Raw genomic sequence first — 72089 nt, 5'->3', positions numbered from 1 at the left:
GCATTTGCAACTACTACTCAATTAGTCATGGATGTCCTATCACTAAATGACATTTAATCATAACATTAATCATGAATTTCCCTATAATTCCCCAAATTCAATCCCAAGGCTTCAACCCTAACCTCTAGACTAAAATACTCAATTACCATGATTAACATCAACATTAAACCAACATTAATCCTTCTCATGAAACTAATCGAATTAAAGAAACTAATTGAAACAACAAAATTCAGAAAATTCAAACATCCAAAAATCGGGGAAAAATCAAGAACATTCAAAATGTGAAACAAACTCTAGAATTCAAGCATGAAATTAGAGCATAAACGAAATTAATGAAGCAATTAAAGAATTAAAGAACAAATCAAAAAGAAAAGTAGAATTATACATTGAATTGTAGAAATTGAATCAAACTTTAAGAACAAAAATGAAGAACAAAGCTGAAGAGAAAGAGAAAAGAAATCTGAAAATTGATGATTGAATTCAAGAAGGAATTAAGAATTTGAAGGTAAGAATCCTAATCCTAATCTCTAATCTAAGACCTAAACTAATTCTCTCTCTAGAATTCTAAGCTAATTCTAAAATATGAAAATTAGAAAATGAAATTACGTTCTAAACAATGTTGCGATTTTCGTATTTAAACATCTCCGCGCAGCCGTGTGTTCGCACAAGGGAAGCCGTGCGTTCGCACGAATCACCACTGAGCCACTGCATCAATTTTGCAGATTTGTGTGCTCGCACAGGCAATCTGTGTGCTCGCACAGCTGCAGCCGTGTGCTCGCACAGCTACAACCTTGTTGTTCTGCGTGTTGTTGTTGTACTGTACTTGCTGCGTGTTGTTGTACTGTACTTGCTGCACTATTATTCTCATGTTGTTGCTGCGTTGTGATGCTACAAGGTTTGAATCAAGGCACTCAAGTGAGGCTTTTGGTGAGCACGAGAGCTGCTGTAAAGCCACGAATTTGGGCTGCAACGAAGGCAACTGAACAGCTACTGTGATGCTCGTGCAATGCTTTGTGTTGCGAGTTTGCTGTGGCTGCTGTGCCCCTGCTCTTGCGTGTGATACTCAGGGCTGTTGATGCTATCAAGAAGCTGCAAGGGAGCTCATTGGAGGGCTAAAAGAGCTGTTGTTCATGAGGTTGTTCAAGTGCTAATGGATGCAACAAAGCTTAGTGCACAGCTGCTGTAAGTGGACTGTCGCAGCTTGTTTGGTGAGTGATGAGCGACATTTATGTCTCTCTTAGCTTAGGATTTTATGTTATTTTTTATACTTTTTTATAGTTTTTATAGCTTTTTGTGTGAATTTTATAAGTTTCGTTCCATCTTGTGCTTTATAGGTGATTATGATGAAAAGTGGTGGAAAACAAGAGTTGTGCGCCCACACAGGCCCTTCTGTTCGAGCGAATCATACTGCAGAGGAGATATGAGCCAAAGAAACCCCATTCGACCGAACAGGGTTCCTCGTTCGATCGCACATGACGAAGGAAGTGATCTTCGCTGCCTTTGCTTGCACAGGTCTCAGTGTTTGCTCGAATGGGTCTTTTACGTTCGGTCGCACAGAGGGTCTGTGCGACCGAACGGTTGCGCGAGCTGCTCTTTTTCGAATTTCGGCTTCTATTTGGGGAAACTTATAAATAGATTTTTCATTTATTTTATTTTGTGTAGAATTGTAGTTGACATTTTGGAGATTCTCAAAGTTAGTTTTTCAGTATTTCTAGAGAGAGAAACTCTCCTCCATTGAAGCATCAATTTGTAATTCTCTAAACTCTTCTTCTAATTTTGTGCAATTCAATTCAATTTATTAATTCTTGCTTTTGTTATCGTTGTTGATTTTTCTTTAATTCCTTCAATTCTTGAATTCTTCTTGATTTTACTTTAGTTACTTTGATCCTTAATTCTCTTGTTGATTGTTCAATTGATTGTTCTAATCTTTGATTCTCTCTTCCTAATCTTTCAATTCCATGCTTTCTAGTTTAGAATTAATGGATTTCTTGATTTCTAGTATGATTAGTGAGTAGAATTAGGTTAGGGAAAGGGGAGAATCTAGGGGCCTAATTAGGGGAACTTGATGATTTGATTTATGAATGATTGATGTGATTAAATTGATTTTGTGCTAGGATTTTCCATGATCAGTGAGCACAAAGCTACTGCTATGGCAGCTTGTTTGGTGAGCACTAGGCTGCTCGTGTGTGGTTACTTAAGTGCTCATGCATAACTGATGTTCTTGCTCGCTTGCTGCGTTGTTCGTGCACTTTGTGGGCAGCCAAGTAGATTGCTTCGCCTAGCACATTGAATAAAATTGTACAGCATTTTATTAATATTCGAAAATCATAATATTAATTCGTTTAACATTTTTACAAATCGAAAAACATATAACTCGTCGACAAGCATAATGACACATTATTAACACGTTAATACTCAAAACGACTCTTACGCAATGAGAATGCGCACAAAAGACACGTTTAGAGCAAAAACGACTAAAATATGCGCAAGACAAGAAAATTTTACGATAAATGCAAAAATGCAATAAACGAACTAAAAACGATAAAACTAAGCAAAAATTATAATAAAATGAACTTAAAATCCTAAGCTAAGAGCGACATAAATGTCGCTCATCACATTCAAACGAGCCCGAGACATTGAGGTCATATCATTCATCAAACGGAACGACCTTAGTCATTTCGGAATTCCATCCGAGGTTGTCTGTGACAACGGTTATCAGTTCATCAACAACAAAACAAGAGAATTCTGTGGCAAGTACAACATTGCCTTGCATACCTCAACATGCACCAAGGTACCCTCAAGCAAACGGAAAGGCCGAATCAAGCAACAAGATCATCATCAACAACCTCAAGAAACGTCTCGATGACGCCAAAGGAAGATGGGCAGACGAACCACCTATGATACTTTGGGCTGACAGGACGACACCCAACACAACAACCAAACATACTCCTTTCTCTTTAGTCTTTGGGTGTGAGGTGGTCATCCTTCCCGAAGTCGATCTCCCCACATCAAGAAATAGTTTCATGACGACAGGTATGAACGACTCAGTCCTGTCCTATGACATCAACACCGTTGACGAACTTAGAGAAGCAGCACTAGTCAGGATGGCTTCCTACCAACAAGCAGTTGCCAACAGTTACAAACGGAACGTGCGCGCTCGAGTTTTCCACAAGGCGATTGGGTTCTACGCAAGGTCTTCCCAAACAAGAAAGATCAACGACATGGGAAACTGGCCCCAACTTGGGAAGGGCCCTATCAAATCGTAAGACGAACAGGTCATGGCGCATACGAACTGGTCGACAAGGACAGAAGTCCTATCCCAAGGAGCTGGAACGCAACACACTTAAAGTTGTATCATTTCTAAACACTTCGTAAATCCACTCTTTTTAGTTTTCCTAACATGCAGGGAAGACTGGTATCCCCGACATCATGACGGAATCCCCAAACTGGGGACAACATGACACAATCTCGGTTCAAAACGATATCGGGTGTACTCAAACAAGATACAACCTTGACGACAAAAAGAAAAGCCAAGTCCCCTATATTTTTCCTCTTCTTACTTTACTTATAATTTTTTCTTAATTATCATTATTGACTTAGGCATCGGAGGGCCGTTGGTCACACCAACAGACAACCCTGACGCCATCACCTTGTTTTGCAGAATACAACTTGAAGCAAGAACGAGCCACGTCTTGAAGAACAACAAACACATACATACAAATTTGAGTTTTTGAATTAATCTAATGAAAGCTAGAAATGCAAACAAATAAAGAAATTCTAGAGGATTCGGGAATCGGCAATGGAAATCGAATCAAAGGAAGAACAAGGTCAAGACATTCATGAATATGCAACGAATTAGCATATAGGGTAATAGAATCGAATGACATGCTCGCCACCTCTCGGGTGGAGCACGCAAAGCGTCTAATCTATGGAAGAGCTTTCGCCTAATCCTAGACTAAACAACTTGCATATAATAGGAACTACTATTCACTTGCACAATTAGGCTCACAATGTCTTGCAAAACCTAGCCTATGCATTCCAATCTAATCCAATCAAATAGCATTTGCAACTACTACTCAATTAGTCAAGGATGTCCTATCACTAAATCACATTTAATCATAACATTAATCATGAATTTCCCTATAATTCCCCAAATTCAAAACCAAGGCTTCAACCCTAACCTCTAGACTAAACTACTCAATTACCATGATTAACATCAACATTAAACCAACATTAATCCTACTCATGAAACTAATCGAATTAAAGAAACTAATTGAAACAACAAAATTCAGAAAATTCAAACATCCAAAAATTGGGGAAAAATCAAGAACATTCAAAATGTGAAAAAAATTCTAGAATTCAAGCATGAAATTAAAGCATAAACGAAATTAATGAAGCAATTAAAGAATTAAAGAACCAATCAAAAAGAAAAGTAGAATTATACCTTGAATTGTAGAAATTGAATCAAACTTGAAGAACAAAAATGAAGAAGAAAGCTGAAGAGAAAGAGAAAAGAAATCTGAAAATTGATGATTGAATTCAAGAAGGAATTAAGAATTTGAAGGTAAGAATCCTAATCCTAATCTCTAATCTAAGACCTAAACTAATTCTCTCTCTAGAATTCTAAGCTAATTCTAAAATATGAAAATTAGAAAATGAAATTACGTTCTAAACAATGTTGCGATTTTCGTATTTAAACATCTCCGCGCACCCGTGTGTTCGCACAAGGGAAGCCGTGCGTTCGCACGATTCACCACTGAGCCATTGCATCAATTTTGCAGATTTGTGTGCTCGCACAGGCAATCTGTGTGCTCGCACAGCTGCAGCCGTGTGCTCGCACAGCTACAACCTTGTTGTTCTGCGTGTTGTTGTTGTACTGTACTTGCTGCGTGTTGTTGTACTGTACTTGCTGCACTATTATTCTCATGTTGTTGCTGCATTGTGATGCTACAAGGCTTGAATCAAGGCACTCAAGTGAGGCTTTTGGTGAGCACGAGAGCTGCTGTAAAGCCACAAATTTGGGCTGCAACGAAGGCAACTGAACAGCTACTGTGATGCTCGTGCAATGCTTTGTGTTGCGAGTTTGCTGTGGCTGCTGTGCCCCTGCTCTTGCGTGTGATACTCAGGGCTGTTTATGCTATCAAGAAGCTGCAAGGGAGCTCATTGGAGGGCTGAAAGAGCTGTTGTTCGTGAGGTTGTTCGAGTGCTAATGGATGCAACAAAGCTTAGTGCACAACTGTTGTAAGTGAACTGTCGCAGCTTGTTTGGTGAGTGATGAGCGACATTTATGTCTCTCTTAGCTTAGGATTTTATGTTAGTTTTTATACTTTTTTATAGTTTTTATAGCTTTTTGTTTGAATTTTATAAGTTTCGTTCCATCTTGTGCTTTATAGGTGATTATGATGAAAAGTGGTGGAAAACAAGAGTTGTGCGCCCACACAGGCCCTTCTGTTCGAGCGAATCATACTGCAGAGGAGATATGAGCCAAAGAAACCCCATTCGACCGAACAGGGTTCCTCGTTCGATCGCACATGATGAAGGAAGTGATCTTCGCTGCCTTCGCTTGCACAGGTCTTAGTGTTTTCTCGAATGGGTCTTTTACGTTCGGTCGCACAGAGGGTCTGTGCGACCGAACGGTTGCGCGGGCTGCTCTTTTTCGAATTTCGGCTTCTATTTGGGGAAATTTTACAAATAGATTTTTCATTTATTTTATTTTGTGTAGAATTTTAGTTGACATTTTGGAGATTCTCAAAGTTAGTTTTTCAGCATTTCTAGAGAGAGAAACTCTCCTCCATTGAAGCATCAATTTGTAATTCTCTAAACTCTTCTTCTAATTTTGTGCAATTCAATTCAATTTATTAATTCTTGCTTTTGTTATCGTTATTGATTGTTCTTTAATTCCTTCAATTCTTGAATTCTTCTTGATTTTACTTTAGTTACTTTGATCCTTAATTCTCTTGTTGATTGTTCAATTGATTGTTCTAATCTTTGATTCTCTCTTCCTAATCTTTCAATTCCATGCTTGCTAGTTTAGAATTAATGGATTTCTTGATTTCTAGTATGATTAGTGAGTAGAATTAGGTTAGGGAAAGGGGAGAATCTAGGGGCCTAATTAGGGGAACTTGATGATTTGATTTATGAATGATTGATGTGATTAAATTGATTTTGTGCTAGGATTTTCCATGATCAGTGAGCACAAAGCTACTGCTATGGCAGCTTGTTTGGTGAGCACTAGGCTGCTCGTGTGTGGTTACTTAAGTGCTCATGCATAGCTGATGTTCTTGCTCGCTTGTTGCGTTGTTCGTGCACTTTGTGGGCAGCCAAGTAGATTGCTTCGCCTAGCACATTGAATAAAATTGTACAGCATTTTATTAATATTCGAAAATCATAATATTAATTCGTTTAACATTTTTACAAATCGAAAAACATATAACTCGTCGACAAGCATAATGACACATTATTAACACGTTAATACTCAAAACGACTCTTACGCAATGAGAATGCGCACAAAAGACACGTTTAGAGCAAAAACGACTAAAATATGCGCAAGACAAGAAAATGTTACGATAAATGCAAAAATGCAATAAACGAACTAAAAACGATAAACTAAGCAAAAATTATAATAAAATGAACTTAAAATCCTAAGCTAAGAGCGACATAAATGTCGCTCATCACATTCAAACGAGCCCGAGACATTGAGGTCATATCATTCATCAAACGGAACGACCTTAGTCATTTCGGAATTCCATCCGAGATTGTTTGTGACAACGGTTATCAGTTCATCAACAACAAAACAAGAGAATTTTGTGGCAGGTACAACATTGCCTTGCATACCTCAACATGCACCAAGGTACCCTCAAGCAAAGGGAAAGGCCGAATCAAGCAACAAGATCATCATCAACAACCTCAAGAAACGTCTCGATGACGCCAAAGGAAGATTGGCAGACGAACCACCTATGATTCTTTGGGCTGACAGGACGACACCCAACACAGCAACCAAACATACTCCTTTCTCTTTAGTCTTTGGGTGTGAGGTGGTCATCCCTCCCGAAGTCGATCTCCCCACATCAAGAAGCAGTTTCATGACGACAGGAATGAACGACTCAGTCCTGTCCTATGACATCGACACCGTTGACGAACTTAGAGAAGCAGCACTAGTAAGGATGGCTTCCTACCAACAAGCAGTTGCCAACAGTTACAAACGGAATGTGCGCAATCGAGTTTTCCACAAGGCGATTGGGTTCTACGCAAGGTCTTCCCAAACAAGAAAGATCAACGACATGGGAAACTGACCCCAACTTGGGAAGGGCCCTATCAAATCGTAAGACGAACAGGTCATGGCGCATACGAACTGGTCGACAAGGACAGAAGTCCTATCCCAAGGAGCTGGAACGCAACACACTTAAAGTTGTATCATTTCTAAACACTTCGTAAATCCACTCTTTTTAGTTTTTCTAACATGCAGGGAAGACTGGTATCCCCGACATCATGAAGGAATCCCCAAACTGGGGACAACACGACACAATCTCGGTTCAAAACGATATCGGGTGTACTCAAACAAGATACAACCTTGACGACAAAAAGAAAAGCTAAGTCCCCTATATTTTTCCTCTTCTTACTTTACTTATAATTTTTTCTTAATTATCATTATTGACTTAGGCATCGGAGGGCCGTTGGTCACACCAACAGACAACCCTGACACCATCACCTTGTTTTGCAGAATACAACTTGAAGCAAGAACGAGCCACGTCTTGAAGAACAACAAACACATACATACAAATTTGAGTTTTTGAATTAATCTAATGAAAGCTAGAAATGCAAACAAATAAAGAAATTCTAGAGGATTCGGGAATCGGCAATAGAAATCGAATCAAAGGAAGAACAAGGTCAAGACATTCATGAATATGCAACGAATTAGCATATAGGGTAATAGAATCGAATGACATGCTCGCCACCTCTCGGATGGAGCACGCGAAGCGTCTAATCTATGGAAGAGCTTTCGCCTAATCCTAGACTAAACAACTTGCATATAATAGGAACTACTATTCACTTGCACAATTAGGCTCACAATGTCTTGCAAAACCTAGCCTATGCATTCCAATCTAATCCAATCAAATAGCATTTGCAACTACTACTCAATTAGTCATGGATGTCCTATCACTAAATCACATTTAATCATAACATTAATCATGAATTTCCCTATAATTCCCCAAATTCAATCCCAAGGCTTCAACCCTAACCTCTAGACTAAACTACTCAATTACCATGATTAACATCAACATTAAACCAACATTAATCCTACTCATGAAACTAATCGAATTAAAGAAACTAATTGAAACAACAAAATTCAGAAAATTCAAACATCCAAAAATTGGGGAAAAATCAAGAACATTCAAAATGTGAAAAAAATTCTAGAATTCAAGCATGAAATTAAAGCATAAACGAAATTAATGAAGCAATTAAAGAATTAAAGAACAAATCAAAAAGAAAAGTAGAATTATACCTTGAATTGTAGAAATTGAATCAAACTTGAAGAACAAAAATGAAGAACAAAGCTGAAGAGAAAGAGAAAAGAAATCTGAAAATTGATGATTGAATTCAAGAAGGAATTAAGAATTTGAAGGTAAGAATCCTAATCCTAATCTCTAATCTAAGACCTAAACTAATTCTCTCTCTAGAATTCTAAGCTAATTCTAAAATATGAAAATTAGAAAATGAAATTACGTTCTAAACAATGTTGCGATTTTCGTATTTAAACATCTCCGCGCACCCGTGTGTTCGCACAAGGAAAGCCGTGCGTTCGCACGAATCACCACTGAGCCATTGCATCAATTTTGCAGATTTGTGTGCTCGCACATGCAATCTGTGTGCTCGCACAGCTGCAGCCGTGTGCTCGCACAGCTACAACCTTGTTGTTCTGCGTGTTGTTGTTGTACTGTACTTGCTGCGTGTTGTTGTACTGTACTTGCTGCACTATTATTCTCATGTTGTTGCTGCATTGTGATGCTACAAGGCTTGAATCAAGGCACTCAAGTGAGGCTTTTGGTGAGCACGAGAGCTGCTGTAAAGCCACGAATTTGGGCTGCAACGAAGGCAACTGAACAGCTACTGTGATGCTCGTGCAATGCTTTGTGTTGCGAGTTTTCTGTGGCTGTTGTGCCCCTGCTCTTGCGTGTGATACTCAGGGCTGTTGATGCTATCAAGAAGCTGCAAGGGAGCTCATTGGAGGGCTGAAAGAGCTGTTGTTCGTGAGGTTGTTCGAGTGCTAATGGATGCAACAAAGCTTAGTGCACAGCTGTTGTAAGTGAACTGTCGCAGCTTGTTTGGTGAGTGATGAGCGACATTTATGTCTCTCTTAGCTTAGGATTTTATGTTAGTTTTTATACTTTTTTATAGTTTTTATAGCTTATTGTGTGAATTTTATAAGTTTCGTTCCATCTTGTGCTTTATAGGTGATTATGATGAAAAGTGGTGGAAAACAAGAGTTGTGCGCCCACACAGGCCCTTCTGTTCGAGCGAATCATACTGCAGAGGAGATATGAGCCAAAGAAACCCCATTCGACCGAACAGGGTTCCTCGTTCGATCGCACATGACGAAGGAAGTGATCTTCGCTGCCTTCGCTTGCACAGGTCTCAGTGTTTGCTCGAATGGGTCTTTCACGTTCGGTCGCACAGAGGGTCTGTGCGACCGAACGGTTGCGCGGGCTGCTCTTTTTCGAATTTCGGCTTCTATTTGGGGAAACTTATAAATAGATTTTTCATTTATTTTATTTTGTGTAGAATTTTAGTTGACATTTTGGAGATTCTCAAAGTTAGTTTTTCAGCATTTCTAGAGAGAGAAACTCTCCTCCATTGAAGCATCAATTTGTAATTCTCTAAACTCTTATTCTAATTTTGTGCAATTCAATTCAATTTATTAATTCTTGCTTTTGTTATCGTTGTTGATTGTTCTTTAATTCCTTCAATTCTTGAATTCTTCTTGATTTTACTTTAGTTACTTTGATCCTTAATTCTCTTGTTGATTGTTCAATTGATTGTTCTAATCTTTGATTCTCTCTTCCTAATCTTTCAATTACATGCTTGCTAGTTTAGAATTAATGGATTTCTTGATTTCTAGTATGATTAGTGAGTAGAATTAGGTTAGGGAAAGGGGAGAATCTAGGGGCCTAATTAGGGGAACTTGATGATTTGATTTATGAATGATTGATGTGATTAAATTGATTTTGTGCTAGGATTTTCCATGATCAGTGAGCACAAAGCTACTGCTATGGCAGCTTGTTTGGTGAGCACTAGGATGCTCGTGTGTGGTTACTTAAGTGCTCATGCATAGCTGATGTTCTTGCTCGCTTGCTGCGTTGTTCGTGCACTTTGTGGGCAGCCAAGTAGATTGCTTCGCCTAGCACATTGAATAAAATTGTACAGCATTTTATTAATATTCGAAAATCATAATATTAATTCGTTTAACATTTTTACAAATCGAAAAACATATAACTCGTCGACAAGCATAATGACACATTATTAACATGTTAATACTCAAAACGACTCTTACGCAATGAGAATGCGCACAAAAGACACGTTTAGAGCAAAAACGACTAAAATATGCGCAAGACAAGAAAATGTTACGATAAATGCAAAAATGCAATAAACGAACTAAAAACGATAAACTAAGCAAAAATTATAATAAAATGAACTTAAAATCCTAAGCTAAGAGCGACATAAATGTCGCTCATCACATTCAAACGAGCCCGAGACATTGAGGTCATATCATTCATCAAACGGAACGACCTTAGTCATTTCGGAATTCCATCCGAGATTGTTTGTGACAACGGTTATCAGTTCATCAACAACAAAACAAGAGAATTTTGTGGCAGGTACAACATTGCCTTGCATACCTCAACATGCACCAAGGTACCCTCAAGCAAAGGGAAAGGCCGAATCAAGCAACAAGATCATCATCAACAACCTCAAGAAACGTCTCGATGACGCCAAAGGAAGATTGGCAGACGAACCACCTATGATTCTTTGGGCTGACAGGACGACACCCAACACAGCAACCAAACATACTCCTTTCTCTTTAGTCTTTGGGTGTGAGGTGGTCATCCCTCCCGAAGTCGATCTCCCCACATCAAGAAGCAGTTTCATGACGACAGGAATGAACGACTCAGTCCTGTCCTATGACATCGACACCGTTGACGAACTTAGAGAAGCAGCACTAGTAAGGATGGCTTCCTACCAACAAGCAGTTGCCAACAGTTACAAACGGAATGTGCGCGCTCGAGTTTTCCACAAGGCGATTGGGTTCTACGCAAGGTCTTCCCAAACAAGAAAGATCAACGACATGGGAAACTGACCCCAACTTGGGAAGGGCCCTATCAAATCGTAAGACGAACAGGTCATGGCGCATACGAACTGGTCGACAAGGACAGAAGTCCTATCCCAAGGAGCTGGAACGCAACACACTTAAAGTTGTATCATTTCTAAACACTTCGTAAATCCACTCTTTTTAGTTTTTCTAACATGCAGGGAAGACTGGTATCCCCGACATCATGAAGGAATCCCCAAACTGGGGACAACACGACACAATCTCGGTTCAAAACGATATCGGGTGTACTCAAACAAGATACAACCTTGACGACAAAAAGAAAAGCTAAGTCCCCTATATTTTTCCTCTTCTTACTTTACTTATAATTTTTTCTTAATTATCATTATTGACTTAGGCATCGGAGGGCCGTTGGTCACACCAACAGACAACCCTGACACCATCACCTTGTTTTGCAGAATACAACTTGAAGCAAGAACGAGCCACGTCTTGAAGAACAACAAACACATACATACAAATTTGAGTTTTTGAATTAATCTAATGAAAGCTAGAAATGCAAACAAATAAAGAAATTCTAGAGGATTCGGGAATCGGCAATAGAAATCGAATCAAAGGAAGAACAAGGTCAAGACATTCATGAATATGCAACGAATTAGCATATAGGGTAATAGAATCGAATGACATGCTCGCCACCTCTCGGATGGAGCACGCGAAGCGTCTAATCTATGGAAGAGCTTTCGCCTAATCCTAGACTAAACAACTTGCATATAATAGGAACTACTATTCACTTGCACAATTAGGCTCACAATGTCTTGCAAAACCTAGCCTATGCATTCCAATCTAATCCAATCAAATAGCATTTGCAACTACTACTCAATTAGTCATGGATGTCCTATCACTAAATCACATTTAATCATAACATTAATCATGAATTTCCCTATAATTCCCCAAATTCAATCCCAAGGCTTCAACCCTAACCTCTAGACTAAACTACTCAATTACCATGATTAACATCAACATTAAACCAACATTAATCCTACTCATGAAACTAATCGAATTAAAGAAACTAATTGAAACAACAAAATTCAGAAAATTCAAACATCCAAAAATTGGGGAAAAATCAAGAACATTCAAAATGTGAAAAAAATTCTAGAATTCAAGCATGAAATTAAAGCATAAACGAAATTAATGAAGCAATTAAAGAATTAAAGAACAAATCAAAAAGAAAAGTAGAATTATACCTTGAATTGTAGAAATTGAATCAAACTTGAAGAACAAAAATGAAGAACAAAGCTGAAGAGAAAGAGAAAAGAAATCTGAAAATTGATGATTGAATTCAAGAAGGAATTAAGAATTTGAAGGTAAGAATCCTAATCCTAATCTCTAATCTAAGACCTAAACTAATTCTCTCTCTAGAATTCTAAGCTAATTCTAAAATATGAAAATTAGAAAATGAAATTACGTTCTAAACAATGTTGCGATTTTCGTATTTAAACATCTCCGCGCACCCGTGTGTTCGCACAAGGAAAGCCGTGCGTTCGCACGAATCACCACTGAGCCATTGCATCAATTTTGCAGATTTGTGTGCTCGCACATGCAATCTGTGTGCTCGCACAGCTGCAGCCGTGTGCTCGCACAGCTACAACCTTGTTGTTCTGCGTGTTGTTGTTGTACTGTACTTGCTGCGTGTTGTTGTACTGTACTTGCTGCACTATTATTCTCATGTTGTTGCTGCATTGTGATGCTACAAGGCTTGAATCAAGGCACTCAAGTGAGGCTTTTGGTGAGCACGAGAGCTGCTGTAAAGCCACGAATTTGGGCTGCAACGAAGGCAACTGAACAGCTACTGTGATGCTCGTGCAATGCTTTGTGTTGCGAGTTTGCTGTGGCTGTTGTGCCCCTGCTCTTGCGTGTGATACTCAGGGCTGTTGATGCTATCAAGAAGCTGCAAGGGAGCTCATTGGAGGGCTGAAAGAGCTGTTGTTCGTGAGGTTGTTCGAGTGCTAATGGATGCAACAAAGCTTAGTGCACAGCTGTTGTAAGTGAACTGTCGCAGCTTGTTTGGTGAGTGATGAGCGACATTTATGTCTCTCTTAGCTTAGGATTTTATGTTAGTTTTTATACTTTTTTATAGTTTTTATAGCTTATTGTGTGAATTTTATAAGTTTCGTTCCATCTTGTGCTTTATAGGTGATTATGATGAAAAGTGGTGGAAAACAAGAGTTGTGCGCCCACACAGGCCCTTCTGTTCGAGCGAATCATACTGCAGAGGAGATATGAGCCAAAGAAACCCCATTCGACCGAACAGGGTTCCTCGTTCGATCGCACATGACGAAGGAAGTGATCTTCGCTGCCTTCGCTTGCACAGGTCTCAGTGTTTGCTCGAATGGGTCTTTCACGTTCGGTCGCACAGAGGGTCTGTGCGACCGAACGGTTGCGCGGGCTGCTCTTTTTTGAATTTCGGCTTCTATTTGGGGAAACTTATAAATAGATTTTTCATTTATTTTATTTTGTGTAGAATTTTAGTTGACATTTTGGAGATTCTCAAAGTTAGTTTTTCAGCATTTCTAGAGAGAGAAACTCTCCTCCATTGAAGCATCAATTTGTAATTCTCTAAACTCTTATTCTAATTTTGTGCAATTCAATTCAATTTATTAATTCTTGCTTTTGTTATCGTTGTTGATTGTTCTTTAATTCCTTCAATTCTTGAATTCTTCTTGATTTTACTTTAGTTACTTTGATCCTTAATTCTCTTGTTGATTGTTCAATTGATTGTTCTAATCTTTGATTCTCTCTTCCTAATCTTTCAATTACATGCTTGCTAGTTTAGAATTAATGGATTTCTTGATTTCTAGTATGATTAGTGAGTAGAATTAGGTTAGGGAAAGGGGAGAATCTAGGGGCCTAATTAGGGGAACTTGATGATTTGATTTATGAATGATTGATGTGATTAAATTGATTTTGTGCTAGGATTTTCCATGATCAGTGAGCACAAAGCTACTGCTATGGCAGCTTGTTTGGTGAGCACTAGGCTGCTCGTGTGTGGTTACTTAAGTGCTCATGCATAGCTGATGTTCTTGCTCGCTTGCTGCGTTGTTCGTGCACTTTGTGGGCAGCCAAGTAGATTGCTTCGCCTAGCACATTGAATAAAATTGTACAGCATTTTATTAATATTCGAAAATCATAATATTAATTCGTTTAACATTTTTACAAATCGAAAAACATATAACTCGTCGACAAGCATAATGACACATTATTAACATGTTAATACTCAAAACGACTCTTACGCAATGAGAATGCGCACAAAAGACACGTTTAGAGCAAAAACGACTAAAATATGCGCAAGACAAGAAAATGTTACGATAAATGCAAAAATGCAATAAACGAACTAAAAACGATAAACTAAGCAAAAATTATAATAAAATGAACTTAAAATCCTAAGCTAAGAGCGACATAAATGTCGCTCATCACATTCAAACGAGCCCGAGACATTGAGGTCATATCATTCATCAAACGGAACGACCTTAGTCATTTCGGAATTCCATCCGAGATTGTTTGTGACAACGGTTATCAGTTCATCAACAACAAAACAAGAGAATTTTGTGGCAGGTACAACATTGCCTTGCATACCTCAACATGCACCAAGGTACCCTCAAGCAAACGGAAAGGCCGAATCAAGCAACAAGATCATCATCAACAACCTCAAGAAACGTCTCGATGACGCCAAAGGAAGATTGGCAGACGAACCACCTATGATTCTTTGGGCTGACAGGACGACACCCAACACAGCAACCAAACATACTCCTTTCTCTTTAGTCTTTGGGTGTGAGGTGGTCATCCCTCCCGAAGTCGATCTCCCCACATCAAGAAGCAGTTTCATGACGACAGGAATGAACGACTCAGTCCTGTCCTATGACATCGACACCGTTGACGAACTTAGAGAAGCAGCACTAGTAAGGATGGCTTCCTACCAACAAGCAGTTGCCAACAGTTACAAACGGAACGTGCGCGCTCGAGTTTTCCACAAGGCGATTGGGTTCTACGCAAGGTCTTCCCAAACAAGAAAGATCAACGACACGGGAAACTGGCCCCAACTTGGGAAGGGCCCTATCAAATCGTAAGACGAACAGGTCATGGCGCATGCGAACTGGTCGACAAGGACAGAAGTCCTATCCCAAGGAGCTGGAACGCAACACACTTAAAGTTGTATCATTTCTAAACACTTCGTAAATCCACTCTTTTTAGTTTTTCTAACATGCAGGGAAGACTGGTATCCCCGACATCATGACGGAATCCCCAAACTGGGGACAACACGACACAATCTCGGTTCAAAACGATATCGGATGTACTCAAACAAGATACAACCTTGACGAAAAAAAGAAAAGCTAAGTCCCCTATATTTTTCCTCTTCTTACTTTACTTATAATTTTTTCTTAATTATCATTATTGACTTAGGCATCGGAGGGCCGTTGGTCACACCAACAAACAACCCTGACGCCATCACCTTGTTTTGCAGAATGCAACTTGAAGGAAGAACGAGCCACGTCTTGAAGAACAACAAACACATACATACAAATTTGAGTTTTTGAATTAATCTAATGAAAGCTAGAAATGCAAACAAATAAAGAAATTCTAGAGGATCCGGGAATCGGCAATGGAAATCGAATCAAAGGAAGAACAAGGTCAAGACATTCATGAATATGCAACGAATTAGCATATAGGGTAATAGAATCGAATGACGTGCTCGCCACCTCTCGGATGGAGCACGCGAAGCGTCTAATCTATGGAAGAGCTTTCGCCTAATCCTAGACTAAACAACTTGCATATAATAGGAACTACTATTCACTTGCACAAATTAGGCTCACAATGTCTTGCAAAACCTAGCCTATGCATTCCAATCTAATCCAATCAAATAGCATTTGCAACTACTACTCAATTAGTCATGGATGTCCTATCACTAAATCACATTTAATCATAACATTAATCATGAATTTCCCTATAATTCCCCAAATTCAATCCCAAGGCTTCAACCCTAACCTCTAGACTAAACTACTCAATTACCATGATTAACATCAACATTAAACCAACATTAATCCTACTCATGAAACTAATCGAATTAAAGAAACTAATTGAAACAACAAAATTCAGAAAATTCAAACATCCAAAAATTGGGGAAAAATCAAGAACATTCAAAATGTGAAAAAAATTCTAGAATTCAAGCATGAAATTAAAGCATAAACGAAATTAATGAAGCAATTAAAGAATTAAAGAACAAATCAAAAAGAAAAGTAGAATTATACCTTGAATTGTAGAAATTGAATCAAACTTGAAGAACAAAAATGAAGAACAAAGCTGAAGAGAAAGAGAAAAGAAATCTGAAAATTGATGATTGAATTCAAGAAGGAATTAAGCATTTGAAGGTAAGAATCCTAATCCTAATCTCTAATCTAAGACCTAAACTAATTCTCTCTCTAGAATTCTAAGCTAATTCTAAAATATGAAAATTAGAAAATGAAATTACGTTCTAAACAATGTTGCGATTTTCGTATTTAAACATCTCCGCGCAGCCGTGTGTTCGCACAAGGGAAGCCGTGCGTTCGCACGAATCACCACTGAGCCATTGCATCAATTTTGCAGATTTGTGTGCTCGCACAGGCAATCTGTGTGCTCGCACAGCTACAGCCGTGTGCTCGCACAGCTACAACCTTGTTGTTCTGCGTGTTGTTGTTGTACTGTACTTGCTGCGTGTTGTTGTACTGTACTTGCTGCACTATTATTCTCATGTTGTTGCTGCATTGTGATGCTACAAGGCTTGAATCAAGGCACTCAAGTGAGGCTTTTGTTGAGCACGAGAGCTGCTGTAAAGCCACGAATTTGGGCTGCAACGAAGGCAACTGAACAGCTACTGTGATGCTCGTGCAATGCTTTGTGTTGCGAGTTTGCTGTGGCTGCTGTGCCCCTGCTCTTGCGTGTGATACTCAGGGCTGTTGATGCTATCAAGAAGCTGCAAGGGAGCTCATTGGAGGCCTGAAAGAGCTGTTGTTCGTGAGGTTGTTCGAGTGCTAATGGATGCAACAAAGCTTAGTGCACAACTGTTGTAAGTGAACTGTCGCAGCTTGTTTGGTGAGTGATGAGCGACATTTATGTCTCTCTTAGCTTAGGAATTTATGTTAGTTTTTATAATTTTTTATAGTTTTTATAGCTTATTGTGTGAATTTTATAAGTTTCGTTCCATCTTGTGCTTTATAGGTGATTATGATGAAAAGTGGTGGAAAACAAGAGTTGTGCGCCCACACAGGCCCTTCTGTTCGAGCGAATCATACTGCAGAGGAGATATGAGCCAAAGAAACCCCATTCGACCGAACAGGGTTCCTCGTTCGATCGCACATGACGAAGGAAGTGATCTTCGCTGCCTTCGCTTGCACAGGTCTCAGTGTTTGCTCGAATGGGTCTTTCACGTTCGGTCGCACAGAGGGTCTGTGCGACCGAACGGTTGCGCGGGCTGCTCTTTTTCGAATTTCGGCTTCTATTTGGGGAAACTTATAAATAGATTTTTCATTTATTTTATTTTGTGTAGAATTTTAGTTGACATTTTGGAGATTCTCAAAGTTAGTTTTTCAGCATTTCTAGAGAGAGAAACTCTCCTCCATTGAAGCATCAATTTGTAATTCTCTAAACTCTTATTCTAATTTTGTGCAATTCAATTCAATTTATTAATTCTTGCTTTTGTTATCGTTGTTGATTGTTCTTTAATTCCTTCAATTCTTGAATTCTTCTTGATTTTACTTTAGTTACTTTGATCCTTAATTCTCTTGTTGATTGTTCAATTGATTGTTCTAATCTTTGATTCTCTCTTCCTAATCTTTCAATTACATGCTTGCTAGTTTAGAATTAATGGATTTCTTGATTTCTAGTATGATTAGTGAGTAGAATTAGGTTAGGGAAAGGGGAGAATCTAGGGGCCTAATTAGGGGAACTTGATGATTTGATTTATGAATGATTGATGTGATTAAATTGATTTTGTGCTAGGATTTTCCATGATCAGTGAGCACAAAGCTACTGCTATGGCAGCTTGTTTGGTGAGCACTAGGCTGCTCGTGTGTGGTTACTTAAGTGCTCATGCATAGCTGATGTTCTTGCTCGCTTGCTGCGTTGTTCGTGCACTTTGTGGGCAGCCAAGTAGATTGCTTCGCCTAGCACATTGAATAAAATTGTACAGCATTTTATTAATATTCGAAAATCATAATATTAATTCGTTTAACATTTTTACAAATCGAAAAACATATAACTCGTCGACAAGCATAATGACACATTATTAACATGTTAATACTCAAAACGACTCTTACGCAATGAGAATGCGCACAAAAGACACGTTTAGAGCAAAAATGACTAAAACATGCGCAAGACAAGAAAATGTTACGATAAATGCAAAAATGCAATAAACGAACTAAAAACGATAAAACTAAGCAAAAATTATAATAAAATGAACTTAAAATCCTAAGCTAAGAGCGACATAAATGTCGCTCATCACATTCAAACGAGCCCGAGACATTGAGGTCATATCATTCATCAAACGGAACAACCTTAGTCATTTCGGAATTCCATCCGAGATTGTCTGTGACAACGGTTATCAGTTCATCAACAACAAAACAAGAGAATTTTGTGGCAGGTACAACATTGCCTTGCATACCTCAACATGCACCAAGGTACCCTCAAGAAAACGGAAAGGCCGAATCAAGCAACAAGATCATCATCAACAACCTCAAGAAACGTCTCGATGACGCCAAGGAAGATTGGCAGACGAACCACCTATGATTCTTTGGGCTGACAGGACGACACCCAACACAGCAACCAAACATACTCCTTTCTCTTTAGTCTTTGGGTGTGAGGTGGTCATCCCTCCCGAAGTCGATCTCCCCACATCAAGAAGCAGTTTCATGACGAGAGGAATGAACGACTCAGTCCTGTCCTATGACATCGACACCGTTGACGAACTTAGAGAAGCAGCACTAGTAAGGATGGCTTCCTACCAACAAGCAGTTGCCAACAGTTACAAATGGAACGTGCGCGCTCGAGTTTTCCACAAGGCGATTGGGTTCTACGCAAGGTCTTCCCAAACAAGAAAGATCAACGACATGGGAAACTGGCCCCAACTTGGGAAGGGCCCTATCAAATCGTAAGACGAACAGGTCATGGCGCATACGAACTGGTCGACAAGGACAGAAGTCCTATCCCAAGGAGCTGGAACGCAACACACTTAAAGTTGTATCATTTCTAAACACTTTGTAAATCCACTATTTTTAGTTTTTCTAACATGCAGGGAAGACTGGTATCCCCGACATCATGACGGAATCCCCAAACTGGGGACAACACGACACAATCTCGGTTCAAAACGATATCGGATGTACTCAAACAAGATACAACCTTGAAGAAAAAAAGAAAAGCTAAGTCCCCTATATTTTTCCTCTTCTTACTTTACTTATAATTTTTTCTTAATTATCATTATTGACTTAGGCATCGGAGGGCCGTTGGTCACACCAACAGACAACCCTGACGCCATCACCTTGTTTTGCAGAATACAACTTGAAGGAAGAACGAGCCACGTCTTGAAGAACAACAAACACATACATACAAATTTGAGTTTTTGAATTAATCTAATGAAAGCTAGAAATGCAAACAAATAGAGAAATTCTAGAGGATCCGGGAATCGGCAATGGAAATCGAATCAAAGGAAGAACAAGGTCAAGACATTCATGAATATGCAACGAATTAGCATATAGGGTAATGGAATCGAATGACGTGCTCGCCACCTCTCGAATGGAGCACGCGAAGCTTCTAATCTATGGAAGAGCTTTCGCCTAATCCTAGACTAAACAACTTGCATATAATAGGAACTACTATTCACTTGCACAAATTAGGCTCACAATGTCTTGCAAAACCTAGCCTATGCATTCCAATCTAATCCAATCAAATAGCATTTGCAACTACTACTCAATTAGTCATGGATGTCCTATCACTAAATCACATTTAATCATAACATTAATCATGAATTTCCCTATAATTCCCCAAATTCAATCCCAAGGCTTCAACCCTAACCTCTAGACTAAACTACTCAATTACCATGATTAACATCAACATTAAACCAACATTAATCCTACTCATGAAACTAATCGAATTAAAGAAACTAAATGAAACAACAAAATTCAGAAAATTCAAACATCCAAAAATTGGGAAAAATCAAGAACATTCAAAATGTGAAAAAAATTCTAGAATTCAAGCATGAAATTAAAGCATAAACGAAATTAATGAAGCAATTAAAGAATTAAAGAACAAATCAAAAAGAAAAGTAGAATTATACCTTGAATTGTAGAAATTGAATCAAACTTGAAGAACAAAAATGAAGAACAAAGCTGAAGAGAAAGTGAAAAGAAATCTGAAAATTGATGATTGAATTCAAGAAGGAATTAAGCATTTGAAGGTAAGAATCCTAATCCTAATCTCTAATCTAAGACCTAAACTAATTCTCTCTCTAGAATTCTAAGCTAATTCTAAAATATGAAAATTAGAAAATGAAATTACGTTCTAAACAATGTTGCGATTTTCGTATTTAAACATCTCCGCGCAGCCGTGTGTTCGCACAAGGGAAGCCGTGCGTTCGCACGAATCACCACTGAGCCATTGCATCAATTTTGCAGATTTGTGTGCTCGCACAGGCAATCTGTGTGCTCGCACAGCTGCAGCCGTGTGCTCGCACAGCTACAACCTTGTTGTTCTGCGTGTTGTTGTTGTACTGTACTTGCTGCGTGTTGTTGTACTGTACTTGCTGCACTATTATTCTCATGTTGTTGCTGCATTGTGATGCTACAAGGCTTGAATCAAGGCACTCAAGTGAGGCTTTTGTTGAGCACGAGAGCTGCTGTAAAGCCACGAATTTGGGCTGCAACGAAGGCAACTGAACAGCTATTGTGATGCTCGTGCAATGCTTTGTGTTGCGAGTTTGCTGTGGCTGCTGTGCCCCTGCTCTTGCGTGTGATACTCAGGGCTGTTGATGCTATCAAGAAGCTGCAAGGGAGCTCATTGGAGGGCTGAAAGAGCTGTTGTTCGTGAGGTTGTTCGATTGCTAATGGATGCAACAAAGCTTAGTGCACAGCTGTTGTAAGTGAACTGTCGCAGCTTGTTTGGTGAGTGATGAGCGACATTTATGTCTCTCTTAGCTTAGGATTTTATGTTAGTTTTTATAATTTTTTATAGTTTTTATAGCTTTTTGTGTGAATTTTATAAGTTTCGTTCCATCTTGTGCTTTATAGGTGATTATGATGAAAAGTGGTGGAAAACAAGAGTTGTGCGCCCACACAGGCCCTTCTGTTCGAGCGAATCATACTGCAGAGGAGATATGAGCCAAAGAAACCCCATTCGACCGAACAGGGTTCCTCGTTCGATCGCACATGACGAAGGAAGTGATCTTCGCTGCCTTCGCTTGCACAGGTCTCAGTGTTTGCTCGAATGGGTCTTTTACGTTCGGTCGCACAGAGCGTCTGTGCGACCGAACGGTTGCGCGGGCTGCTCTTTTTCGAATTTCGGCTTCTATTTGGGGAAACTTATAAATAGATTTTTCATTTATTATATTTTGTGTAGAATTTTAGTTGACATTTTGGAGATTCTCAAAGTTAGTTTTTCAGCATTTCTAGAGAGAGAAACTCTCCTCCATTGAAGCATCAATTTGTAATTCTCTAAACTCTTCTTCTAATTTTGTGCAATTCAATTCAATTTATTAATTCTTGCTTTTGTTATCGTTGTTGATTGTTCTTTAATTCCTTCAATTCTTGAATTCTTCTTGATTTTACTTTAGTTACTTTGATCCTTAATTCTCTTGTTGATTGTTCAATTGATTGTTCTAATCTTTGATTCTCTCTTCCTAATCTTTCAATTCAATGCTTGCTAGTTTAGAATTAATGGATTTCTTGATTTCTAGTATGATTAGTGAGTAGAATTAGGTTAGGGAAAGGGGAGAATCTAGGGGCCTAATTAGGGGAACTTGATGATTTGATTTATGAATGATTGATGTGATTAAATTGATTTTGTGCTAGGATTTTCCATGATCAGTGAGCACAAAGCTACTGCTATGGCAGCTTGTTTGGTGAGCACTAGGCTGCTCGTGTGTGGTTACTTAAGTGCTCATGCATAGCTGATGTTCTTGCTCGCTTGCTGCGTTGTTCGTGCACTTTGTGGGCAGCCAAGTAGATTGCTTCGCCTAACATATTGAATAAAATTGTACAGCATTTTATTAATATTCGAAAATCATAATATTAATTCGTTTAACATTTTTACAAATCGAAAAACATATAACTCGTCGACAAGCATAATGACACATTATTAACACGTTAATACTCAAAACGACTCTTACGCAATGAGAATGCGCACAAAAGACACGTTTAGAGCAAAAACGACTAAAATATGCGCAAGACAAGAAAATGTTACGATAAATGCAAAAATGCAATAAACGAACTAAAAACGATAAAACTAAGCAAAAATTATAATAAAATGAACTTAAAATCCTAAGCTAAGAGCGACATAAATGTCGCTCATCACATTCAAACGAGCCCGAGACATTGAGGTCATATCATTCATCAAACGGAACGACCTTAGTCATTTCGGAATTCCATCCAAGATTGTCTGTGACAACGGTTATCAGTTCATCAACAACAAAACAAGAGAATTCTGTGGCAGGTACAACATTGCCTTGCATACCTCAACATGCACCAAGGTACCCTCAAGCAAACGGAAAGGCCGAATCAAGCAACAAGATCATCATCAACAACCTCAAGAAACGTCTCGATGACGCCAAAGGAAGATGGGCAGATGAACCACCTATGATTCTTTGGGCTGACAGGACGACACCCAACACAACAACCAAACATACTCCTTTCTCTTTAGTCTTTGGGTGTGAGGTGGTCATCCTTCCCGAAGTCGATCTCCCCACATCAAGAAGCAGTTTCATGACGACAGGAATGAACGACTCAGTCTAGTCCTATGACATCGACACCGTTGACGAACTTAGAGAAGCAGCACTAGTCAGGATGGCTTCCTACCAACAAGCAGTTGCCAACAGTTACAAACGGAACGTGCGCGCTCGAGTTTTCCACAAGGCGATTGGGTTCTACGCAAGGTCTTCCCAAACAAGAAAGATCAACGACATGGGAAACTGGCCCCAACTTGGGAAGGGCCCTATCAAATCGTAAGACGAACAGGTCATGGCGCATACGAACTAGTCGACAAGGACAGAAGTCCTATCCCAAGGAGCTGGAACGCAACACACTTAAAGTTGTATCATTTCTAAATACTTCGTAAATCCACTCTTTTTAGTTTTTCTAACATGCAGGGAAGACTGGTATCCCCGACATCATGACGGAATCCCCAAACTGGGGACAACACGACACAATCTCGGTTCAAAACGATATCGGGTGTACTCAAACAAGATACAACCTTGACGACAAAAAGAAAAGCTAAGTCCTCTATATTTTTCCTCTTCTTACTTTACTTATAATTTTTTCTTAATTATCATTATTGACTTAGGCATCGGAGGGCCGTTGGTCACACCAACAGACAACCCTGACGCCATCACCTTGTTTTGCAGAATACAACTTGAAGCAAGAACGAGCCACGTCTTGAAGAAGAACAAACATATACATACAAATTTGAGTTTTTGAATTAATCTAATGAAAGCTAGAAATGCAAACAAATAAAGAAATTCTAGAGGATTCGGGAATCGGCAATGGAAATCGAATCAAAGGAAGAACAAGGTCAAGACATTCATGAATATGCAACGAATTAGCATATAGGGTAATAGAATCGAATGACATGCTCGCCACCTCTCGGATGGAGCACGCGAAATGTCTAATCTATGGAAGAGCTTTCGCCTAATCCTAGACTAAACAACTTGCATATAATAGGAACTACTATTCACTTGCACAATTAGGCTCACAATGTCTTGCAAAACCTAGCCTATGCATTCCAATCTAATCCAATCAAATAGCATTTGCAACGACTACTCAATTAGTCATGGATGTCCTATCACTAAATCACATTTAATCATAACATTAATCATGAATTTCCCTATAATTCCCCAAATTCAATCCCAAGGCTTCAACCCTAACCTCTAGACTAAACTACTCAATTACCATGATTAACATCAACATTAAACCAACATTAATCCTACTCATGAAACTAATCGAATTAAAGAAACTAATTGAAACAACAAAATTCAGAAAATTCAAACATCCAAAAATTGGGGAAAAATCAAGAACATTCAAAATGTGAAAAAAATTCTAGAATTCAAGCATGAAATTAAAGCGTAAACGAAATTAATGAAGCAATTAAAGAATTAAAGAACAAATCAAAAAGAAAAGTAGAATTATACCTTGAATTGTAGAAATTGAATCAAACTTGAAGAACAAAAATGAAGAACAAAGCTGAAGAGAAAGAGAAAAGAAATCTGAAAATTGATGATTGAATTCAAGAAGGAATTAAGAATTTGAAGGTAAGAATCCTAATCCTAATCTCTAATCTAAGACCTAAACTAATTCTCTCTCTAGAATTCTAAGCTAATTCTTAAATATGAAAATTAGAAAATGAAATTACGTTCTAAACAATGTTGCGATTTTCGTATTTAAACATCTCCGCGCACCCGTGTGTTCGCACAAGGGAAGCCGTGCGTTCGCACGAATCACCACTGAGCTAATTAATGTGTTGAGTTATCGGATATATTGGATTTCGATTTGATTTTTCATAATTAACTAAGTAATATTATTGGGATCAATATTTTAAAAACCACCTAAAAACTGTTAAAGGCTGAAATTTTCATTTTGAATCCATGTTTTTATATCTCAAATAATCATATAATTGAAAATTAATTGATTAATAAATTTTTGATTTTTCGCATAATATGCATGAAATTTATACAATTATTAATTTTTCATGAATTTCGAAAATTATAAAAGTTTCGATTATTATAAACTGTAAGACGTACTTCTACACATGACCATAAGTCTCCGTTTACTTCTTATGGATTTCCATGTCCGTTAGGGTAGTCGTTCGAGTCCTATCTTCGGAAAAAGCCTCGTCCTTTTCTACCTTCCACACATTAGCCAAGTGGTTTCCGATTTCATCATTGAAATTACCGCTTCTGGCCAGGGGTGAAATGCAGGTGTCTACAATTAGCCCCCACTATGATTGAGTCTGTTTAAGACGATGGTCCAAGTATTGACAAGGTGCGTCTTTGAATTCAGTCTTGAGTAGACCAAACTTATGCGAGTGTCTTATGATCCCTCGAGTGATAACATTTGACTAAGGGTCATCACTAGGAACGTCAACATTTTCCTAATGAGTCATCGGAAATATGTTGGTTCGATGTTAACCGTCTAACTATGTAACTGAAAACGTTCAGGTGGATGGAACTTATCGAAAACTTGGGTGGAAATTTTTGACAGTAGGAGAATCATCAAACTCCTAGATTTAAAAACTTGGGTGCGAATTTTTGACAGTACGAGAATCACCAAACTCCTAACTTAACTTTTTTGGTAAATTTTGACAGTATGAGAATCACCAAACTCCTAAACTTAAAATTGGTCCTCATTTCTTTATAGAGAAAACAAACAACTCTACTACTTTATTTAGGGTTTTTTTTTTTTTTTGGCCCCATTTTTGCAATTCATCGCTTGCATGTGATGTTTATAACATGCACGTATAAGTGTTCTAGCATGTTAATTTTTGCAAGTATGTTGATTTTTGGTAATTTTGAGCTTGCTCAAAATTAGCCCCCGAGTGTACCTACGAATTGATGTTAGGATGCAATGTAGGTATTCTTGGTTCGTTCCTTGTGATATACATATTCTATGAGTGATAGAAAACGTATTAATTCATGCGAAATTTTGTTATTTACTACCTCAAAAATACACCACCTTTTTATTTACTACCGTATGAAATTTTTAGTTTAAATTACTACCTTAAACTTCCAAAAAAAAATTTACTACCACTTTACAGTTTTCTCATTTTAGAATTTAGATATCTCTTTCATTTCTTAATCTTTTAATGTGATTCAAAGTTCATTATTCTCCTCGTTATATAGAGATTTCATTGAGAACTCCATTTCAACAATTCATTTTATAATTTATATATTGTTTTAAACTTTTACAAATAATATTTAATTCGTTTTACCTTTTGAAAAATTTTAAAAGCAAGATCTCTATGGAATCCTTACACATAAATGGGAAGAATGGGCTTTGAACCACTTAAAATGATTAAGAAACGAAAGAGATATCTCAATTTTAAAATGAGAAAACAGTAAAGTGGTAGTGTAAAAATAAATTGGAACTTTAAGGTAGTAATTTAAAATAAAATTTTCATAAGGTAGTAAATACAACATTAGTGTATTTTCAAGGGAGTAAATACCAAAAAATCCTAATTCATGATTTGGAGTTGTTTTGGTCAATTTTGCATGTAACCTTTACTATCGTTTTTGAACTTAGTATCATGTTCATAGTTAGAGAACAAAATTGTTTGACTCCACCAAGAAGGATTAACTTGTTGTGAATTTTTGTACTTGGAAGTTTGGAATAGTATGTGCTATTTGTTTGGTTAAGGTATGATTCCTTTTCTAAACTTAGTAGCAATTTCATACTTGGAGATAAAGAATCGTTTGCTCTACCAAGTAGGACAAACTTGTTGTTAATTTTTATACTTGAAAACTTGGAATGTGCTATTCATTTTGCTAAGGTATTATTCCTTACAATTTTCGTATTTATGCGAAAACAGTATGTCAGACGGATAACCTACGACGCCTGAGGACGAGGAGGGTGGTTCAGACTTCGTTATACAGCCTCGGGAGCGTGATATGCGTCCATTGTGATTGCGGACCGGTGCACGAAGAGGCTAGAAGACGCATGCATTGCGGCGGTCTTCTTCTAGACCGTCGACATCTCGGGATTTTGCCTCAACTAAAAGAGCAAGAGATGTGGAGGACGAGCCTGCGTGGTAGGGTCCCCTAGAGTTCGATGTGGAGGACCGGCACTACGAATTAGAGCACCACGTGGTCTCCCGTTTTAGGGTCTGTGTGTCCGACTCGAATACTACAAGTCGTCTTTATGGTGACCGGGTTGGTGTTTTCATAGTGTCTTGGGCGGTTGATCAGGAGACGGTGCGAGCAGTATGCGATTGTCCTCTCTATTAGACCATGGTCTCCATTAGGAAGTTGATCACCATTAGGAAGTTGGTACTGAAGGAAATAATGCCCTTGGTCCAAGTATGCATATAATGTTAAGTCTAATAAATGCGGTTCAGTATTAATTGACAAGTTAATAAATTCAGTGAGATCAAGTGAGCTGAATGCCTAGCTAGAGGCCGCTTTAGTTCAAGTGGAATTAATGATATTAATCCAGAGCTTAATCTTGACTGAACCCGTAGGGTCACACAAATAGTACGTAAACGGATCAAATATTTAATGGAATTAAATACTCCATCTATGGATATTCGGAATCGACGGATCTTGGTTTTAGTGGGAGCTGAGATTTTTAAAGGCAAGAAATGAATACTCCGGAAACGATTATATTGCCGGAAACGAAAATATGGATCGTATCGGAAATATAAATATTATCCATGTCGTAGATATTGCCGGAAACGGAAACATGGTACGTATCAGAAAATATTATTGGAAATGGAAATATTGCCGGATTCGGAAATATTGCCAGAAACGGAAATATTGTCAGAATCGGAAATATTATCGCAATCGGAAAATAATTCCGGAAACGGAAATATTAAATATTTGTTCGAAACGGAAATTAATTCCGGAATCGGAAATATTAAATATTGTTTGTATCGGAAATAAATTCCGGAATCGGGAATTTAATCGGAAGCGCGTCGTACGAATTAACATCGGACGAGACTTGCTAGACGAAGGCCCAGCACGAAGCGAGTCCTACGTCCAGCAAGCCCAAGCGCCCAAACACATGCTTGCCAAGCCACGCCAGGCCCAGCGCAAGGCCAGGCGCAACAATGGCCTTGGCGCGCGCGTGGAGCTGCGACATGGGCTGCGACGAGTGGGCTGGCGCTGTGCGTGGGCCGTAAGGCCTGTGTGCGGTGCTAGCAGATCACTCGAAGTGTGTTACTCGAATCCTAAGGTTACCGGGATTCGTCATATGATTAAATCTAATCCTAAAAGATTTAGTTTATTTAATTTCAGTCCTAGTAGGATTATAATTAAATAAATTAGTATCCTAATAGGATTCCAAGTCCTTTTCCATAACTCTATAAATAAGTGCCTAGGGTCACATATTTACATCGAGGATTGAAGTATTCAAAGGTAAGATTTTCAAGCAAAATCAGCCACAAACACTTGCCCTATTAGCCAAAATTTATAGTACCTTAAGGGCGATTCTAGTTGGTCAATCTTAAGGCGGATCCGGACGTGCTGTGGACTATCTACGGAGGGACGAAACTTGGAGTCCTAAAGACTTGTTCTTGTTCGGTTCGGGCACAGCTAGGGAGGGCACGCTACAAAGTGTATGCATCTGAATTATGCTAAATGATTATGTGTTAATAATATGTTTCCTGGCTTTATTGTTTTTCCGCATGATTTATGTTTATTCATATGTATCATAACCTAACTGTGGTATCACGAGCCTCTTATTATTTTCATAATCTAAATTGCATGAACATGGTTAAATTTTACAAATTTTGAAGGAATTAAAGGGGTGATTAGTTTTCGTAATTAATTGCAAATTGCGTTTGTTTAATTATATGTACGCAGTTTTTCGGCAGAATATTCGTTACTCAACCAAATCGAGTGATTTTCGTGTCAATTTCGCATGTAAAAGGCATTCTAAAATTTTGACAGAAATAGTAATTTTCTGCCGAACCCAGAATTCCCAAATTCGAAGCCTAACTATGACTTTTCGGAGTTTTAAGTTTTTCGAATGCAAAAGTTTGTAAATTTAAGATGTTAAATTGAATATTTGCGATTCTTGTTGATAAATCTTGAGTTTTTGATTGACCTACAGTATATGTTGAACAATTATGAATGCCTAGACTTGTTAATTATAGAACCTAATTTGTAATTATCATTAATTTGTTGAAATTCGAATAATTTAGAATTGATTTGTTTTTCATAATTAATTAATAATTTAATTAGGTATCCATGATTAAAATCCACCATAAAAATTGTTAATTTATGTTAAATTTTTAATTTTTTTGACCTAGATTTGAATCCATGTTAATCGGAAATTAATTAATTAACAAATATTCGATTTTTCGCCCTAAAATTATGAAATTAATATGATTTATTAATTTGTCATTAATTTTAAATTAAAAATTTTAAATTTTTATGAAAACGCCCATAAATGTTGCACGCACAAAGCAATGGAAGCTACGTGTTACCCTTAAGGGGTGTTGTATAGTGCGGGCACGAGACGACGAGCAAGGGAGCTCGTCGCCCGTGCGGTACGAATGCAGTGAGCAACGAGTGTGACATGCACAAGACAATGTGCCTAAGGGGTGTGTGCTACGCGTGTGGGCGATGGGGCAACGGGCGAGCAAGTGCAGCAAGCAAGGCAAGCACGCGTGGCCAGCGATGGATGCTGCGCCACACATGCGTTGCCTCGCCCAACAGCACGCCAAGGCAGCGACGAGCTGTCCAGCAAGCCATGCCCAGTAGCGCGCCAAGGCGATGGGCGAGTGGGCTGCGCGCAAGCGTGGCTCGCTGGGCCTAACGCATTGGTGCGTTATTGCTTGGGCTTTGCAGTACGATCAATTGAGTGACAAGGGGTTTGTTGCTTGTTGGACTTGACGAGGTATGGGCGCAAGCCCATGGCCTTGTCTTGACCCAATTGGTTCGTCTTAATTTTAGTTTGAAACTTTCAGTTCGGAAATAATTTTAATTAATTTTAAAATCAATAATTTAAATTGTTTTCTCGGATTGAATTTTGAATATTATAATTATTATAAATTTTAATTTATACTAATTATTTTACTAAAATTAAACCTTGAATTAATTTAAATTCATTTAATTCAACTAAAAAATAAATTAAATAAAATGGATTCAATTATAAATTTATATGAGCTTTAAATTTTAATTAAATTTGTATGTTTCCGGTTAGACTAGAAATACATTTTTATGTTTAAAATTAGTAAAGCATATGAATTTATTGGTTTAAGTGGGAGCAATTTTAGTCATAAACTCTTGATTAGGTCTACAAATCCTTTAATGTTAAACAACTTGATTAGAATTAATAAGGATTGAATAATTGGTAGATTATTGGTGCCCTTGATTAATTGCTGCAAATATTTATGTGATGCATACAATGTGTTTTTACTAACCAATTATGTGGGCCATTCATGATAATGAATGGGTGAATGGTATATATTCTATATGTACTGTTTTGCAGGTTATGAAGTGACTAGTATGGCCCAAATAGGATAGAAAATATAGTATGCGTACCATTAATTTGAATGTAATTGGTCTAATGCACCAAATTTGTTTTTCAATTCAAATATGGTCTGCGTACCATCAAATAGATGTAATTAGTTTAATTATAGTTGATCCTGTTTGAAGAAAATGAAGCCTCCCACGGTGAAATTCAAGACGAAGTTTCCATCCATTTTCAAGACGGACATTGAAGTTGAAGCTTCAAGATGAAGTCGGGCCATACTAGATCACATTTATCTTATGCATGCTTTAAGTTATTTATTGCTTTCAAATATGTCTTAAATATGCATGAGATCGAAGCTTGATTATGTTGCATGATTAAGGATTTTAGTTCACTTAAAATCTAACCAACATAGTAAGAGCCTTAAGTTCCAAACATTAAAATTGAGTTAAAAGGTGCCATGCCAAAATAACACTTACTTGGATAACCTTTACATCAATCTAGTAATAGATTACGCTCAGTGAGGTGTTACTTATTGATCCTAAAGGGGTAAGGTACACAAATAATTGTAAGTACATGTTAGTTTTGGTGAAACTCAACGATATAAGTAAGGAGTCCTTTTATGTCGTGGAAAAATCGATAGGTTTACCTAATAAGTTCTTAGACGTACCTATCAACCAAGAGTAGTTTCTAGACTATTAGCAAAAGGCTTTTACTTACCTAAAAGATTTTAGAATTGAGTCTAAATACATAATGTGATTAATTTTTCAATGGGTTATAGGATCTTGGAATCATTTTATTCACACCTGCATAACTTGAATAAAATGCTTAATGAACATTGAATTATGCATGTATGTTAGAATTTAAGTTTATTAAGAGAAACTATGAATGGTTATTTATTTGTTTATTCTTTTCAATTGTAGTTTTAAAATATGGCAAACAACAATTCGTTCAACATTCGGTCAATTCTCGAAAAGGAGAAGTTGAACGGAAAAACTTCCTTGACTGGAAGAGGAACTTGCAAATACTTCTTATGCAGGAAGAAAAGGAGTATGTCCTGGAAGAGGCGATGCCGGAAGCCGCAGGCGAAGGGGTCACTCAGTCAGCCCTCAATCGTTGGATTGATGCCAACAAGGGTGTGAAATGTCTAATGGTTCACTACTAGAAATCACGGTGTTTCTCGATGCTATCCCCTCGACGCTGTGAGTGACCGCTGGCCTGCGAAAATAGTATGCGTAGTTTCTCGACGCTGGTTGTGGTCGATGTTATTTCTCGATAACTAAACCCGTCGAGAATACGAACGTGCCACGCACGTGACTAAAAATTCTCAAAGCGCGATTTTTAAAAATTTCCAAATTATTTGGAAACCGCTTAACCCACGTACATACGTAATAGAGAGAGAAAAACCTCAAAAACAAAAACCCTAAAAAACGAACCCAGGGCAATTTCCATCAGATCAATTAGTTTTCCAATAATCAGTTCTCACCAAGCTTCAAATTCGATCTTCGTTCCATCTCATCTCTTTCGTTTTGCCTATCACTCTCGCTTTTTGTTCCAAGAAATCAAGAAATCTTGTGCGGAAATACAATCTTGAGCAGGTACGCGGTTTTTTTTATTGTTTTTTTCATCGAAATTTGATTTACATATGGTGATCCTAGTTTAATAATGTGTACTTGTTTTTATTATGATTGAAATTTTGAAAAAAATTGAACCAGATGAGGTAAAATTTGACGAGAATTGGGTTTTAAGTTGGGTTTGAGTCTGAATTTTGAGGATGAATTAGGATTATGATTAGTCGTTTGGCGTTTTTGGAGCCGTATCCATTAAGAGAGAAGTTCGTAGGTTCTCGCCTTCCAAGTTAAGTTTATGATGCTCTGCTTACAATTATTGCATGAGTGCCCTTTGTACCTGTTTATATGTTAATAAGTTCAGCATTTGAGGGGGGTGGGGGTGGGGGTGGGGGTATTCTAGTGAAATAATGGCAAATCGTTAATTGTGAGGATCGGGACGATGTGACTATTAGTTCCGAAAGAGGAGTTAGCTGCTCGACAAAACTGATGTTTGAGAAAGAGCTGCAATAGAATATAGAATCTTTACATGTTTCTTTAAGTACTCTAAGCATTATTGTTAAAAAAAAAACTATTGTACATGTTTCTGTACTAGCCTCACAAACAGCTATAGATGCTTAGAATTGACAGGCTGATCAATTTCTAGTTGGTGGTGTGTGTTACTTCACTGGACTGACCGACCTACTTTGTTCCTCGATAATGAATGTTGTATAACAGAATTTTTTAAATGTTTGATTTTTAGAGATAAGGAAATAGCATATGTGGTTCCGTCCTTGTTTACATCCTCAAAGTCGTTTGTGTTATCCTTTTCTTTTCTTGTAGTTGAGCTGCCTGAGCTGGTATGTGCTTCTTAAATGATTAGATATCAGCATGCATCTGTATGTTTTCCTCCAGGATAATGTGTATTGGCGTTCATGGTGATTTGGTTATCATACATGATACATGTGAATCACCCTCAATTGTCATGGGAATCATTGTTTAACATTTGATATTTTACTAGGGAGGCCATCTGATTGGTAAAACGAAGTCATACTTTGTATTAAGTTAGAAATTAGAAGTACTTGTATTACTCTTGGCTGGTCTACTAGGTGTTGGTCAAATTCTCGTGTTGCTCACTAGAAATAAGAAGTTACCTTCTAATGAGAATTGCTTGCAGATTTATAGTAGTCAGTTTGAGCAAAGACACGTAGTCAGATATTTGAACATAGTGGAAATGGATGCTTCGTAGTTTTTAGTTGTTGGTTTAGCGTAACATTAAAGCATGTAAGTATGACTCTTAAGTTTTGATACCTCAGAAGTCAAAACTGTGCTTATCTTGCAGAATGATGTTGTTGATTTGTTGATTGGAAACCAATTAAATGATTGTGCAATAATCATGTGTGTATTTTATTTTTAATTGATCTTTAGTTGGCTTTCCATTTTCTATGGATCTATGCTGGTGAATGTTTGTGACTTGGGGCAATGTGGTAATATAGGTTTGTTTAATATTAGCTCTTTTCTTGTGTGATCCTTTTTACTTTATTTTACTGTAAAATAAAATTTGAAGGAAATTTTGACAAGATAAATCCCCAGCTTTTGGAGTCTTCTTAAATTCTTATAATAAGAACTTTAATATTGTCAACATTCCGCCTTTCATTTCTGCAATTTGGTGGGAACTTGGGTTAATGTCGGTTTGAATCTCAATTTTGAGGCTGAATTAGAGATTAGTGTTACCGGTTGATATTCTGACTTGCTTATTTTCAGATTCTTATGGGTTTAATTTCTTGTTATATGAGATTTTTTGCATAAAGTTTTGGGGTAAATTTGTTAATATATTGTATCGGGTTTAAGTGGTTACTGTATTGTTTTGATGTTTTTCTGCTTGCATTTGGGTTGGAAACTTTAAGTTGGTTATTCTATATGTGTGCTTGTCTGTATGTCTCTGCTTGTAATGTTTTAATTTTCAATGAATTCAGTAGATATAGGTTAGTTATTTTAATAATTCTATTATCTCGAAAATGTATATTGTCAATTTAGGAACAAACCATATAACAGAACAGTTCTTGATTCGGTATGTCAAGTTTGTTTGTTTTGTGTTTGATGTCGTATTTCAACGCGGGATCTTTCAGAACAGTTCTGATCTGTGCAGAACAGAACAGTTCTGATCTATGCAGAACAGAACATTTCTGATCTGGGCAGAATAGAACAGTTCTGAACTTCACAGAACAGTTCTGATCTGTGCAGATCAGAACTGATATGTGCAGATCAGAACTATTATTGGCTTTAAATTTCTTGATTCGGTATGTCAAGTTTGTTTGTTTTGTGTTTGATGTCGTATTTCAACGCGGGATCTTTCAGAACAGTTCTGATCTGTGCAGAACAGAACAGTTCTGATCTATGCAGAACAGAACAGTTCTGATCTGGGCAGAACAGAACAATTCTGAACTTCACAGAACAGTTCTGATCTGTGCAGATTAGAACTGATATGTGCAGATCAGAACTGTTATATGAAGTTCAGTTTTCTCTGGCATGATTTACTCAAAAAACTTTCTGATTTACTTCTAAAAAGAAACTATGTGCTAGTTGAGACAAAATTCTGTTTAATTACATTTACATTAATCTAGAGTGATAAAAAATTTCATTTTCCTAGGGACGACACTCTGGCTCTTCCAAAGGGCTCATGATATGATTAATCAGGTGGCTCTTAAGCCGTCTACATTGCTTGATTTCTCTACCTAACACAGAGTATATTTTGTTGGATTTTCTTTCATTGTCTCTGTTATACTAGTATTTTTAATGGATAATTTATTTTGAAACTTCCCTTGAATGAAACTTCCCTTATATATATAATAACTTTAAGTTCTTGAGTTTTTGGGCTTCACTGTGCTTGATGGTTTGATAGAGAGCATTCATTTTGAGCCCTGTTCCGGTGTTCCCTCATCTGAATGACATAAGATTCTCTAACATGTCCAATCTTATCCAATGAGTTGAATCTCCTCTAAAGTCTAATGCTTTTAAGGTGTATTTGTTGTATCTTTATCTTTTGCATTCAATCTTGCAATCTTAATATAGCCTTTGATCTGAAATATGAATTTTTCCAGTCAATTACTAATTGAATTTCGCCATTTGGCACAAATTGAAGGGGATAACAAACGAACAGAAGACTCTAGCGAGGAGCAAAAGGCTTGGTCAAGTTGATTTGCACTCTTGTAGACGAACCAGGTGATTAACATAATCTTAGATTGATATCATGTTATTAACAATGCGTGACAAAGTAGCTGGTCTTATTATTTTTCTCATGAATTTGTGTGAAGTGTCATGTTTAAATATATGTTATGCATTTCTATCATTGTTGCATGTTCCTATTGTTGTATGTTTTTCAATAATAAGCTGCTACCCTTAGTGGAATTCTAGTTTATTGGCTGTCAAATTCTAGATTCTAGGATTTTGTGTGATAAGGTAAGGTTACTTTGTGGATGTGCGTGGTGTAAGGCTTGTCTAGGCTCTTTTGTTCTTGTGTGTTCCTTACTAAAAAATCCTTGGAATAAGTTTTTTTTTTTTTTTATAGACATGGATACTAGTTGGATTGATTTACGCAATGGGGATCCTGCTTATTATAGTGGTTGCTTGAAATTCATGGAACTTGCGAAGGAGACTCTTGTTGAAGGAAAAACACGATGTCCGTGTAACAAGTGCAAGTTAAATAAATGGCACTTCGTAGAAGAAGTTGGAGGACATATTTTGCTTAACGGTTTTCTTAAAAAATATCGAAATTGGGTTTTTCATCGTAAAGTCAATGAAGGGAGAAATAGCTTTGAAACCCCTAGTGGTCTAGGAAATGCAGTAGGTCAAGATGACATGGGAGAGTTGCTAAGAGCAGCTTTTGGTGTTGACAATTCAGAGTCGCATAATGAATCGCAAGGCATGCCCGAAGATGAAGTTTTTTATGACATGCATGAGGAGTTTGATTTTCATTGTGAGGTAGATAATGAATTTCCATCAAGTAACTCAGGTGAAGAAGATGCTAAGTGTAAACGACTAATGGAAGCCGCTGATGAGGTTTTATATGAGGGATGCACTACTTTCTCAAAGTTATCCTTTATTTTACACTTGTTTCACCTTAAGTGTATGTTCCACTGGTCCGCAGAGTCATTTACTAAATTGCTTGAACTTCTAATAGACGCATTTCCTCAAATTAAGGAGTTTCCATCGTCTTATTATGAAGGAAAGAAGATAGTGAACGATTTGGGGTTAGGATATGAGAAAATCGATGCATGTCCAAATAATTGCATTTTATATTGGGGTGTATTTGCAGACAAAGATGAGTGTCATGTTTGCCATACATCAAGGTGGAAAACAGTGAAAGAAAAGGAGGATAATAAAAGTGAGAAAGGAAAGAAAATATGTAAGAAGGGCGAGCCAGCTAAAGTAATGCGATATTTTCCTCTTATACCTAGGCTAAAGAGACTCTATATGTCATCTAAAACAGCTAAGGATATGAGATGGCATTTTGAACATAAAGATGATAAGATCTTAAGGCACCCGTCGGATGGTGAGGCTTGGAAAAGTTTTGATAAAAGATATGTAGAATTCGCCGAAGATCCTCGTAGTGTTAGATTAGGTCTAGCGAGTGATGGTTTCAATCCATATCGTCTAATGAATACCAATTATAGTACATGGCCGGTGATTTTGATTCCTTATAATTTGCCACCGTGGCTTTGTATGAAGCCATCATCATTCATTTTGTCCTTGCTTATTCCCGGAAAACATAGTCCTGGGATGGATATTGATGTGTATTTGCAACCATTAATCCACGAGTTAAAGTTATTGTGGGAAGGTGTTCCTGCCTTTGATGCGCATAGTGGAAATAAATTTAAGATGCGAGCAGCCTTACATTCCACTATAAACGACTTTCCGGCATATGCTATGTTGTCCGGTTGGAGTACAAGAGGTTACAAAGCTTGCCCTACATGTGCCCATAATACTAATTCATATTGGTTTGGCGGCAGAATGTGCTACCCAGGGCATCGAAAATGGTTGCCAATTGATCATCCTTATCGTTCTCAAGGTAATTTATTTGATGGGGAAAATGAATACGGGGTTGCTCCGGTCCCTGCAAGTGGGATAGACATTTTGAAGGAACTAGAAAAGGTTAAGTATGTTTATGGACAATCAAAGAAAGCACAACCAAAGAAAATATCTAAGAAAAGAAAGAGACTTCAAGGTGGAACTTCTCATGATGAGCCGGATGATGATGATGGTGGTGAAGAGGAAGCCAATGTTATTTGGAAAAAGAAAAGTCTACTCTTTGAGTTGGAGTATTGGAAACATAATCCTCTAAGACATAATTTAGATGTTATGCACATTGAAAAGAATGTGTGTGACAATGTGATAGGAACTCTTTTAGATATGGATAAAAGTAGAGATGATAAGCAAGCAAGACAGGCTCTCAAAGACAAAAATATAAAATCTCATCTTTGGCCTCAATCTGATCCAAATCGTGTTAATGACCATTTGCCTCCCGCTGAATACACCATGTCTACAGAAGATAAAGAACGTTTTTTAAGGGTCATAGAAAAGCTTAAAGTTCCCGATGGATACGGGTCTAATTTGCAAAGATGCGTAAATATTAAGCAGCGTAAACTTATTAATTTGAAAAGCCATGACAATCATGTCCTCATGCAAGATATTCTTCCTATTGCTTTAAGAGCATCGAATGCCACTAAAGTTATTGACTTGCTTGAGGAGTTGTCTGACTTTTTCAAGAATATTTGTTCGACCACTATTCATTCTGATGACTTGGATACCATTCAGTCAAAGCTTGTATTGACTCTTTGTAAGTTGGAGAAAGCTTTTTTACCAATATTCTTCACAATCATGGTTCATCTACTAATCCATCTAGTGGATGAGGTCAAACTTGGCGGACCTGTTCAATACCGATGGATGTATCCCATTGAAAGGTCAATATCTCGAGCCTCTATCTTATTTTATTATATCATTTCAATTAAAATATATTCACTATTCTTATTTTTTTCTTTCACATTCACTTTCTTCATTCTATAAAAGGTACTTGGCATTTTTGAAATCTCATGTAAGCAATAAAGCCCAACCTGAAGGTTCACTTGCGGAAGGGTACCTCTTATGGGAGACAATTACATTCTGCTCTAGATATTTAGAAAGTGTCGAGACCATATTCACCCGACCGAAAAGAAATGAAGATGGTGTTCTAGACAATGACACCTATTTATATCATTCGGGTTGTCGTGTGGTTGGAAAGCAAGAAAACGTTCGTCTCGATGACAAAAGTTTAAGACAAATCCATCGCTATGTTTTGCTTCATTCAGATGAGATGAAACCGATTATTGAGTAAGTAGTGTCATGAGTTAACTTAGAGTTACTAACTATTAATTTTTCAGTCACACAATTTTTTCAATGTATAAAGTGCTTTCATATGCCAAAAACGGCAAGAGGATGAATGTGGAGGAAGTCAATCCAACGAAATTGTAGAAAATGGGTGGATAATCAATGAGTTCCCTGAGTGGTTGCGAAATCAGGTTATATATATGCAGTAACCTTTTGACCTTTTTTGTTTTGTATGTTTTTTAATCTGTAATTAACCATTTTTTTAAAAAAAATTTTAGGCCTATAACATAGATGTTAGTACAACAGAAGGAAAGTTGAGAAAAGCCTTGGCCGGTGGTTTAAGTAATTACAGTAAAAAACTTTAAAGCGTCATTGTCAATGGCTACAAATTTGATACTGTGGAACGCGAGCGATTTCGCAAGACACAAAATTCTGGAGTTTTTGTGGAAGCAGATGGCCAAGAGTATTATGGAAGACTCCAAGACATATTCGAATTAAATTACTATGGTTCTTTCAAGGTTATAATGTTCCGTTGTGAATGGGTTGATATACATAGGGGTTTGAAAACAAACCCAAATGGTAGTGTTCGTGTAAATTTCTCGAAGTTGATGCACACTGGCCGAAATTTGCATGATGATCCATTTGTTTTCTCATCTCAAGCAAAACAATGTTTTTACATTGAGGATGAGATACAACAAGGATGGTCGCATGTTGTTAAGACTAAGCCTAGGGACTTCTTTGATATAGGCGATGATGAGCCTTAACATTATGCTCTTGCTCCAACATTATTATGTATTGATTTCAAATGAATGGATTTCTTTTTTTTTATATGTTATTTTGAGAATTCCTTTCTTTCTAGAAACATCTTTATTGTATATATGTCACTGGTAGCGATATCTTTCTAGAAATATCTTCAGTGTATGTCTTTCTTTGGTAAGTTCTTTCTTTCTAGATATTACTTTGGTAGTTTCTATTTTCAATAGTTAAAGGGTGGATTTTATGTGTTTGTTGGTTCTAAGTAGTTAAAGGCTGCAAATGAGTGCAAAGAATAAGCTGTAGATGATATGTTGTATACTTGCTTACAGCCCCCTCCAAGACTTACAGCAATTGTTGGTTGTGTGCTTATTTTAAATGAATTGCTGAAGTTAATGTTCATGCTCTACCATTTTTCTTGTCATTTGCTCTACCATTAGCCTCCAATACCCACGCCCATAATATTCGTCCTTTTTTCTCACCATCAAAAAATGTCTTTGAAGCATAAAACTTACTTCCATAATCATATCTCCAATCAGTATTATCTTCCATAAAGTCAGTTATGTTTACTTCGAATTCATTCGTTTCAGCCTTATAAAAGCCTAGTACATAGTGATCATGATCAAGAAAGCTCGCCTTGAGAACGAATTTAGTATCTTCCCTCTTAAGATAGTTCTCAACTCCATCTTCACTATCAATACTCACAGGATAGAAATCAGGACACTCCCACATTCCAGTTCTTGCTGAAGAGTGAAGAGTGTTCTTACTCCTAGTCCACTTAACAAAATCTTTACTGTGGTACAGAAACGTCATTCCTCTGCCAATCTATCTTTCCACCAATAAGAACTTGCCACGTGCCATCAGGCGCTTGCCAAGCAGTTGTTGGATCTCTTACGTTGCTAGGATCAATATCACCATCTGTGACTGTAAACTTGATCATCTGTGACTGTAAACTTGTTGCTAGGATCAAGATTAAAGAATTCAGCAATTACAGGACCAATTTCAGGTAAGGATCAGAGGAGTCCTAGGGGAATGCTAGATTCTGTGACTGGAAATTTTGATCATCTGCCCCAGTATTTATAAAATTAAACTGAACTATAACTTGGCCTTCAATTATGCTGCAATCTTTTGATGCTGAGTACATATCAGCTGAGGATTAGTCCAACTAGGTTACATCTCCTCTGCATCTTCTAAGTTTGTCAATTCGAATGACACCTCCACATCAGCCTTCCACTGAAAAAGTAAAACTACATAGTTGTTAGAAAGATTTCTAAAAAGATTGTGATTTGCAATATGACTAACCTGAGCTGCTGTGATGCCACCAACCTCAAAAACGATCCATGCATTGCTACTTTACCTTTGCAAAGACTTTCAATCTCTTGGATAGGCCACTTCATTAATTGGTTCCCACTAGTACTAAGCCATATTTCTCGAGGTAAAGACTACAAATTAAGAATACAAAGCGAAAACGTCGAGTTAAACCGAGAACCAGTAGTAGTATACCTGAAGCCCTGACCATCCCTTTTTTCTTTCTTTGCATGATTTTCCGTTGTTTATACTTTGAATGCGTTAATTTGGAACTGTTTATGTCATCCAAATATGTTATGTTCTTACTGTGAGTAGTCTGAATTATTTTCTGTTAAATGTGAAGGCCTTCCTTTGATATAACAATAAACTTTTATGATTCAAGTCTTTCAGGGACGAGATGAGTTATCGTAGCAAACGAACTAGGATTGCAGCTCTAAATGAGTCTCGTAATGCATCTGAAGTTCCTCCAAAAAAGGCTCAAAGGGCAGCAACATCACAGTTAGCATCACAGTCAGCACATCCACACAAAAATCAGCCCACTATCCCAGTTCCCTCGCCCTCACTCAAAAACAAAAGGCCTGCATCATCACAGTCAGTCCATCCACCAAAAAGTCAGCCCACTATCCCAGTTCCCTTGCCCTCACTCCAAAACATAAGGCCGGTATCATCACAGTCAGTCCATCCACCAAAAAATCACCCCACAATTCCAATGCCCTCGCCCTCACTCCAAAATACAAGGGAACTAACGACAGATGGGGGTCATTCAATCCTCAAATTACCACTAGCACTCAACGTGGGCCTTCGTCTTCCACTACCACTAGCAACCTTATTTGGAAAAAGCCACTCACTGTACCAACAACTAGTGAACCTAAGGTTGCATCGAAAGGGCCATCAAGGTACAACCCTACTCTAGACAAGACTTTTAAGTCACCTAATATCCCAACTGAAAATCCCACAAAAGTCCCACAGTCTAGGCTGTCAGAACCACCCAAGCACCCTTCCACTGTTTCTCTAACTTCTCAGCTACCATATGAACTTGCTAAACAGTCCACATATTCAAAATCTGTTGCTTTTGATGCTAGTATATTAGAAGAAACACTTGATACTCGTACTGGGAGTTCACCAACAACACCCGAGGATGAATATGCAGACCATATAAGTGATGGAAAAGCAACAGCAAAATCCAAAGAATCATGTGATGGAAAAGAAAAAGAGATCTTTAAAGGATCTAGGTCTCGATGTCATGAGTCGCTCCCTGAATGGCTAAGTACAGTTGAGTATGATAACAAGGAGCAGGTTTTGACCATAGGTACATTCACTTCCTCTTATTTTAATGAATCAGATTTTGTCATATTGTATAGATTAGTTGAATTAGTTGCTAGCAGTATATCTGACCTGAACTTGTTTTGAGCAATTTCAGATTAGTTGAATTAGTTGCTTGTTGATGTAGCCTTCATATTGAGTTGTTCATACTGAGTTGAACTTGTTGTATATCTGACCTAAACTTGCTATGCTCTGTCAAATCTGACTTGTTCATACTGAGTTGAACTTGCTGTATATCTGACCTGAACTTGTTGTATATATGACCTGAACTTGTTGTATATCTGACCCAAACATGCTATATCTCTGACCTGAACTTGCTTTATATCTGACCTGAACTTGCTTTATATCTAACCTAAACTTGCTGTATACTCTGTCAAATCTCAATTTCACAGCCAGAAATTAGACAGAAATTAAAATCACCGAGATTCTGGTTAAACTTTACTGAAATCAGGTTTCGCCTATGACCAGATGATTCATAAGCCTCACTGCAAACACGTTTATACATCCGACAAGTAAAACTGAATTTTGACAGTTGGACCAAGCATGTCGAAGGATCATACAAAATTATCCTAGTGCTAGAGTTTATCAAAAACCTAATCTGTGAATTTCTGTAAATTAAATTTGTAGTAAATCAAAGAGTAAATCTAATCTGTGAATTTCGAAATCGATCTTGTGTTCTTGTAAATGACTTAGATACTTCTCTCCTTTCAGCTACATGTAATCATTGACTAAGGTCTTTTATTGCAGAGATTCTGTAATTAACTTTATGCACTCCTACAGAGCTGTGAGTTATGAATCATTAGGCAATCAACAACTTTTCTGTAGAAAACCTATTTCTTGTGAAAATATAGAAATATAACACGCTCTCTAAAAATACAGACACGATTATCTACTAAAATAAGAGCTGTCAACATGAATGCTAAATTAGAAGTGATGCACCTCCTTCTCTTTTCTAATTCGAATGATTTTACTCTTTGATGTTGCCTTTTCTAGATGCTAAGGGTAATCAGCAACTAGTTAGCGGGTCTATTCAACCAATGGACGTCTGGAACACCAATGGAAGCATCAAATATGTTGTGCACTTCAATGAACTATACCAACCGATTAGGAAAGGTGGGCATATTTTAGTCAGATTCCTTGGAAGCATAGCAAAGCAAGAACAATACTGCCCAGTTTCAGAAAAGACTTGGGGTCAACTGGACAACTATTATAAAGTTGAAATCATCAAATTGATTAGAGTATGTTTCTTCTCTCGATTTTGCTGATTTTTTAAGATTGAATTTGTGTTAACTCATATAGTCATTCATGGCTTCGTATTTTTTTAAGGACAACTTTGTGATTCCTGATGATACAAAGTATGAGGACCTAGCTCTCCAACGTGTTGATAGAGTGTGGAGGCAATATAAATATGAAATTAAGAAAAAGTACTTCAAACCGAATGAGAAAACAATAGAAGCCATTAAAAAGGAAGTGCCACCTGGAGTTTCCAAGCAAGACTGGGTGAACTTGGTCAACTATTGGGATTCATCCAAAGGGAAAGTAAGTTTTTAATATACTGTTCTACACTTCTACGTATTGTTTACTACTTCCATTACATCACTTAGTGCCCTCGCATCATGGTGTTTAGTATTATGGGGTTTCAAGCACAAATATAAGGCCCACTGGCAGGGACTTGGGGAGTCTAAGGTTCGAACAAGCTGGTCCTGGAAAGTCTGTTTCTGAATAACTTGTCAGACCGGAGTACTCTGAGTTGGAATGAAAAATATGACCTGAAACTACAATCCTATAGCACGTCCTTTAGGATCAAGGTAGCACCACCAACCAGTGAGAATTCCCGCAAAACAGAGATTTAAAATCATGAAACAGCAAACCTTCAAAGACGAAAATTCTAGGGATACTGTATTTGTCTAATCGACCCAAAAATAAAGATATGAATTGATATTATTTGTTCCCTTGGTCAAGTCTATGTAACACCTGTGAGGAAAAAGGTCCTGGTGCGACTTTGCTCTGCTTCAATATTGTGGCTTTATGTTAGGTTAAGTATCCTTGTCAACAGAATCTTTTGGGTTATTGCCTTTCAGTTCGAATTGTCTTTTGGGTTTAGTTTATGTGTTTTGTGACAGCATATGAACTTCATAGCATTACTGGTTACAGACCTTACAGTACCTTACTATGTCGATTTCTGTTCTCTTAGATTTTTGTTTTTTTCGAATATGAACTTAGAAGAGACTCTGATTAAGTCTTCGAACTGAACTAGACTTCTTGAATTTATCGAATCTTTTTTTTAGAGAAATTGAACTTATTGAACCTAAGTTAAACCTATTTATAATATTAAATTGAACTGAAAGTATTGGATTTGAACTAGACTGTTTTGACTCTTAAGGAGAAAATCCCAAAAAAAAGAAATGACCTACATACATGATACATCCAATGTAGATACAAAAGTTTTCTGGTATAATTTATTTCTCGCAAATTGCTCTTGTTTAAGTATAGGCAATGAAAAGATAAATACTTGTATAATCCTCTCAGGAACAAAAAGAAGAGTAAAACATTTTAGTGCATGGCTTCCTTGGCCTCCCATAGATTGGCATTTGGCAATACGTTGCCAGAGAAAATATATATCGTCTGATCTGTGATAGAATACTCTGTATTAGATAGCATGGAACCATAATACTTCATAAATCACAGCTCACAGACTCACATGCTTGTGATAGATAGGCTAGTAAACGAGAAATACAACTCAATAGAATAGTCGCACGGACAACATTTACACGAACTGCTGCCAAGTAAATACTCCAGTGTAGAGATTAGCATCATGAAAAGGGGAGTTGGGTTCCAAGGGCAATCTCCACAGGTTAAATTAGATACACAGTAAGTGAATTGCAACAGTTGCATGCCAATAGAAATATATGTACAATACAATAATACAAGTATACATGTCAAGTGGCCAAAGCAAAAATAGCTGAAGAAACTTGAGAGTGCATACAGTAATTCGCAAAATAACATCACAGCTTCAAAATAGCAGAATGATACCTAGAGGCCAGATGCTTGAGGCCAAAGATACAGAGCACCCTTCCATTTGCAAAGTTGAAATCAAATCGGCAACAGGACATTTCACTGAAAGCTACTCTGCTGTCCCTGAAAAAATAAAGATAGCTTTTAAACAATGTCATATTGTAAGATCCAAGAGATAGAGCAATATAGCTACTGAATAGGACATCTAGGTAATCTTCTCTAATACAGATAATAATATCAAGTTATTAACTTGTCATATCAAATTCAGACAAACCCTAGAAATGTGAATCAATGAGTGTCATTAATCTTTTCTTTACCATCAGTAACACTAACGAGTAGCGGAGTAACGACTGTCATTCTCAATCTATCAAGGTCGTATTCGACAAATGAATCATTTTGACTGGGTGAATCCATGTTAATATCGAGCTCAACTAGTCGCAGCAGGTTTAGAATAGTACTCATAAGTCTTAAATATGTATTAACCTTTGTTCTTTTATCTGACCTGATCTGCATATTTTTAGTGAGTATTTTTTGCCATTTCTGATTTAATCTAATCTGGTTTTTCTAGTTTGATATGAATTTTTTTATATATATGATCTGATTTTAAGAAGAAAATAAGTAATAAGCAATTAGAACAAGAGGAACTTCCTTCCAAAATAAAAAAGAACAAGAGGAACTGAATGTGTGGTCAAGATAGCTCTCAATAGATTTTGGTGTCCTCATAAACCAGTAGATAACATAACTGTTGTTGCTTTTTCAAATTTCTTTCCTGGTACATTCACTTCCTCAATATGCATTATCCGCTAGTAGCTTCGTTAAATCCTGATTTTGATTTTGATTTTTCACAAAATAATGATGTTTAAATACTTTGCAGCAATTGTCTGAGTATGGAAAAGAGGCACGAGCATCTCTGAGTCAATTGCACACTAATGGTGGTACAAGCTTTGCGAATACACGTGCTGATTATGTATAATACCATTAATCCAACTAGAAAAAAACTTATATCCGTGATATGTCTTTTTATAATATTGCATGTAACTTGTTTCTATGTATATATTGCTACTTGTAGGAAGATGAACATGGAGAAGATATGAGCCTAATAGAACTTTGGCTAGCTTGTTATAAGAAGAAGGATGGAACCTTTGTCGATGGCACATTCACCGAAGACTTTTTGGTAAAGTTCTGATGGTTATCCCTTAGCTTGTACTTTCTTTTGTATAATTTTATTCTCCCATTTATTTTTCGTATATGTTATGCAGGATGATGTTAAGGCAAAGGCTGAAACTTTAAAGCTTCTTTATCCTCCTGGCTCCAAGTCAATTAAGGAGATCGAGAATGAGGCTTTCGAGGCTACGCTATATAATGGAGAAATTCCTGAAAAACCACAAGGTTATGGATTTGGTGTTCGTAAAGGTGACATTTATGGGGTGCGTGGTGCACTCAGAAAAGCAGGGTTTGGTAAAGGAAAAAGGAAGGTAATAGAAGTGGATAGCATCAATGTCGAGGTATCAAGCTTGAAGCAAGAGAATAAGGAACTTCATAAGAAAAATGAAGAGATAAAAGACAAGTGCGATGAGAATGCAAAGCTGATTAGGACAATGACATCGTTGTTTTCTCAAGTTTTAGAATCCATTCGCATTGGAGACGCTTCAACACAACTTATAGACGCTGCACAAACCGCCTTGCGTATGGCTAACCCTCCGGTATTATTGAAACCCTTTCACTTAGCATTTTCTACTGTTTTTATATGACTGGTTATGCTAAATGTGTGATAGATGGACTGACTGTATTTAGTTAAGAATTGAACAAACACAGAACAGAAAAGAACATCTGCAGGAACAGAACAAATACAGAACTGAACTTTGCAACACATAACAAATTAAATGGACTAGTTGAACTCAGGAGAACAGAAATGAACTTCTGCATGAACAGAACATAATTGAACAGAACAGAACATCTAGAAATCTTGTTTGTCATATGGTTAGCAGGTGTAATTTGCAATGTTGTTTGCAACCTTAAAGCTTCTCCTAAAATCTTGTTTGTCACATGGTTAGCAGGTGTAATTTGCAATGTTGTTTAAGATTTGTTCTTCAAATATAAATTTGCTGCAGAGGTCTGGGTTTGTATTCTTAAGCTTCGGAATTTTGATAGACACGTTGAGGGTTTAACAGGTGAAGCTGAGCTACTGAATAACTGAAGCCCTCTTCATCCTATCAGTTATCCTCATACCACAATCCAACTTGGCTGAGCATTGCTAAATTGGGATTTTCTTTTTTGTTTCTGGAAAAAAAAAGAGGGTTTTTGATGAGTGTGTGAATTGGTTCACAAGAATTGGTTCTTACCTAATTAAGTTGAGATTTAGAATGTAGAAGCTAGCTGAAAAGACTAAACAGAGAATACTCTAGCACAACTATACGAAATAAGTCATGTTCATTTTAATTCGAAAGTTCCAGTCACAAGTGTGTTTTATTTTTACCGTAGACTTATCGTAGTTTATTTTTACACTTTTGGGGAAACTATTAATATATACTTACCGTTTTTAATATTTTTTTTAAGGTCAAGGATGCATTTGAAGATGATGATGGTGGAAGAAAAGAATCTAAGGGATGATGCATAACTCCTTAAACTATGAAGCTCATATGTTGCGTACCCTTTTATTGCGTTTGTTGTGTTTGGTTGTTAGGGAGTGATCTGTACTCTTAACATTTTCTGCTGTTTTGTTGTTTAGATGCTTTGTTCAAACCTTTTGGTATTAAATTTGTGTTTTGGAGATATGTAGCTAGCTAATTTAATAGTTTGGACATGTGTAATTAAACTTAATTTGATGATATGATATGATTTGGAGCGAGCTAATACGTATTATTACATTATATAGATTAATAATCTTGTCATTTATAATTTTAAATGTGTTCGTGCTATATATATAGTTAATTGCATTTGTTTGGTTTGGTTTTAATTAATTAGTTTCAGGTTGATTTTGCTTTGGGATAACATGAACGACTAAAAAAAAATATATTAAATTAAATTCTCGACGCTTTGTAGTGTCGAAACATGATTCGCGCAAAAAATTGTTGGTAAACCCGCTAAAAATATTACTACGCAGATGACCGTCGAGAAATATTTAGCTACACCAAACACCGTCGAGATTCTCGACGCAGATTAGCGCCAAAGATATTCGGTAGACGACAAAAACCGTCGAGATTCTCGACGCCCCAAAGCGTCGAGAATTTCTCTACGGCCAAATTCTCGACGCTGACTTGGTGCGTCGAGAAAATTTTCCCGACGCTGTATGGCGTCGAAAATTAGCCAAAAAAGCGTCGAAAAATGACGCGTTTTGTAGTAGTGGTTGCAACCATGAGTGCAGATCTACAGAAAACGTTCATCAACTCAGATGCTTTCACGATCATTAGTGAGTTAAAGAACATGTTCCAAGATCTGGCTCGGGTCCAAGGATTCGAGACTCATAGGCGAATTAATTTTTGAGACCAAGCTTAAGAAAGGCGAGCCCGTAAGTCCACATGTTCTCAAAATGATTGGACTCATTGAGAATATGAGTCGGCTGGATCAGCAGTTCTCTCAGGAAATGGCTGTAGACACCATCCTCCATTCTCTTCATAACGGGTATGATCAGTTCAAGCTGAACTACAGTATGAATAGTCTGGACAAAACGCTCACTGAGCTTCACGGTATGCTGAAGACCGCTGAAAAGACGCTCAAAAGTGATAAGCAAGATGTGCTTAAGATGCGTGGGGGCAAGTTCAAGAAATCTGGAAAGAAGAGGAATGCTAAGAAAGGCGGCAACAAGGCCAGCCCAACTAAGCAAACTGGCGCCAAGTCTGAAAAGAGGAAGGTCAGTCAACCCACTTCTGAATCCGAATGCTTCTACTGCAAGAAGAAGGGGCATTGGAAGAGAGATTGCTTGAAGATAACGGAAGATCAGAAGAACGGAACAGTCGTTCCATCTTCAGGTATTTTCGTTATAGACTGTATACTTGCTAATTCACCTTCTTGGGTATTAGATACAGGTTGTGGCTCACACTTATGTTCCAATCCACAGTGACTAAGAAGAAGTAGAAGGTTATGCAAAGGTGAAGTCGACCTACGAGTGGGAAATGGACCACAGATTGCTGCATTAGCTGTAGGAACTTATTATTTGTCGTTGCCCTCTGGGCTAGTTTTGGAACTGGAAGAGTGTTTCCATGTTCCAAGTCTTACTAAAAACATCATTTCTGTTTCTTGCTTAGATGCTAAGAGATTTTCCTTTTTAATAAAAGACAATAGTTGTTCGTTTTATTTTAAAGAGATGTTTTATGGATCTGCTAGATTAGTCAATGGACTTTATTTATTAGATCACGACAAACAAGTTTATAACATAAATACCAAAAAGGCCAAAAAGGATGATTCAGATCTCACCTATCTGTGGCATTGTCGATTAGGCCATGTTAACTTGAAACGCATGGAAAGACTTCAAAAGGAAGGAATTCTAGAACCATTTAACTTAGAGGATTATGGTAAGTGCGAATCATGTTTACTTGGCAAAATGACAAAGCAACCGTTCTCTAAAGTTGGAGAAAGAGCAGCTGAACTATTGGGTTTAATCCATGCAGATGTATGTGGATCAATGAGTACAAATGCTAGAGGTGGTTTCAGCTACTTTATCACTTTCACTGATGACTTCAGTAGATATGGTTATGTCTACCTAATAAAGCATAATTCTGAATCCTTTGACAAATTCAAGGAATTTCAGAGTGAAGTAGAGAATCAATTAGGCAAGAAGATTAAGGCACTGCGGTCTGATAGAGGTGGTGAATATCTGAGCTATGAATTTGAAGACCATCTGAAAGAATGTGGAATTCTATCAGAATTGACTCCTCCTGGAACACCACAATGGAACGGTGTGTCGGAACGGAGGAACAGAACCTTGCTAGACATGGTTAGATCAATGATGGGTCAGGCCGAACTTCCAACAGAATTTTAGGGACATGAACTAAATACAGCTGCACTCACTATAAATAGAGCTCCGTCTAAAGCTGTTGAAAAGACTCCATATGAGTTATGGTTTGGAAAGCCTCCAAATGTGTCTTTTCTTAAGATTTGGGGATGTGAAGTATACGTCAAGCGATTAATTTCAGACAAACTACATCCAAAATCTGACAAATGTATCCTTGTGGGCTATCCAAAGGAAACAAAGGGGTATTACTTCTACAATACATCTGAGAACAAGGTGTTTGTTGCTCGAGATGGTATCTTTTTGGAAAAGAATCACATTTCCAAAATGATAAGTGGGAGAGAAGTAGACCTCGAAGAAATTCGAGTCGAACAACAAACTCTAGAGAATGCTCAAGACGACATTCAGGATGAAACTCTGAGATCTTTAGAAGTTTCTGGTGAGAATCATGGACAATCTAGAGATGTAACCCCGTGTAGATCGCAGAGATATAGATCTCAACCGGAAAGGTACTTAGGTATTTTGACGAACGAGAGCTATGACGTTCTATTACTTGAAAGTGATGAACCTGCAACTTACAAACAAGCTATGACGAGCCCTAGCTCCAAGCAATGGCATGAAGCCATGCAATCTGAATTAGACTCCATGTCTGAAAACCAAGTATGTGATTTGGTCGATTTGCCAGATGGCTACCAAGCCATTGGAAGAAAATGGGTTTTCAAAATGAAAAAGGACAAGGATGGAAAACTTGAAGTTTTCAAAGCTAGATTGGTTGCAAAAGGTTACAGGCAAGTCCACGGTGTGGATTACGATGAAACCTTTTCACCAGTCTATTCGGATAATGTTAGCAATCGCTGCATATTACGATTACGAAATATGGCAGATGGATGTCAAAACCGCTTTCTTAAACGTCATTTTAACAGAAACTGTGTTTATGACACAGCCTGAGGGTTTTGAGTATCCCAAGAATGCTAAAAAGGTATGCAAGCTAAAGAAATCAATCTACGGATTGAAGCAGGCATCTAGCAGCTGGAATATACGTTTTGATGAAGCAGTAAGTGACTTTGGTTTCATCAAGAACGCAGACGAATCTTGTGTATACAAGAAGGTCAGTGGGAGCAAAATTGCTTTTCTAGTACTATATGTCGACGACATATTACTTATCGGAAATGACATTCCTATGTTGAACTCTGTCAAGATTTGGCTTGGGAAATGTTTTTCAATGAAGGATCTAGGAGAAGCACAGTACATATTGGGCATCAAGATTTACAGAGATAGATCTAAAAAGATGATTGGATTTAGTCAAAGAACTTATATCAATAAGGTGCTTGAAAGGTTCAAGATGGCAGACTCCAAGCGAGGCTACCTACCCATGTCTCATGGAATGACTCTAAGCAAGACTCAGTGCCCAAAAACACTTGATGAGCGTAGACTAATGAATGGGATTCCATATGCATCATTCATTGGTTCAATAATGTATGCTATGATATGTACACGCCCGGATGTTGTGTATGCACTCAGTGCTACGAGCGGGTACCAGTCAGACCCAGGAGAGGCACATTGGACTACTGCCAAGAATATCCTGAAGTACTTGAAAAGGCACAAAGATGACTTCCTGGTTTGTCCATATCATAGCATATCCCAACCGACAAAGATGATTTCAGATCACAGTCTGGGTTTGTCTTCTGCCTCAACGGAGGTGCAGTAAGCTGGAAAAGTGCTAAGCAAAGCACCATTGCGGATTCTACAACTGAAGCGGAGTACATTGCTGCAAATGAAGCAGCAAAGGAAGCTATATGGCTAAGGAAGTTCATAGGTGAACTTAGTGTAGTCCCCTCCATTAAAGGACCAATAGCCCTATATTGTAATAATAACGGAGCTATTGCACAGGCAAAGGAGCCTAGACACCACCAAAGAGTCAAGCATGTACTTCGTAGATTTCACCTTGTACGAGAGTTCATTGAAAGAAAAGAAGTCGAGATAAGCAAGATTGGAACTGATGACAACATATCAGATCCATTTACTAAACCTCTGCCGCAGGCGAAGCACAACTCGCACACTGCAGCTATGGGAATCAAGCATATTGGAGAATGGCCTTGATGTCCTTGTTTAATGTTTTAAAGTTTTAGAGTTTAATTCTTTGTAAAACATTATTGGTTAATCATTCACAATAAATGAATAGAATTCATTTTTCCATTTAATTTGTGGTTTATTAAATGATGAGTTCCTTCAATTTGACGATATATTCAAGATAGACTGTCAGGACCAGTCCTGTGACTAAGAAATGTCTATCAAGTGAACTTGAATGTCAAAAGTTGAAAATGGTCCATAGTCGGAGTTTTCTATAAAGATGGACGCATAGAAAACGTTAGACGACTAGAATGCAAGATGACTAGTAGTTCTGTTTCTTGAACTAAGAAGACATGGCAATGTCGTAACCATTTGCATAGATACTTACTTTGGGAAGACTAGTATCGGACAGACCTATGAAACTTTACTGTAAGAGATGAAAATCTGTCATAAGTAAATTTCATTAAAATTATTAGACACTAAATCCTCAATACATGAGTGGTTTGAGATTACTTGTTTGAGAACTGCTTACTTTGACGTTGACCAACCGTCGCACCGTAAAAGGAGGATATAAAGGCAACGCTCAGGTAATCACCTATCAAACGAAGTCTAATCTCAAGCTCGCAAGATTGGGATTGTCCTCCCATAAATCGGGATGAGATGCTTAAAAGTTGTACAAGACCACTCGGAGAGCTAGAAAATGTAAAATGCATGTCCGTGCTCAGATGAATCATAGGTAATGATTATATGTTTTATTTGATCAGTTGAACTCTGAAACCGAGAAACACCTCTGGACGTAATAAGGATGACAACTCTTACCTTATGTTCAAGAGCAAGCATCGAGCGATAAAGGAATTAGGAAATGCACACTTGTCCGTAAGGACAAGTGGGAGACTGAAGGAAATAATGCCCTTGGTCCAAGTATGCATATAATGTTAAGTCTAATAAATGCGGTTCAGTATTAATTGACAAGTTAATAAATTTAGTGAGATCAAGTGAGCTGAATGCCTAGCTAGAGGCCGCTTCAGTTGAAGTGGAATTAATGATATTAATCCACAGCTTACTCTTGACTGAACCCGTAGGGTCACACAAATAGTACGTAAACGGATCAAGTATTTAATGGAATTAAATACTCCATCTATGGATATTCGGAATCGACGGATCTTGGTTTCAGTGGGAGCTGAGATCGTCAAAGGCAAGAAATGAATACTCCGGAAACGATGATATTGCCGGAAACGGAAATATGGATCGTATCGGAAATATAAATATTATCCAAGTCGTAGATATTGCCGGAAACGAAACATGGTACGTATCGGAAAATATTATTGGAAATGGAAATATTGCTGGAATCGGAAATATTGCCGGAAACGGAAATATTATCAGAATCAGAAATATTGTCAGAATCGGAAATATTATCGAAATCGGAAAATAATTACGGAAACGGAAATATTAAATATTTGTTCGAAACGAAAATTAATTACGGAATCGGAAATATTAAATATTGTTTGTATCGGAAATAAATTCCGGAATCGGGAATTTAATCGGAAGCGCGTCGTACGAATTAGCATCGGACGAGACTTGCTAGACGAAGGCCCAGCACGAAGCCAGGCCTACGCCCTGCAAGCCCAAGCGCCTAGACACACGCTGCCAAGCCACGCCAGGCCCAGCAATGGCCTTGGCGCGCGCGCGAACCTGCGACATAGGCTGCGACAAGTGGGTTGGCGCTGTGCGTGGGCCGTAAGGCCTGCGTGCGGTGCTAGCGTATCACTCGAAGTGTGTTACTGGAATCCTAAGGCTACCGGGATTCGTCATATGATTAAATCTATTCCTAAAAGATTTAGTTTATTTAATTAGAGTCCTAGTAGGATTATAATTAAATAAATTAGTATCCTAATAGGATTCCAAGTCCTTTACCATAACTCTATAAATAGGTGCATAGGGTCACATATTTACATCGAGGATTGAAGTATTCAAAGGTAAGATTTTCAAGCAAAATCAGCCACAAACACTTGCCCTATTAGCCGAAATTTATAGTACCTTAAGGGCGATTCTAGTTGGTCACTCTTAAGGCGGATCCGGACGTGCTGTGGACTATCTATGGAGGGACGACACTTGGAGTCCTAAAGACTTGTTCTTGTCCGGTTCGGGCGCAGCTAGGGAGGGCACGCTACAAAGTGTATGCATCTGAATTATGCTAAATGATTATGTGTTAATAATATGTTTCTTGGCTTTATGGTTTTTCCGCATGATTTATGTTTATTCATATGTATCATAACCTAACAGGTACGCCCTAATGTTTCTAAGAGGTTCTTGCAGTCAATTTTGGAGTACCTCACCGAAGAAGTCGTGGTCATGGAAAATCTCGAAACCATGCTTCTGGATGCTGTCCTGAATGAGCGGTTTAGGAAAGCTCTAGCAGGGGTAGTTCTCGCCTTCGCGCACAAGCATACCGTTCAATGTTAGCTTGTATGGTTGCAGGATAGGTCATTTGGGCTCTTGTTCGTTTTCAGACATTATTCTTTCAATGCGGAATTGGTTCTTGCGCAAAGTTACTTCACCCATTTTGGTTGATTACCTAAACGAAAGAGAGGTGAAAAAGTAGTTATGGGGATACAGTCTTTCTCCCTTATATCTAGTGGCATCCCAGGGAAGTAGCCCTAGGATACCATCATATTTGGTTTGATTCGAGATGCTCGAGATCCAGGAATGTAGGATCGTACGCTTCCATAGCCTGAACGACTTCTTACATTTGGAATCCGTACAGGTCTTCTCCTTTGCTCGTGACTCCAGTCATTGAGCAACTTACATCAAAAGGTGCGGCATGGATGGTTATCGTTGCTCCGTATGGTGAAGTTTAACCTTTTGGTGCAAATTCACTGCTACACCTCTTAATTCTTGGAGCCAAGGACGTCCGACTAGGATGTTGAAAGTGGGTTTGATGTCCACTATTTGGAATTCAGCAGTTCATGCCACAAGTCTAGTTTGGATGGTAAGATTAACTTTGCCATGCACTGTTCTACGGTAATTTCATAGGCTCTTATTCCTTAGGTAGAAGGCTAAAATTCAGTGTCTTTTTTCCTTGGAATTGCTCACGGTTTTTCTTGAGTTTGTATGTTTGTTAGGGGGCGTGCTCGTGAAAGGACCCTCCATCCTCTTGACCTCGAATTGGAGAGGAAACTTAGGAGATTATGGCGTGTACGGTCTAGATCATCAAGACATAATAGATTCGAATCGTTGAGTGTTGGTGAGGAACAACAAGAGAGTGAGCAAGTTTTTGAGAACATGGCGCTCCCGGTTAAGAACTTGGGAATACCGGGGGCATTCGAAGCTACGTGTGGTATTCAAGCCCCCACAACGGGTGCCAACAAATTTGAGATCAAGCCCGCCTTGATCAATTTGGTCCAAAGCCACCCCTTTTGTAGGAAGAGTAATGAATCACCTCACGAACATCTCAAATAATTCGAGCACTATTGTGACACAATCAAGCACAATGATGTCACATCGGATTACGTGAGGTTGACATTGTTTCGGTTCTCTCTACTTGGGCGAGCAAGTGATTGGCTTGACAAGGAGGTCAAGCCCAACTCACTTCGCACTTGGACCGAGGTGACGAGTGCATTCTTAAACAAGTTCTATTCGCATGGGAAGACGGCGGAGTGTCGCCACAAGATTCAATCATTTGAGCAAAGGCGAGATGAGTCACTCTTCGAAGCTTGGGATCGTTTTAAGGAGTACCAAAGGAAATGCCCTCACCATGGGATCCCTAAATGGTTGTTGCTTCAAACATTCTACTTGGGGTTGAGTCCAAGTTCAATGACCAGTCTTGATGCGGGCGCGGGAGGTCCCATCATGAACAAAACTGAGGACCAAATAGAGGAAATAATTAAGGATGTAGTTCAAAACTACCAATCTTGGCATGTAGGCACAAGGAATTATGATGGAAAGGTAGGAGTGAAGATGGTAAGAGTTCGGTGTACGCCATAGAGCAAGAACGGTTGATAGAGAAGCTTAGCTCGCGATTGGAGAAGCTCGAAAACACACCCAGCCAACCGCCATCACCGTCTATAATTCCACCACCCTCGGCCACTCTTCTCAATAAGGGGAAGAGCAAGGTTAGTTCTTATGATACAATGCCTCCGGGCACCTCCTTTTGCGAAAATTTCCAAGACTTTAGTCACTCCCCCAATGCATGCCCCTTAGTTCATAACTTGTCATTTGTGGATTATGGCCCTTCGTATGAAGGCGATTTTGATGTAGAGTATGCTAATGCCTTAAATGAAAGGTCTAGGAATGATAACCCTAACAATCCAAATTTTGCTAGGCAACCTAGAGGGCTCTCTATGTATGGTTCCCACCAAGGCTATGGCCAAGGAAGTGGGTTTGATAGCCAAAATCGAGGTGGCTATAGAGCACAAGGCTATCAAAGCCAAGCGCCCTATGGTCAACCTCAAGGTTTTGGCAATCAAGGCCAATACAACCAAAGGAGTTATAATCCCAACCATCAAAGTGGATGGGGTTATAACTACTCTTATGGGCAATTTAGGGGTGCCTCAAGTGGGGGTTATCCTTTGAACTCGGGAGGTCCTTATGGTGCATCTCAATTGCCACCTCCCGGATTCAATTAATGGACCGAGGACCTTTGGCAACCAATATCAATCAAACCTTAGTGGTTATGGCATTGCACCTCCACCACTCCCGCCTCTCAAGTCTAATCTCGAGGCTCTCATGGAGTCGTTTGTGGGGGCGCAAGCCAGGAAGAATGTCGAGTTTGAGGATGGATTCAAGCAATCTAACACTCACTTGAAGATGATTGAGACTCAACTAACACAACTTGCTAGCACTATCAAAGAGCATCAAGTGCATACAAGTCTCCCACCCCAAGGTCAACCTCCTAAGCAATTGTATGCAATTATGACAAGGAGTGGGAAGACTTTAGATGATAGTGCAAACGCATGTTTAAGCTCCTAGCTCTAGGGGTGAGAGTTCTATGGGAAATGAGTCCTTGGACCGTGATGATGCGGAAGAGAAGTCTCATGTCGACGATATGAGTGATGGTGATAAGTCGAAGGAGACTCCTCTTCCTCCTCTCCCAACTCCTCCTCCCCCCTATCCCCAAAGATTTTATAGGCACAAGTTAGATGTGCAATTCTCAAATTTTCTAGAGGTTCTTCGACAAATGTATATCACTATCCCCTTTACGGATACGTTGAAACAAATGCCAACCTACACAAGATTCCTTAAGGAAATCTTGAGTGGGAAGCGAGATTTTGACGTAAAGGAGACGGTGAACCTCACCGAAAATTATAGTGCTATCATCCTTAACAAAACGCCACCCAAACTCAAAGACCCGGGAATTTTTTCTATCCCTTGTGCTATTAAGAAGCTTGAAATAAGCAATGCGTTGTGTGATTTGGGTGCTAGCGTTAGTATACTACCTTATTCGGTGTTTGCCAAGCTTGAAGTTGGTGATCTTGTCCCAACCAACATCACCTTGCAACTTGCCGACCGTTCGGTCAAGTACCCTATTGGCAAGGTTGAGGATGTTCCCCTAGTTGTTTGCGAACTTACTTTCCTTGCGGATTTTGTCGTCTTGGACATTGATGAGGATTCCCATACCCCCATTATCTTGGGGAGGCCATTTTTGGCCACCGCGGGTGCTCTTATCGATGTGCAAGGAGGATTAATCACCTTGAAAGCGGGAGACGCCAAGGCTAGTTTGAAGCTTGCAATTGATGAACATTGTTGCTCTAAGATGAAAAGTTGTATGAAAGTTGACACTCTTGCTTGTGTCGAGCACAATCATTCTTTTGTTATTGCTTCTAACAATCCTTGTGTTCTTAAGTGTGATTTTGAGTTTGATAGGAAGGTGAAGGATATGCACGAGACCTCCTTTGTGCAAGGTGATCCCTATGATGACGTCATCACCATTCCCGACACATTCTGGATTGATCTTGATGATGTAAGGTCACCCACTTCGGCTTGTAATGGTAAGGAATGTATGAGCAAGAAGTCTAAGCAAGGCAAACCTATGCCTAGGAATACTTGGTTTGGTCCCCACTCCATAAGTGGTGACTTGGGTAAGTTGTTTGTGCCCAAGGAGGACATGAAAGGTTTGTTGACTAGTATTGACCCAAGGTCTGTTGTGTTTGACCCCCCTTGACTTTTGGGGGGTCCGTCAAGATAATGACGTTAAACGAGCGCTACCGGGAGGCAACCCGTGTATTCATTTCCACTCTCGTTCCCCCCATGATCTTTGGGGGGATTCGTCAAACTAATGACGTTAAACGAGCGCTTCCCGGGAGGCAACCCGGTTGCCTAACTCTAATCTTAATTTGTTTTTGTTCACTAACTTTTGGTTTCATAGTTTTATTTTTCTTTTTATTAAATAAAAGTGATGAAATGGGGTGTATTAATCGAGCATCTAAATCAGGCATATATCCAGTTCTGTGCAATCGCACAGTTAATTCATGCGATCGCACAAAACTGGAAATATAAATCGGTAGCTCCCCAGCAGTTGGTGCGATCGGGCTGGAAAATTGTGCGATCGAGCTCGAACCGTGCGATCGCACGTAATTTTCGTACGCTCGCACGGGTCGGGTGACCCGGTTCTGCGATGGTGTTATCAGAAAAATCGCAGCCACCTTCTTCATTTCTCACTTTCTTTTCTCATTTTTTCACCATCTCTCCACTTTTTTCTTTACTCCAACTCTTCAACCTCCATTTCCTACTCAATCTCACTCACTCATTTCACTCCAAATCAATCACATTCCACAAATTCATTCTCCTTCTCCACTTTAAAACCATTAATTTCAGATTTTTATTCAAAAACCCCCAATTTCTAGGGTTTTATGTGAACTTTGATTTTGTGATTCTTTGTTGCAATTGGAGCTTTGGAGTGTGCTTTTGGGTGATCTTATCTTCCTCCTTTGCTAGTGGGTGACGATTTCTTTCCCTTTCTTCTCCACTTTTCTTTGGATATTGATTTCATTGTTCATATTATTTGAGTGAATTTCTGAAATTTTTGATTTTGATTGGTTAGAAATGCATGTTAGTTTTTGTGCTTGCTCATTGATAGTCTAGACTTGTTGTGCATGCTACATTGTTAATATTTGTAAAGTCTAGTCTATTGATAGATTTTTAGTGAAATGTTGATGAATTTCTAGTTGGAATTGTTGTTTTTGGTTGATGAGTATTGTTGGAGTATACTTGTTCGCATTGAACTTGGGTGATGTATTGGCATTCAATTGTGGTAGTCTTGTTGATAGATTGTTAGCCTTCTTTACTAACTTAGTTTTTTCCTATTGTTTTTTATTGTGGTTGTTTTCTTTGTTTGTGTGTAGGTTTTTGTTCTCCAGTAGTTCATCATGATAACAAAACGTTCCAAGAAAGGGCCCAACGCCCAACCAAACAAGCGGAAGGCACCCGCCCCGCCGGAGTTCAAAACTTATGGCATTACCTTTCCGGAACAACGGTCTTGGACCCATTTTGAAGAATTGTCTAAGCTGACCATCCGCCCGACAAAGTTCTATCATGAGAAGACCGTTCGTGATTTGGGGTTTAAGAAGGAGCTTGATGTTTTGATTGACGGACTCGATCTTGAGGAGTTCGTAAATATGAATGCTAAGACATACAAGAGGGTCACCCTGGAGTTTCTTGCCTCGGCTCGGAGGCGAAGGGTTTTTGAGGATGGGAGAGAGACGGTGGAGCTTAACTTTCAAGCTTTCAATAATCAACACAAGCTCACTAATGAAGAGATCAATGATTTCTTCACTATCTTTCCAAATCGGGGTCTTGTCACTAACCCGGTGGCGGAGTATGCGGACTCCTATGATGAGAACATTTGGTGGGGGGACCTCACGGGAGAGGAGAGGAAGTTCATTTCCTCTTCGGCCAAGTCATCTTCATTTCATCACCCCGCCATTCGTTACTTGAACCGCATGCTCTTATATGTGGTCTTTGCTAAGGGAGCCACCGGTTCCTTGTCTAGCCCGGAGCTTGGAGCCTTATGGCTAGCCACCGAGAAGGATCGTGGCGTTTTGGATTTTGGGCAGCTCTTGATCACCCGGATTATTGAAATTTGGGATGGGCAACCGACTAGTGGTGATATCCTTATTGGTGGGATGCTCACCCTTCTCTTGAGGGCACTTCCCAATGATCCTTACAAGACCGCCCTAGAAGAGTTGGATGAAGTTCCGGGAGGGGAGTTCCTTGAATTACGGACTCTCACCAATGCCAAGTGGATCAAGGCCACCAAGAATGACAAGTATATTTGGCCGGTCAAGCAACGAGATTGGTGCATCCTTCCCAATCCCGCCATCACTTCTTGGACTCCCAATGTGCGGTATTTTCTTACCCGCGATCCTCAATTCATTGCTCAAGAGGCAAGGGTTCCTCCTCCTCAACCCGCCCCGGAGTCTCTTCCTCATCGTCCTCCTCCTATCTAGGAGCCTTCCCCTCATGAGGGTGGTACATCATCTTCCTCCTCTCCTTTTGATTTACATGGTTTACAATCTACCCTTGCGGCTTTGTTGCAAGGGCAAGAGAACCAAGCTCGTACCTTGGCCACTCTTGCTCCTCAAGGGAGCCGCACGGGAGATTCTTATCCCGATTTTGACTCGTCCTGCTACGGTAGGCGGGTGTACGATTTTCATGTTGACAAAGGGGACTTTGCCCCCTATGTCAATTATCCTTATCACCCTCCCCAACAAGGGCCCGTCCCTAGTTGGAATGAGATGCGTACACCCACCTACCCGTATTGGAGAGGTCCATCCCAACCCGGTGTCACTCCCCCCTCCTTTTCGCCCTATGATTATACTTTGATGGGCGGTAGTGATTACCGTGGTGACCCAATGTACCCCACTACCCCACCGGTGGATCGGCCTAGTGAGTGGCCCGAGGATTTCACCGGGTGGCCTAGGGGATATATGGGTGGTTGGGATGGCCCCCGAGGAGAGCCACCGCAAGGCAACTACCCCCTTGTTTCCGAATATGGTTGGCCGCCCTATACCGACGCTTCGGGTCCCGATGTGGACCCCACCTACAATGTCACCTCGTTCACCGACGATGCGTCTCGTGCTCATCGTCTTGAACGGGATGAATATTGGAGGATTCATGATGCGAGGGGTAAAAGGCATGCCCCGGGACCTTCTTCTTAAGTTTCACTCCATTTCTCCCCCATCTTGATGTGATGGTATGCTTGTGATTAGCTTGGGGGAGATTTGCGCGTGGAGGTTTTGCTTTGGAGATGCCTTTGATGATGGTTGGTGTTATTGGTGTTCTTACCACTTTGAGTGGTTGTATATATGATGAGCTTTTTGGTGTGTTTTGGCCATTTGGCCTTGTCTACTAACTTTTTTCTTGGTTGTTTTTTAGTGTTCTTTGTGGTTTGGTTTCATTGCGGTGGGTTCACACTTCCCACCAATGCCTTGTACGTGGATTCTTTGGTGAGTTTGTTCGGTTTTTACCGGTTCTTTGCGGGACTTGCTCCCACGACACATCCGGTAATATCCTTCTATCTCACATGCATTCTTTGGGACGGACATCTTGCATATGGGGCATTTGGTTGGATGGGTAGCTGTGCCCCTCCTTGCTTAGTTTGAGGCCTTGAGGACATGGCCTAATTCTATCTTGGGGGGAGTTTTGTTGTGTGGTTGCTTGTGATTCTCATTTCTTTGAAACCATACCACTATGTGCACTTGTATATATTAGCTTCTTTGTTTCTAGTTTGATTTTAGTTTCTTTTCTTTTCATTTGTTTTGTTTGTTTCCTTTTGTTTTCCTTTTTGGTGTGTTCTCGTATTCTTTTCCTTTTTCTTTCTTTTTCTTCTTTTTCCTTTCCTTTTGTCAAGGCAAGTTTTTCTAGGTTTTCTTAGGCAATATTCTTGTTTTGGGCAAATAAAATTGGAACTTGTAGACTAGAATGCTTTTATTCCTAATTGGTAGATGGGTGCACGGTTTTCAATGTCTTGGGTCGAATCTAGGATTTAGGTGTCAAGAAAGTTGGTTGAACTTTGGGTAGCATGCGTCTTGAACCCTTGGCTTGTGGTAAGATGGTGTCGATCCTCTCTAGTGATTTGAAACCGGAGAGAGTGGTATTTGCTCCCATGTGAGGTTCATGTTCAAATTAGCCCAAATACATATACATATATTGAGGGGCATGGATCCTTGGCATCGACTTTCTTACTTCCCGAATTTGACTATTTCCTTCCCGAGACCGCGACCGAACTACTTTAGGGGACGATAGAGGCATTTCTTTCGGTGACTATTTTTGATTTTTAGTTTAGAACTTTATTTTCTATTTTTCTCATATGTTTTTGTTTGCATTTGCCCCCTTTCTAGCCATTTGAGCCTTGCCCTTCATTTCTTATGAACACATTACAAGCCTATTAGCCTTTGTTTTATTTTCACCCTTAGAAGTGATAGTGAAGCTTTGAGTTATGATGCTTGATGGTTTTGAATGAATATGCATAGTTGAGGAATGATTGTTATTGGTATGAATGGCAATGTTTGGGAAGTATGTTGTATATAGTGAATAAATGATGCAAAAGCAAGAAGAGAAAGTAAAAATTTTGAAAAAGCCAAAAACAGAGAAAAACAAGGCATGAGAAAAGTTCCAATTGAAACACAAAAAAAAGAGAAAATCAAATCAAGAAAAGTGCAAAAAGAGTTGTAGTTTAGAATAGTTGTTGAATAAGCTTGGGGATACCCCAAATAAGTGGTATGAGTTAGTTTTTGGTTCTATTTGCTTGAGTTGAGTTCATTGATTGCGCTTCACTTTAGGTATGAGTACCAAATCCCAAATTTGTTCCACACCTTACCCCTAGCCTATGTTACACCCTAAAAAGTCCTCTTGACCCTTATGAGTTGAGTCATTGTCGGTGGAGGGAGGATTTGGTCAATTTTATGGAATGGGATTGTCATGCTAAGATGTCGGGTAGCCTAATTTTAATTTTTCTGGCGCCTTCGCGGCGTCTCGAGACGCTATTCTCAAGGGTGGATAAGATCTAGAGATTTGACGCGGTATGCTTGGTTGAAGGGGAATTGGCTAGTGTTTACCCATAGTTCGGTTTGCTTGACTCTTGAATCTTTCACTCGATTTAGGACATTGGTTAGCGTGCATTTGTTTATTTAGTTAGTAATATTAGCATTCTCTTGTGCTCGATCCATAATAAAGGCCCTTATCTTGAGTTTTGTAGTTTCGTTTTTCTTTTATATTTTTTTCTTTTCTTTTCTTTTCTTTTCCTTTCTTTTATTTTTCTTTTCTTTTCTTTTTTTTTTCTTGGTTTGTTTTTCATTTTAGTTCTTGCCTTGATTCTAATTTTTTGAAGAGTTATGGGTGTTTCTCTTTGGAAACCCTTGCGAGATCCCACTCACCCTCATGAGCGATTGTGGGGTTCAAAGAGCTTGTTGCATGCGCTTAAATGCAACCGTGATTCCTACGAAAGTGAGTTAGTGTGCATTCTTGTAGTTCTTGTTTTCTTAGTTTTAGATTTTGAATAATGGATCATTCTCTCCTATTTTCATGTTTGGTTTGCTAGGTACTAGCAAACAATTAGCTTGGGGAGTTTGATGAGAGGCATTTAGGTCGCTCTAGTCCTAGGATTTTATTATGCTTTTTGATAGTTTTGTATTGTTTTGTTGCTTTTTTATCCCCTTATTCCATCTATGAACTTTTCAGGTAAAAATATTGGAAATGATGGAAAACACTCGAAGAATGCTCAAAATAAGCCAGTGCGATCGCACAGAATTTCTGTGTGTTCGCACGGGTCAGCATCTTTGCCTCCAAAGTCAAGCAGGCTTGTGCGCTCGTGCTCCCAGATCGTGTGCTCGCACGAAATCGAAAAAACGATGCAGGAACTATTTGGGATTTCGTGCGATTTCACATTAGAAGAGCCCGCTCGCACGGATTTTTGGTGGGCTCGCAATGAATTTCCGTGCGAGCACATGAAGATTTCTGGGAATTTAGCTAAGTCAGTCATGTGCGATCGCACGACTTGTGGGCACGATCGCACGGATCGAAGAAAAGAATTCGTCGCTGAGCTCGCTCGCACTGAACCACAGCCCGCTCGCACTGATGCGATCGCATCTGGGTATGCCCGTTCGCACGGCTGCGCGGGATTCCCTTTTCGAGTTTAAACTTCTCATTTTTAGGGGTTAATATAAATAGATTTTTCATTATTTTTATTAGTTAGTTAATTTCAGAAATAGAATTTAGGAAGTTTTAGAAGGTTTGCTCTTCAAGCTAGTGTTCTAGAGAGAGAAACTCATTGATTTCAAGCTTCAAATCTGTAATTTCTTCAACTCTTCTCTTTTTCTTGCAATTTAATATAAGTTATTAGTATTTTGTTCATTCTAATTTGTCATAGTTCTTTGATTGTTCTTCAACTTCTTGAACTTCTTTTGCTTTGATTTTAATTCTCAATTCTCTAGTTGTTGATTTTAGTTTGCAATTGAATTCTTGATTCTCTCCTCTTATTCCTTCAATTTCATGCTTGCTAGCTTAGTATTAATGGATTTCTTGATTCCTAGAATGGCTAGTGAGTAGATTTAGGTTAGGGAAAGGGGATAATCTAGGGGCTTAATTAGGGGAACTTGATGATTTGATTGATGAATGATTGATGTGATTAAATTGATTTAGTGCTAGGATTTTCCATGATCAATTGAGTAGTAGTTGCAAATGCTAGTTGATTGAATTAGATTGGAATGTATGATTTGGGTTTGGCAAGACATTGTGAGCCTAATTCATGCAAGTGAATGATAGTTCCTATTATATGCAAGCTAATCTAGCTCAGGACTATGCGAAAGCTTTTCTGTAGGCTAGGTTACTTCACGTGCTCTATCCGAGAGGTGGCGAGTACGTCATTAGTTTTCATTCACCTATGTGCTATTTCATTACATCATTCATGATTGCTAGATGGTAGTTCATTTCCCCCGATTTTCCTACACTATCCCCAACTCCCTAACGTTTCCCCAATTCCTTGATCCAATCTAGTTTAATTGTTAGTTTAGCTTAATAGTGATAACTCAAATCAATCCTCTTGTTCGAATTAGCTTGACATTTAAACTCGATAACCATCGTTTCTTTGGGACGATCCCTTTACTTGCCACTATAGTCCATATAGTTGGTTAGTCTAGTGGTTCTATAAATTTTGTTTGATTGTGGCGTTGATCTATCAACGACGGAAAAACGCCCTATCAAAAAGCCATTTAATAAATAAATAATCATGGAGACAAGACTCGACACTTGACACGACTCTTGACTCACAGATTAATAAGAATTAGCTTGGAACGGGCAAAATATAATAACCACAGAGGGAAAGATAAGGGTGTTGGCAGCCAACCAAGCACTAAATAAATAAGAGTCGGACTTTCTACCGACAGTCGGGCCATACTGACGGAATTTCTGCGCATAAAAGCGATAAAACAAAAGAATGAAACAATGTCTTATATCATTGATGGAGTACATGTTTTCCGACAAGACTCCCCCCATTGTTCACACTCAAGGTATATACGTTCCAAGAGTTTTGAAGCTCATTCGGGTTACACTTTACGTTAATTAGTGTTTTATGTTCAAGGCGACTTAAGACTCAACACAAAACATAACATGCAAGCAATTAATCAATGACACTTTATTGTAATCCTTTAGGACTGGTGAAATTACTCCTATTGTTCCTTCTAAAACACTATTGAGATAACCCGACATTGCCAGTTAACAAGTGGGGTGTGCCCATAGCACGAATAGTCCTTATTTCAATTCACATAAACTTCCCAGACATATTCTTTTGGCGGTAGAATAAATGATGCACTGAGGCAAATCCACTAGGCTCAAAGTATGCTAGACATCTCGTACAATAGCATAATCATAAAAACATGCATGCGAAACACTCATACATGCATATAAACTTGAAAACATGCTTGACATAATTCAACGATGATAAAAGTCCATGACATGCATGCTTGTCAACATAGAATTCATAGATTCAATAATAATCCAAAACATGCTTGTTCACACATCAAACATGAATTCTCAACACTTTAAGTTCACATGATTCACAGTTAATAAACATCATATAATCCTCATGGAATAGGTGGTCACCCTAGTCATGTATGTACCTAGAATACCTAAGTACGGGGGCCACTATGCGAATCACGACTCAAAGCTAGAAATCACCTCCTATAAATACAATAAAGACACTTAATTATTATCCATGTTTACTAAATTTTCAGCAACTATTTTAGATTCTAAAAACTTTTTTTCGATTAGAAATTAATCGTTCTTTAACAAATTAATAGTCTCAATTGGTCAACGAAAGTCCTAGTACAAAAATAATGACTTTTGGCCTTTAAAATCATAAAAAATCAACACATTACCGCCTTATATTAAATATGAACATTATGTTTGATTCCCATAATTTAAATCATCATTAAATTATGTAAATCAATTGCCTAAACAGTTGGGATTAAAACCCTAACAATAAACCATCATAAAATCCATGTTTTGATATGAAAAATTGATATTTTAATAGTTTATTAAATCTGAAAATAATAGTTCATACTTCCTCCGTTCTTATTTACATGACACAATTGAGTTTTGGACACTATTCACATTAGTTCATTTGACTTCCGTTGTGATTTATACTTAAGAAAAAACATAGTCGTGTGGGGTCTTGTTAGATTTATCTCAATAAATATTTTTTAAATATCAACTTTTTATAATTTTTTCTTATCCATAATTGGAGATATTAATGTTTGAAATCGTGCGTTGGCAAACGCGCCTAAATAATACTGTCATTGAAAAAAGAACGGAGGAAGTATAATTAAAATCAACCTCATAAATTCAAATACAAAAAACATCATAATACGGTGTTCATAACCGTTCCCAACAATTTAAATAATCAAAATCAATAATAATAATTTAATAATTTAAACCGGAATTAAAATAGGGCCAAAAAGTATATGGAGTATACGGAACAAAACAACACACAACACAAACGCACGAACAACAGCAGGCGCGGGACGCGGGCAAGGCTCGCGAGGAGCAGCGCACACGAGCAGCAGTGTGCACGGGTGAGCAGGGCAGCGCGCACGGGAAGAGCAGAGAAGCGACGCGGGGCGAGGCCTCGGCGGGCGTTGGCTCGCTCGACAACAACAACAACAACAACAACAACAACAACAACGGCAACAACGCACAACAACAACACGCAGGTTGTGCTGCTGTGCGGCGCGAGAGGGATAGACGAAGGGAGTGTGCGCTGGCGAGGAAAGGCAGCAACGACCAGGGTTGCTCGGCTGCGTGCACGAAAGCGAGGGCGAGCAAGTCAAGCAGCAGGGCAAGTGGTGTGCGGCTTGCTTGCGGCCGAAGGCACTCGGACATGGGGAGAAAGAGAGAGCCGAAAGAGAGGAGAGGAGAGGAGAGAGATTTAAGAATTTTTGTCAGGGATCAATTGTGAGGGAGGGTTGTATTTATAGCTTTCCCATCCCTTGTGGGTTTAGGTTTTAGGAAATTGAGTTGGGCTTGAAAATTGGGTTTAATTAGAATTAATTACTAGCAAGCTTAGTTGGGTTTGCCAACGGAATTGGATTTGGCTTGAATTATAATTAAAACAGTTTTTGAAGTACGACCCAACAATTTTCGAATAAATAAATTCATTTAATTTATTTAATAAAATCCGGTTTTCGTAAATAATTAATAAATAAATTATTTAAATTAAAATACATTTAAATCACATTAATGTAATTAAATTCATAAAAATCTTTATAAATACATTAAAATATATTTATAAATTTAGAAAAATACGAGGTATTACAATCTACCATTTTTAAAAGTTTCGTCCTGAAACTTGGGCACGGGAATCACAATTTGAAAATCAAAACTTGAGACTTTATGAGACTTTAATGCGTTTTCTTGTAAAACAATTTAGTTGATGTACTCTTTAAGTAATTCAACATGACAATATGGGGTGAAACTTCACTGAAAAGCACTAAATTAGGCATACAATAAGGGGAAATAAGGTAAAAAGCGCGAAATTCTACCGCACTCTACCCCCCTTTAAGAAAACGAGTTACGACCCCGTAACTCAACTAACCGCGGGAAAAAGGTCGGGATATTGCCTTCTTATTTCTTACTCGGCTTCCCAGGTAGCTTCTTCAAATTCTTGTTAGACCATAACACTTTAACAATCTTGACATTCTTAGTCCGTATACTACGCACTTTCCTATCAAAAGATTTTGACAGGTCTTTCCTCAAATATCAAACTTTAGTCTAACTCTATGGTCTACGGTTGCAACACATGCGACTTGTCCGAGACATACTTTCTCAATTGGGATATATGGAACACATGCATTGTGCACTCTATGCAAGTCCATGGGTAAGGCTAATCTATATGCCACCTTCCCTATCTGTTCTAGGATTTCAGATGGGCCTATATACTTTGGGCTTAGCTTTCCTTTCTTCCCAAATATTATTACACCCTTCATTGGTGAAACTTTAAGCAACATTTTGTCACCTATTTGGAACTCTTCATCCCTACGTTTCAAGTCTGCATAACTCTTTTGATGGACTTGCGCAGCTTGAATTTTGGATTGAATGATCCTAACTTGGTTCATTGTGTCCTTTATCATTTGGGGATCTAGTATAATAGTTTCACTAATGTCACTCCAACCTAAGGGACTTCTACATTATTTCCCATACAAGGCCTCGAATGGTGCCATTCCAATACTGGAATGATAGCTATTATTGTATGAAAACTCAATAAGATCCAGACTATCTTCCCATCCACCTTGGAAATCTATCACACAAGCTCTAAGCATATCCTCTAGGGTTTGGATAGTCCTTTCGGTTTGTCCATCTGTGGCTGGATGGAACGTTGTACTCATTTTCAATGTCGTACCAAATTTTTTCTATGCACTCTTCCAGAAATTCGAAAGGAACCTAGAATCCCTATCTGACACGATATCCTTAGGAACTCCATGTATTCTCACTACATACTTGATGTAGGCTTTGGCAAGTTGTTCCATTTTCCAGGTTTCTTTCATTGGTATAAACACTGCCGACTTAGTCAACCTATCTACTACCACCCAAATGGTGTCATTTCCACTTTTCGACTTGCGTAAAAAAGTGACGAAGTCCATTGAGATACAGTGCCATTTCCAACTCGGAATTTCTAAAGGTTGGACCTTTCCCTGAGGTCACCTGTGCTCAATCTTAACCTTTTGACAAGTCAAGCATCTTGCGATGAATTCAGCCACTTCATTCTTCATTCTTGGCCACCAATAGACCTTCTTCATATCCTTATACAACTTCACCACCCGGGTGAACAGAATACGGCGCATTGTGACCTTCTCTCATCAATTTTTCCTTTAGTTCACCACACTTTTGAGGCATGCACCACCGTCATTTGTACCTCAAACTTCCATCATCGTGGATCTTAAAATCCGTCTCTTTTCCTTGCGAAATATTTTCCTTTATTCGCTCTAGCTTAACTTCTCCAGCCTGCTTCTCCTTGATCTCACCAAACACTGACGGTTGGATAGTTAAGGCATTCATCATTCCTTCTAAACATTCTCCTTTCACTACCTCCAGATTCAATCGATGCATGTCCTTGCACAACTCGTTAGCAACTACTAACGCACTCACACTATGACTTGATTTCCTGCAACTATATTGGCTTTTCCCTCATGGTATTGAATATCCAAATCATAATCCTTGATCAGTTCTAACCACCTTCTTTGACGCATATCCAAATCCTTTTGCGTGAAAATGTACTTCAAAGTCTTATGGTCCGTGAATATTTTACACTTTACACCATACATTTAGTGCCTCCATATCTTTAATGCAAACACTATGGCTGCTAGCTCTAAGTCATGGGTAGGGTAATTGGATTCATACGGTTTCAACTTCCTTATGCATACGCAATCACCTTCCCGTTCTGCATCAAAACACACCCTAAGCCATTCTTGGATGCATCATTGTACACATCATATGTACCACTCTCATCAGGCAAAGAGTGGCGCATGGTGGCGCATGCTAGAAATTCATGGCGCATGGGTGCCATGCACTAAAAAATTCTAGCGCTAGTAAAATCTATCCACACAATTTTTTTCAAGATTATTTGTACTGGATTCTATCTCTCTTTCGCGGTTTTATCTCTTCTACAAGACTATATGGAGTGCAACTCTTAATCTTTTCTAAGAGATTAAATGTAGTGCAATAAAAACTCTTAAATGTCTATCTTATATGGTTACTATATTTGGTAGCCGTCGGGAATGGTAGTTAGTATAAATGGCAGTTACTAAAAATGGAAATGCGGATTCGGGATCGCTTCAGTCAATCGTAGAATATTCATTTCTTACTTGGGAAAGCGTTGAAATCTGGTTTTTAGTTTCATTATTGAACTTACTGCTTCTGGCCAGGGGTCAAATGTAGGCATCTACAATACCTAGTGCTCAATTCTAACCAAGACCATGGAGACATCAACACTCTCATCCCATGGATCTCATAATTGGGGATAACTTCAAGGGAACTCAGACGAGATCACAGCTAAGAAAATTCAGTGTAATTCATGTGGTCCTATCCATACTAGAACCAAAGAACCCCTTCGAAGCCCGTAAAGATGCTGACCGGATCACTACCATGCAAGACGAGCTGAATGAATTCAAGAGAAACAAAGTCTGGTATCTTGAAGTCAAACCGGAAAACAAAAATGTGATTAGACTAAAATGGTTGTTCTTGAATAAGCTGGACGAGCATGGCACTAAATTAAGGAAAAAGGCAAGGCTGGTGGTCAATGGCTACAATCAACAATAATTTATTGACTATGAATAAACTTTTGCTCCAGGTGCCAGAAGAAAAGCTACAAGAATAATATTTTATTTTTTTTGGCAAGAAAGGAGAAATAATTTATACCTCAAACAACAATATTACAACTTAGAGAGGAGCAGGACAAAGGAATAGCCTAAGAGCCAGCATTGAGTAAAACAACAGATTCAACACGTACACTAAATCAAAAGGGACTAGAATGATTACAAAGCTAATAACCATTCTCTATCTAAATCACTAAGCTTCTTGCCACTGATACTCATAATTTTGTGCTTAATATCAAACTGCAATGTGTGCAACAAAGTAGTCATAGCTGGAACTGTATGTTCCCACATAGTAGAGTTCCTAGCTCTCCAAATTTGATACACCCCTCTTGCAATAGCAGCATAAAACACCTTTCTTCTTAATGTTGTCCTGCAGTTCCTCCTAATCCACTGAAGGATCAGAAACGCAGAAGTTCTGTGAGTACGTGTTAATGCCTACCCAATCTGGTAAGGCTACTAGGAAATCTGGCTGTAAGTGCACTCAAAGAAGAGGTGAGCACTAGTATCCACAGTAGTGCCACAAAAATCACAAAGATTATTAGTGCCAATGCCATATTGAAACAACCTGTCTCCAGCCTTGAGTTTGTCCAAAAGCAACATCCACAAAGTAAGCTTGTGTTTGGGAATAGGGAGTCTATTCCAAACATATCTGGCCCATTGAGTCTTTTCAGCTTGGGTCTTGTGTTTTTTATACACCCCCTTGATAGAATATCTAGATTCTGTACGCCAATAAGAAGAGTGAATTGCAACAGTGCAGGCCTTTTTAGCCTTACAAACGTACTTCACAACCCAACTTGCAGCAAAAGGGGCTAGATACTGTTGTCAGTTCTTGGTCTTGATATACATAGAGTGCATCCATTAAACCCACAAGTTATCTTTCTTTTGTTCAATAGCCCAGGCTAGCTTCCCATAGCTGCTTGGTTCTACATGGACAAGTTCCTGAACCCAAGTCCACCCTGGTCATTCTCCATGTAGAGTTTGTCCCATTTTACACTACCTGGTCTGTTGTCATCATATACTCCATACGAGAGGTAAGCTCTACAAATATCATTAACTTTCTTGATGATAGAGTTAGGGATAAGAAAAATTTGCCCTTAATAGATACTTATGCTCATTAGAACTGAATTAAGCGCTGCATTTGATAGAGGCTTTTGCGTCGTTAAACAA

The 72089-nt window shown here is 38.5% G+C and overlaps 3 protein-coding genes and 2 pseudogenes across 3 annotated transcripts; 3 read left to right on the top strand and 2 right to left on the bottom strand.

The window, feature by feature from the left end:
* The first annotated feature begins 35852 nt into the window (after nt 1-35852).
* LOC130471726 (uncharacterized) lies at nt 35853-39409 on the top strand. Its single transcript, XM_056841998.1, has 5 exons — nt 35853-38242; nt 38349-38648; nt 38725-38836; nt 38924-38987; nt 39099-39409. Exons 1-5 carry the CDS (start codon nt 35853-35855, stop codon nt 39407-39409), a joined length of 3177 nt encoding a protein of 1058 aa, XP_056697976.1.
* A 388-nt stretch (nt 39410-39797) lies between these two features.
* LOC130471725 (fructan 6-exohydrolase-like) lies at nt 39798-40542 on the bottom strand (annotated as a pseudogene).
* Nucleotides 40543-41103: 561 nt separating this feature from the next.
* Nucleotides 41104-43695, top strand: LOC130471724 (uncharacterized). The gene is made up of 4 exons (XM_056841997.1): nt 41104-41378; nt 41492-42015; nt 43023-43267; nt 43356-43695. The coding sequence occupies exons 1-4, from the start codon at nt 41104-41106 to the stop codon at nt 43578-43580; spliced, it is 1269 nt and encodes a 422-aa protein (XP_056697975.1). The 3' UTR covers nt 43581-43695.
* Nucleotides 43696-45055: 1360 nt separating this feature from the next.
* On the top strand, nt 45056-47905 carry LOC130471723 (uncharacterized). The gene is made up of 5 exons (XM_056841995.1): nt 45056-45205; nt 45919-46011; nt 46114-46218; nt 46304-46747; nt 47601-47905. The coding sequence occupies exons 1-5, from the start codon at nt 45056-45058 to the stop codon at nt 47652-47654; spliced, it is 846 nt and encodes a 281-aa protein (XP_056697973.1). The 3' UTR covers nt 47655-47905.
* A 7817-nt stretch (nt 47906-55722) lies between these two features.
* On the bottom strand, nt 55723-55823 carry LOC130460387 (uncharacterized; annotated as a pseudogene).
* Nucleotides 55824-72089: the final 16266 nt, after the last annotated feature.

Source organism: Spinacia oleracea, chromosome 4, assembly GCF_020520425.1.
Source record: "Spinacia oleracea cultivar Varoflay chromosome 4, BTI_SOV_V1, whole genome shotgun sequence".
NCBI classification, from domain to species: Eukaryota; Viridiplantae; Streptophyta; class Magnoliopsida; order Caryophyllales; family Amaranthaceae; genus Spinacia; species Spinacia oleracea.
Note: the sequence above shows the minus strand (reverse complement) of the source record. Positions and strands in the feature narration are given on the sequence as shown.

Bases quoted from the DNA above. Each gene is read 5' to 3' on its own strand.
- LOC130471723 (XM_056841995.1), top strand. From the start codon at position 45,056: ATGATACCTAGAGGCCAGATGCTTGAGGCCAAAGATACAGAGCACCCT. The intron at 46,012-46,113 runs GTATAATACCAT...TGCTACTTGTAG, and splicing joins CGAATACACGTGCTGATTAT to GAAGATGAACATGGAGAAGA. The intron at 46,219-46,303 runs GTAAAGTTCTGA...TATGTTATGCAG, and splicing joins CATTCACCGAAGACTTTTTG to GATGATGTTAAGGCAAAGGC.
- LOC130471724 (XM_056841997.1), top strand. From the start codon at position 41,104: ATGAGTTATCGTAGCAAACGAACTAGGATTGCAGCTCTAAATGAGTCT. The intron at 41,379-41,491 runs GTCAGTCCATCC...AATTACCACTAG, and splicing joins ATAAGGCCGGTATCATCACA to CACTCAACGTGGGCCTTCGT. The intron at 42,016-43,022 runs GTACATTCACTT...TGCCTTTTCTAG, and splicing joins GGAGCAGGTTTTGACCATAG to ATGCTAAGGGTAATCAGCAA.
- LOC130471726 (XM_056841998.1), top strand. From the start codon at position 35,853: ATGGATACTAGTTGGATTGATTTACGCAATGGGGATCCTGCTTATTAT. The intron at 38,649-38,724 runs GTAAGTAGTGTC...CAATGTATAAAG, and splicing joins GAGATGAAACCGATTATTGA to TGCTTTCATATGCCAAAAAC. The intron at 38,837-38,923 runs GTTATATATATG...AAAAAATTTTAG, and splicing joins CTGAGTGGTTGCGAAATCAG to GCCTATAACATAGATGTTAG.